Genomic DNA, 72,089 nt, shown 5'->3' with positions numbered 1-72,089 from the left:
GGTTTAATGCCTTACTGTTCTACACCAATCTGTATAATGAAAACGGGCATACGCCATGCATTATAATTGGGGGTGGGGATTTTGCAATGCACATGTACATCTAGTATTCCTGCTTTCCATGCAAATGTCATCAGAGCAAGGGAACATCCGTGATTCAGTAAGGGATGGCTCACTTACCAGGAGGTCAAGGATTTGATCCTGTTCATGCGTGGTTCCCCCTTGTCAGTGATGCAGGACGTAGGGCTCAGCAAGGCGATGGCTCACTAATCAGGAGGTTCGGGGTTTGATCCCCATGTTGGCCTAGACAGTTCCCTCATTTTTCCAGCGTTTTTTCCTTCTTGTCAGTGATGCAGGACGGGGGGGGGGGGGGGCGGTCATGGACAGCGTCTAGTTATTTGGATAGGATTTAAAACTTAGGACCCGTGTACACGTTGAGGTGCACTTAATATAACTCTTGACAATCCGTATTCGAAATAAAAAGTAAACCATACATCGCTGTTTGGGCCAAATCTGTGCTGTTAGCACAATGCATCGCGTTTGCACATCGTCATTATCCCGGTTGATACTGTACAGTAAGACATTAAACTACCTCCGATTTTTTTTTTATCTTCCTTACAATTGCCACCCCCTTACAGTATTATTTAGTATATATATATATATATATATTAGTGAGAAAATTACATAGATGTTTTGTTTCAATTCAAATATTTTTAAAGGAATTTAGCCTCAATATGCATTGCATTATGCATTGCAAGTTTCTTTAAAATGGAATTAAAATTGTGACTTCTTCAGGGTCTAAAACCTTAATATACCATATTTTTAAACAGTTCCCTTACAAGTTGCGGCTATTTTGTCGGCAATTTTGGTCCGATTTTCATAAAAATTCGAACTCAACCTTCCTTACGGTGTAATGGTGATATAATAAAACGTTATCTTAAATGGGATAATAATTGTGACCTCTAGAGTGACCACAAGCTAAAAAGGGCGATTTTTCGGACAATCAGGGGCCATAATTCAGGAAGTTACGTTCCGATGGGCGCAATCGCAACTTCCTGAATTGCGGCCCTGATTGTACGAAAAATCGTGTTGTGGTCATAATTATTATCTGATTTACAAAAAAGTTCGAATACATCACCGTAATGATGGTTGAGTTCGAATTTCGTGAAAATCGGACCAAAACTGTCGGACAAAATGGTCGCCCCTCGTACGCAAATAGTGTAAACATCTGGGGCCGGTTGTTCAACTTTTAGTTAAATTTAACCATGTGGTTACGTTCAACCATGGGTTAGATATTTAACTAATCGTTACATAACCTGTGGTTAAATTTGTGTTGTTCAACTACATTTAACGACGTTGTTATGTAACCATATGGTTAAAATTTAACCATTCGATAACCGTATGGTTAAAATTTAACCATTTAACTAGTATCCCATAATTCTCCTTACTAGCAACCAATTCAAGATGGATGACACTGCAGGGGGAGTGGGCAAAAGAAAAACCAATTGATATCCGCAAACAAATTTTTCTAATGTTTAAAGATGTTTAGCTGAATGGGAAATTAGTCTTCATGTGGTGTTTTTAGGCAGCACTGTCAATCTTTAATGACATGGTTGTGGCCTGCTAATCGAGACTGGAGAAGGGTAACTCTTGACAACAAAAATTGTTTCGCTTGTAAAGTTCCCCGCTTGAAAATGTGGTAAGTTGGGTTTTTTTAGCTTTTTAAAGTATTATTTGCAGACTTTTGACACTATTTTTATTAGTTCCCGTTCAGACAAAAGTTGTTCGAGGCTTACATCCACCAAAAAGCCCTGTAAAATTATGGTTGCTACGTGATGTCAATGAATGTAAACATAGATAATGTATTAATGAAGTGTCAATTTTGGCATTCCCTATTATGAATCGTATTTCAGCTGCCATAACCATATTTTCATCTTATTAAGTCCTTTCTTGTCACTAATGATTTTATTAATTAGGTGGTAGTCGGAATTAGATAAAAACTAGTAAAATTTGCTTAGTGATGCTGCCCCCCAAAAAAGGAACAAAATTGTGTAATATAGGCCTATAGACAGTGCCTAATTAGGATAGGCTTCCAAATAGTTTTAATTAATTTGTGACTAATTTTCTGTTTTATGTGTTTCAGGGATGTGTTTTCATATAAGATGAAATTTGAAAATAGTGTGATGGACATTTGCAGAATTTCTTGAAGATTTTTGTCACCCTAGCCTACTTTTGAGGAGGTGGCGAAGATCCTTGACCATGACCATGAAAATCTGTATGCCTAGACACCAATATTTATAGGCGGTTATTTGCCTTGTTGAAACAGTTGTTTTTATATAATCGACCATACTTTTCTTTCAATGAGATCCGAGGAAATTTCAAATTTGTGCTACGATACCTAGAGTTATATATTTAAAGGACATAGACGTATCATGACATCTAGGCCTATTTCCAAGTGAACCAAGATCTACTTCCAACTTTACACACAGACTGCATACCGTTATAGCCTTCATAAAGAAGTTACATGATTCTAACATAGAATTACAGTAGGCAGAGGTTATATTATACAAGAGATCAAAAAGATCTAAATATTCATGTACCAAACCATCAATATTGACAATAAATCCTAATGCATGTAAATTATTATTTACTTATCTTTGTGAACTTTGATTTATGCTATTGGGCCACGATTACCTAGCAATGGGGAAACTGGGCTATTTGTGCACAATGTCACTGATTTAGAGAAAGGACCCACTTGCATAAAAGCACATGGCAATGAATACTTGCGGCTTCACTTCTTTGGTTATTAGTTGCGTTTTTTAGGTGAATGTCAAGACAATTACATAAATTGGTAAATGACTTTTTCTTCAAGCATGTATCAAGATGTTAACTCAGAAGGAATCTTTTTAACTTGAACTTATTAAAGGTGCCCCTGTATACATTCTTTTCGGGAGACGCTAGCCTGCTGGCTTGTTAGCCTGGAAGTCACGGGTTCGCTCCCGGTGTTGGCTAAGAAAGTTCATCATGATTTTTCGGCGTGTAGGACAGAGGACCTGGGAAGGTCCTGTAAGGTCCTGTGTACACATTGGCATGCACGTAAAAGATCCCTTGGCAGTTTGAATTCAATATCAGAGCGACATATATATAAATTTGGAATAATGATAATATTGCCATTGGCCCGGGTCGTATAATTTTAACATACTATCATTCACAAAAATAATTCTCATTCAATATTTTTTCATTGCATGGAACATATAGCTGCGGCCCACCAGTTTATGTTATTTTAAGGCAATATAAGCAATATTAGATGACGACACAAATTAAAACCCCACTACCCCCCCCCCTCAAAACCACAGTAAACAAGGCCCTTTGTTACTGTTTTATTTATTACTATATGATTCAAGTATAAATTATACCATTTTTATACGCCCACATTTTCATGTGGACGTATTATGTCGTCTCTGTCCGTCCGGACGCCCGTCCACAATTGTTTGTGGACTCTCTACAGGTCACAATTCTTATCCGATTTTGACGAAACTTGAAATATAGGTTTATCCCCAAAAGATCTCGGCTGCTTTCGATATTGGCATGTATCGGATCGAAACTTCCTGGATTATGGCCCCTGATTGTACGAAAAATCACGTTTTTAGCTTGTGGACCCTATCGAGGTCACAATTTTTATCCGATTTTGTTGAAACTTGAAATGTAAGTTTATAACCCAAAGATCTCGGTTCCTTTCGATATTTGCGCATATCGGACCGTAACTTCCTGAATTATTGGCCCTGATTGTACGAAAAATCGCGTTTTTAGCTTGTGGACCCTATAGAGGTCATAATTGTTATCCGATTTAAAAAACCGTATTATTATATCACCTTTACACCCTAAGGACGGCTGAGTTCGAATTTCGTGAAAATCGGCCCAAAATTGACAGACAAAATGGCCGCCGTTCGTTCTCAAATAGCGTAAAAATATGGTATATCAAGGTTGTGGGCCCTATAGAGGTCACAATTTTTATCCGATTTTGTTGAAAATTGAAATGTAAGTTTATAACCCAAAGATCACGGTTCCTTTCGATATTTGCGCATATCGGACCGTAACGTCCTGAATTATTGCCCCTGATTGTACGAAAAATCGCGTTTTTAGCTTGTGGACCCTATAGAGGTCATAATTTTTATCCAGTTTAAAAAAACGTATTATTATATCACCGTTACACCCTAAGAAAGGCTGAGTTCGAATTTCGTGAAAATCGGCCCAAAATTGACAGACAAAATGGCAGCCGTTCGTTCTCAAATAGCGTAAAAATATGGTATATCAAGGTTGTGGACCCTATAGAGGTCACAATTTTAATCCGATTATGTTGAAACTTGGAATGTAAGTTTATAACCCAAAGATCTCGGTTCTTTTCGATATTTGCGCATATCGGACCGTAACTTCCTGAATTATGGCCCCTGATTGTACGAAAAATCGCGTTTTTAGCTTGTGGACCCTATAGAGGTCATAATTTTTATCCGATTTAAAAAAACCTATTATTATATCACCGTTACACCCTAAGGACGGCCGAGTTTGAATTTCGTGAAAATCGGCCCAAAATTGACAGACAAAATGGCCGCCGTTCGTTCTCAAATAGTGTAAAAATATGGTATATCAAGGTTGTGGATCCTATAGAGGTCACAATTTATATACTATTTTGTTGAAACTTGAAATGTAAGTTTATAACCCAAAGATCTCGGTTCCTTTCGATATTATATCACCGTTACACCCTATGGACGGCTGAGTTCGAATTTCGTGAAAATTGGCCCAGAACTTACAAACAAAATGGCCGCCTTTCGTTCTCAAATAGCGTAATAATATGGTATATCAAGGCTGTGGACCCTATAGAGGTCACAATTTTAATCCGATTTTGTTGAAACTTAACATGTTAGTTTATAACACAAAGTTCTCGGTTCCTTTCGATTTTTGTGCATATGGAATTGTAATTTCCTGAATTATGGCCCTTGATTGTAGGAAAAATCACTTTCTTTTTAGCTTGTTCTCTATCCATCTCTTGAAAATGTGGGCGTATCCTGCCTGGCAGCTGCTGGTCAAATAATTAATAGACACCACCACCACCACCCCTACCCCCAAAAAATAAAATAAAAATATAATCTAAACTCACTTCATATCTAATGTCTATAAAAAAATATCTTTGTAGGCCTACAATTGTTTAAAATTGCTAATTTCTTGGAATTAGAAGGCCTACAGTCCTATAATACTAGATACGACATAATATGCAAAGTATTTACTCGTATGGTTTTGGGGTTAGATGATTTGTAAAATGATAATCAAATATCTCAAATTTGTTTACTAAAAAATTTCATAGGCCTATTTGAAATTAAATTTTAACATCATGAATTTATTATTATTTCTTAATAAAAGCGTTCGCTAAAATCACAGCCTAAATCAGAGAAGTTTTATATAAGAACCAAGGCTATTTATATTGTGACAATTCTCAAGTTCAAGCCCAACCCACTGATACATTTCAAAACGAATAATACGCAATAAACGTATTTATTTCATCTTTTTACGACTGTCTGGCCATGTGCAGACATTGCTACAACGTATGAAACTCTCCTCATTGGTATTGTAACGGTTCGTTCAACCTGGCAACAGTTTTCAGTTCCGAAGCGTTTATGCTTACACCCTAAGTGCTCTCGCCGGAATTGTGCACTGCGCGAGCAGTTTTAACTAAATCTATTAAAATTGCATTTTAAGTTACAATCGATCTTCGTGAAACGCATAAAATTTAAAATTTCATTTTGATTTTAGTTACAATCTATTTTAGTGATTTTAGTTTAAGTTTTTGTGAAACAGGGCCCAGGTTGTTAGAATCTATTTCCCAAGACTTTGAAGTTTTTTTAAACCAATTAGGCTAATAAAAAGCCACTCCCGACGTATTCCCTATAAAAGTGCCCTTATTATATTACTAATTGTATATATGGTGAATAACGAACAATGAGACAGTTCGCGAATAACGAACAACCAACTGGCTCGTTGGTCATTATTCGAGAATACCGAACAACAAACTGGTTCGTTGTTCGTTTTTCGAGAATACCGAACAACAAACTGGTTCGCTGTTCGTTATACGCGAACAACGAACCACAAGCTAACTTCACGTCGCTACAATTTTTAACAGATTTGTTTCTAATTCTCATATGAAACATTGGGACAATGAGTGGATGAGCCCTATTGATATTCCTTGTTCTCTTTTGCAAAATGTGGGTGTATCTTAGATGGGAACCACTTGTTAATTGTATGAATTGTATTGTAATATTTGTGAAAACAGTAATAAATAATCAATATCAAAGTGTTATTTTGTTACATGTTTGCTACTTTTCGGCATAACTGTGATAATTCAGTGTGCTATGGGGGAAATTTATCCAGGTGTGGCTTTTATGAATTGTTATCTTTGTATTACACAGGTTTATTACGTGGACGACAATTTATACACAGAACTTTGTTTTTTTGGCCTAATCACTATCACAACTAGATTCCGTCCTTTGCCAGGCCCTAGTTCCATTGATCAGGCGAACGGTGCAGAAAAGCCGGCGGGGGGGGGGGGGACTTTCTTGACCGACACTGGGATCAACTAGAGGACCCTCACCTGGTCTGTGACCTAGGCCACACACCGTTGAAATCTGCAACCTTATAAGCACTCGATCGAAGTGATAAAAACTCAATATAAACACTCGGTCTAAGTGATTATATAATAACATTCGATAAAAACAAACTCGATAAACACTGGTTTGAAGTGAGCAAAATACTTGATAAGCACTGGGTTGAAGTGAGCAAAACACACGATAAGCGTTGGGTTTAAGTGGGAAAAATACGTTATAAGCTCTCAGTCGAAGTGATAAAACAAAGACATCCTATAAGCATTCGGTTAAAGTGTGGATAATACGTTGTTGAAGTGTTCAGAAGTGAGGTAATTGAAGTGTTCATGAAGCCTAATTTGCATATTTGATATGGCTTCATCCTCACTTCAATATCGTTGAAAATATGAAGTGTGATTTTTGAAGTGTGGTACAAATGAACACTTCGGATATTAAATTTGTCACTTCGAACACGTCTCAGTGTAGTGTCATGTGGAAGACCAAACAGCTCTTCATTCAGTGTTCTTAATTATTAGTTCTTAATTCATAGTTCTTAATTCTTATTTCTTCACTAAAATTAACATTTGTTTCTTAAAATCAATAATTGTTTTACAAATCAGACATTTGTCATATATATCAGCTTTGTAAAATGTATTTTAATTGTATATCAATACAAAGATAGAATTTATTTTTCAAAAAAAAAATTAGTCTACATTTTCATTTCATCAGAGAAATACTACGAAAAACAAATCTTGAACAACAAATTTCTAAATACAAATCTCCAAATACAAATCTTGCAAAACATTTCTCCAAAAATATTTCTTGAATAACATTTCTCCAAAAACATTTTTCGAAATCCATCGAACCGGAATATTATGACGACAAGAGCGGGAATCAAACTTGCATACAATAAGTCACCATACAATAAAGGAGAATCGAGAAAGCATATATACAATAAGAAAAATCGCTCGATGACCGCGATTCTAGTGAAACCACGTGCGCATAATGGCTAATCGGGCCAGGCCTTTGAGAAAGAAAATAAATTGAAAGTAGTCTATTTTCAGAAATTCGGCCTTGGCCTTGTCTGATAGCGACATATTTCTTTGCTCATGTAATCATAAATGTGCCAGGGAATAAGTAGTATATTGAAAGAGGGATAAAGCAATAAATACTTTCCGCTCATGCAACAATACACGATAACCCGTATTTTAACTTTTAAATACCCCCCCCCCCCACACACACACACACACTAGTTTACTATTATTTAGCGTCACCCAACTTTCCCCTCCCCCACACACTAACTTAATATACATTTCTGAAAACGTAAATGAAAATTGTTTTCAGTTGTATACTGTGTTATATCTGGAATGTCATAGTATGACCCGTATTTTGACATTTAAAACCCTACCCACCCCCTCCCAAGCAATTAATAAGAGTTTATTAACGTACAACCTTTCAAGTTATTTTCTGGCTCATTCATGTTTACAAACCTTGAAAAAAGATCAAAGTTCCACGATACTAAACTTTATTTAGTGGGGGGTATTTAAAATAATAAAAAAAACGATCTTAAAGATACATTCCAGGGTACAAACATATTCAAAGTAACCAATCTATCAAAAAATTGCTTCAATTCCCTTTCAAAACTTTGTTTTCGCCCGGGATACCTATAGCTATAAGTGAGCTATTGTTAGACGCAATGTTTGTCAACTTAACTTCATTGTGGGAGGGTCCATTTTTCAGAATGTATCTATCATTACTTACTGTACATTTACCATACATATTGAGGCCTTAGTAAATTCTTAATTATTTCTGTCAACTTATTTTTCCGTCGTTTAATTGCAGTCATTTGTACGTTGACACCCCTCAATGTTCCCAAAACCGGCTAACCATTTGATCAAGAAATAACAACCGCTCCCTCAATTAAGCTAGCACACAATAAGCTAGCAGAGAAAAGTCGGGTTGTCCGTTAGTGATTCCCTGACAATATTGCCCAGTGCTTGCCCCATGGGCGTTTTTCGGGTAATCCAGTATTTTTCTAGTAAGATTGAGTGTTTATACTTTCCATATATACCAAATTTGCCATACTTTTATTGGAAATAACCATCCGATAAATACTTTTCTGGGGACCTATTCTTAATAAGAAATTCTCGATAACTGTTCATATAATGTAAATTATTTTCTGGCACATTTATGTTACGTACTTGAAAATAAGAAATTTGAAATGGCACTAACATGTATTAAATGAGGACGGGGAGGTATTTAACGTCAAAATACGGGCCATAACACAAAATACAAGATATCGGAATGCATACCATTGTTCAAAATTGTAAAATATTGTAAAAAATTGTTAAAACAGATATAATTTGGGTCGTCTGAAGTTTATTTAGTGAGGGGAGGTGGTATTTAAAAGTCAAAATACGCGTCTTAATACGAAATTCCAGTTATCGTATAATGCTTCACTGGAAAGTATGTATCTATCGCTCTTTGAATATACGAGTATTAGCTACTTTACTGGCACATTCATGATTACATAATTTAGAAGAGATAAAGCACTCTTTCGTTAGTTAAAAGAAATATGTCGCTATCAGACAGAACCTAATTTCTGAAAATAGACTACATTCAATTTATTTTCTTTAATGCTAGATCAGATTAATCAATATGTATATACATAGAGAGAGGGAGACACAACACGCACGCGATTTCACTAAAGTCACGGTCATCGAGCGATTTTTCTTATTGGATATATTATGTTTGCTCGAGTCTCATTTGTTGTATGGCGACTTATTGTATGCCAGGTTGATTTCCGTCATGTCGTCATAATGTTCCGGTTTGAAATGAAATGAAATGAAATGGGGTTTAACGTCCTACTGTTTGCTCCGAATTGGGCTAATGAAGACGGGCATACGCCATACAGTGTGCTATGAGGGAAATTTTGCCCGGACATCGGCACTACGGCCTACTCTTATATCGAATTCCAACTGTCAAGGGATCTTTTACGTGCACGCCAATGTGTACACGGGACCTCGGTTTTTCGTCTCATCCGAATGACTAGACAGCTGTACTTGTCAGGCCCTCCGTCCTGCATCCCTGACAAGGGGGGACCACGCCGGAAAATCGGGATGAACTTTCTCGGCCAATGCAGGGATCGAACACCCGACCTCCAGGCTAGCGAGCCAGCGCCTTACCCACTAAGCCACCGTGATCCCCGTTCCGGTTTGATGAATTTCGAGAAATGTTTTTGGAAAAATGTTATTGAAGAAAAGTTTTTGGATAAATGTTATTGAAGAAAAGTTTTTGGAGAAATGTTATTGAAGAAATGTTTTTGGAGAAATGTTTTGCAAGATTTGTATTTAAATTTGGAGATTTGTATTTATAAATTTGTTTTTCGCTGTATGTTAAATGATAATATGTAAATGTAGATTATTTTTTTGATTTACTAAAATATATAATAAAATTAAATTAAACAAAAATACATTTTACAAATCTGAGATAACAAATGTCTGATTTGCAAAACAAATTGATTTTAAGATACAAATGTTAATTTTAGTGTACAAATGTCGAAATACAACAAATGAAGAAATAAGAATTAAGGAGTATGAATTAAGAACTAAGAATTAAGAACACTATGGTCTTCCATTGTATGTGTCATTCCACCTCATGTGGGTGGTGTCGTCACTCACTTCGATTGCTTAAGGTGTTACAGCATTTAGTTTTTGCCTTGTAAGCAAAATTACAGAATTATAGACACGGTTTCAGTTTAAATCAGTATGCAATTCGGCCTTAAATTATATCTGAAGTAGAAGTTTACAGCTACATGTAGTAAAAATGCTGTGGTGTCTAATTGAAAGGGTATGTGGGTTGTGGGTTTATATTTTAGTATAAAAGATCACGAGGCTTCAATGCGATTTACAAGGCTACTTGCAGATTCTGGTCTCCACTACATCATAACCATATTCCTTATCCAATGTCAAACATATACCCTGGCTCATTAGACTCTAGGATGTTCCACCCAGTCCATAATTTCTGGGTAAACGCCCATCAACCAACCCTCAAAGACCCATGGGAACCTACTGATGATATAAATCTTTTGCATGTGTGCTAACACAGGGTCTTGTGCGTCATACAACATCGGCAGTCACAACGCAACTGAAATACTGTTATCAACTGCAGACATTCGATAGAAAGGGTAAAAACACATTTTTAAACCGTTTATGGGTTTCCAAAAATGTACCGCTTGTTTAGCTACGAGGACCATGTAGCAGAGTCGTGTTTCTAAGCAAGTTAGAAATTATGGCTACGACGACCTAATGCTCGGTTCTTGGTCCATATAGTATACTCGTACAGGTTTGGTGTTCTAGTGTCAATAAACAACCTTATTGATAATATATGTTTAAGATAATTGTGTACTTATAAGAGGATAATGTCTAATTAGTTACATACCTGTATTATAATAGTAGAAACCAGTTACCTCTTTAGCCTATGAATTCCTGTAAATTTTTCCAAATATTGCGTACACGATTAAATCTACCTACTGATATTTAGATAATTCCCATGTATATATTTGAGTAAAAATATCATGTATGACTGAGTAGATTTGAATAATACGGATGCAGTAGATAGATCGTGTTATCTGTTCATCTCTCGGGGAATATATTATATACATAGTAAGTTAGTTAGTGTTCACTAAAAGGAGATTATATCAAACTGAAATTTCGATAAAGGGGCATTAGGCAGCCAATTAGTGCATGATTCCCCTGACAGCTGGAATTGAGGATAAGCGCGTAGGACGCAGCGTCACTGTCTGTGAATACACTGTAAAAATTTTCCTGTAATTTTACATGTAAGAGTCTGGCAGCAGAGTTGCCAGTTTTTTCAATGGAAAAATACAGTGATCTGTAAATATACAGCTTACTGTATCTAGATAAAGTGGACCGTTATTTTACAGATCATAGTGAATTTAAGATGAAAAACCTGGCAACTCTGCTGCCAGACTTTTTCACGTAAAATTACAGGAACATTTTTTTACAGGGACAGTAAATAAAGGGTTTACACGTATCTATCATTACACATATTTTTGCAGAAATAAAGCTGTAAAACCTTAATCATACATTCACTTCACAAAAAAGAATAAATAAAATTAACAAAAGTATGTAAATGCACAATTTTAATGTGGAAAATAACAACAAAAGGGTGTTACAATGTTACATGATGCTAACCCGCACCAACTTCTTAAACAAAATTTAAGTTTACCATGCAAGATATGTGAAATTCACAAAATCTAATTTTTCATGTCAAGGGTAATAGGCAGGAGGAATAGATGGACATGTAGAATTTCATCTTATGAACATTAAAGATGCATTATGTAAGACTTAGACAAAGAGCTTGCCATTCTCTCTATAATAGATAATTTAAAATGACTATATTGAAAATTTCCGTCAAATTACTTTATTCTGGGCGCAATTATGAGCGTTTGAAATGTTAACAAGAAATAGCGTAGTCTTGATTCCCAAGATAATAAGCGAAGTCTCGATTATCCATCAACTCACCGCTAAGGTGATTTAATTATTTAGTGGGCGCGGTGTTCGAATCTAAATAAAATCGGAGCCATCCTATGGTCTAGAGAGTTGATTAATTATGGCCTTGTTATGTAAATAAATGTCGAAATAATAATTTATATAACATTTGAAGCTAGAAAAATGACCTGCAATAGACAGAGTTAGTTCTTACATAATGCATCGTTAAGTGGATATACAAAATGCCATGGAAAAAAGATGAAAATTGTTAAACCGCTCTCATTAAAAAAAAATACCAGTTAAAGAGCCACAAAGGGAAGTAACCGAGGTAATTCTCCACTTTAAAAATATAACTCAAAAGACTATGAATATAAGAAAAACCTAAATATGGGAAACATGGCAAGCAGGTTCTATCAAATTCGCTAATAATTATGTGCAATTTATTTATAAGTGAACAAGACAAATTGCAAACTTATCTAAGATCTGTAAACACTAAGACATGCCAGGTTACATTAAGCATGGTCCAGAAGATGTGTGGTTCATTACATATTTTACTACATGAAGGAGAAAAAGTTTCATTAAAAGTATAAAGATAATGTGGTTTTTTTTATAACAAAGATTAATTCGTATTTTACATAGTTAGGCATAATGGGAATAGCTTTGAAGAGTTTCACCTTGCCCATTCAAAAGATATCTATGTTTTAATGAAAGTAAATCCACATAACAAGTTACTTAAAGATCAAACAAGAATAATTGTCGCTTGCATAATTGTGTATGCTAATACAAATGGGCAGCAAAATTAATTTAAAAATTCAACCCTTGAAGAACCAAAAACTGAAAAGAAATTACTTAATTTCTTGTTACTTATCATGAACAAATTAAACAAATAACTACAATATACATCCTTCCCAACGAACCAGCAGTAAAACTATCACATTGTCTTTAAATGGTGGTAGCCCGATCAAAAGCAGATACATCATTGATAAGTTTAAAACTTTTCCACTCGTTTTGGTCCTTTAGTGCCCGATCCAGGGTTTAATCCAATCATACATCTGCAATAAAACAAAATATGTTTAAGAAGACCGTCCACTGTCCAATGTATAGGGTTTGTTGTCAACTCGGTAGTTGGTTACACTAGGATAACACATTGACTAATAAAGCTAACTGGGTACTGGGGTATCATGCAGTGAGGAAAATGATGTTATCCAGAACGAACCTATGGCCAATGATGGATGTCCATTCATCATGCCCCTTATGTGGGCCTGTTGAAATCCCAACTTATGCCCTCTGCCATACATGATTTGGTGGCTATTATAATTTTTGTCATACTTATTTTAGTATAAATGTGAACAGAAAATGTACAACCCTTCCATTAAACCATTCGTTTGACCGTTTCATATTAAGACTATAGACTTTTCCCTAAACTAAACATTTATCACTATTAGATTGTCGAATATGTTGGGAGAGATGTTTCAAAAGTATATAATTAGGTGTCACAGCTCCATTGCCTGCGTTGGAAGAAAGTCGTTTTTTAACTTAACGTCAAACAGTGGCTACTTAATCTTTTGTAATAATTTTAAAATATTTTGGAAGCAGATATTATGTTCTTTTGTTTGATATAATTTTTATATACGTGTTCGTTTTATTTATTTCATAAGCGTAAGTTGAAAAACGTCAATTTGCCGTGTTTTGACGTTACGCAGAAAAATTTTGTCACGTTTTTAAATGAGGGTACCGTCCCCACTTCAAATGCTCGGCGAGGTCACTCATTATTAATATTTCTTTTTCATTTTAATATCATTGGAAAGATAATTGAACGATCTTTTGATCGGCCGGGGGTGCTTTGTTGACAATTCAAAATACAATGCTTTTTTTTAAGTTGAACACTTCAATTCACATAATCTTTTTTTGAGGCAATTTGCCAATATAGCACCCCGACCGATCGAAAATTTGTTTTATTGCCGTTTCGATGCTATTAAAATCAACAAAATCGGAGCATGTTCAGTGACCTCGCCGGGCATTTGAAAATGGTATACATCGGAAAATGTTTTGGAAAATAATTAATAACGTAGTATGGCATGTAATGACGTCATTTCAACATGTGAAGAAAACATTAATTTCAAGTTCCTAAGACCCATATTCACGGTAAATTACGCCTAAATGCAACTCATTGTTCATTTATGAAATAAGCGTTATGTTATATGAATAAATGACTTGCCTGAAAAGTCACAATGATAGATAATTCCATTATTTTAATTCCTCTCGACAAGGGCCACAATGTTTACATCACGTGACTCATATTCGCGCGCTTTTATCGAAGGGAAATTTCCTCTCCGCTACCACACGCCTTTACGTTTAACATCAAATATTTTTCAACCGTTAAAACATTGCCAAACATAGACAAGTATTTCAATGTTCTGAATTACTTAATTCTCTGTTGTTCATGCCTAATTTGAAGTATTTTATGTGAACACGAATGAAAATGAAATCGGAAAATGTCAACACGGTATGGGAGAACCATTTCCGGTTGTGACTTGTATTCGTCTGAAGGAACGGACTTACAGATAATAATAACATGATTTCTGACCATTGTAATACCCAAATAATGTTGGAATGGCAAAAGAATTAACACCAACAAAAAATAATTTAAATAATGGCTCAACTTCTGGAATTTCCGTTGACGATTTACAACATTTCGTTTGAGATTAGTGCCGTGGTAAGTCAAAAAATTGGCCGTACAGTCCGTCAGCCGGATACCCGATTGTTACAAAGGCAATTTATTCAATATTTTATCATTATATATCGGTTTTCATACTAATTATTTATATGTTTAATTCATTGTAATTTTGGGAAAATACATGTATTTAACACCAAATTTTATTTGTTAGCCAGTAAAAAAACAAATTGAATCTAGGCCGACAAACACAAGGTGAAGGCTTTATTAAATTTAATAATAGACCTAGATTTTATGTTGTTGACGAAAATATACGAATAAAAACAGGGGAGTTGCTCCACGATAGTCTACATTTGGAGGAATAATGAAAATGTTCAAATGTAAAGTAGACCTACATTGTAAAAACAAAACAATTCTTCCAGTCAAAATCCTAGCATTAGTGCCACCCTACTAGGCCTACAAGTGCCTTAGCCTACTGTCGTATGGGTACCTACCTAGTCTTCTTTTAAAAGTTTTAGAGAATTATTTAGATGCACCACAAATAATTTGTTTTTATTGGTCAATGTTGTTAGATAATAATGTATATACAAAATAGAAATCTTCTTGTAACATGTAAGCAATGCTTGCAGAGAACAAACAATAGTGAAACAACAGTTACCGGTATGTTATTTTTAAAATTATATAGTTGCTATGGCAACCACCCAAAGTTCTTAATATTTTACTAAAAATTATGCAATTTATAACAATTATACAATTTATAACATTTAATATCACATTGCTTTTAGATGCTAAAAGCTTTCTTTAAAATCAGTGATCACATGTTTCATTATGGTAAAAACACGTACCATTCAAAATGCTATAAAATTGCATTTTTTGGGTTTGTTTTTCGTTTTGGTTGCCGACAACAAAATATATGTTAAATATACAAGAGTAAAGATATGTATTTTTTAATATTCACAAACTTCTGGACTTGTAAACAAAATTCACTTCAAGATTTTAATTCCTTCATATTTCATTTACAGTATGTCTTAATACCAGCCAAATAAATGGACAATTTGCTACCGCGGAATGTTTTCAAAAGTGAACCTCTTTCCAGCTCTTGGGAGAAGACATATTTATAAAGATTTTGATTTTATTTATTTTTTAAAATCTTGTCCAATAGCTTCTGATTTTAAATAATACAATTATCAATATTGATGTCATAATTATTGAAAAATAATGCTTTTTAAAAAAAAATATACAGTGGTTGCTATGGTAACCACTCAAACTCCTTAATATTTTGCTCAAACTTATATAATCGATATCATTTGACATTATATGGGTTTCAAATATTTTAAAATGCTTATTTTTAAATGTGGTGATCACTTTTTGGGTCATGGTAAACAGCGTTGAAAATGGTCAAAAATTGCATTTTTTCCATTTTGGTTGCTATGACAACCAAATTTGATAATATATGGCGGATTAAAAATATGTAATTTTAAAAATTCACAAACTTTTTAACATATTCCCATAATTTCACTTGTGTATCTCCATTCCTTCTTATTTTACTAATGACCCAAAAACGCCCCAAAAATAGGCAATTGTGTGCCACGGAAAATTGTTCAAAAATGAACATATATTCAGCTCTTGAGAGAAGGCATATAGATATTTTTACTATTTTTTTTTCTGTTTATCTTACTTGATAGCTACTGACCTTAAAATGCATAACAACCAGGTTCAATATTTTAGATATAACATGGACAAGATCATTTTTAAAGGGGAAGACCAACGATTTTCAATAAGGTTTCCATAAATAATAAATATATATTTAGAAATAATCCCTCCTATAACATATGCGAAAAATAATTTGCAAGCGAGAAATTAATTTTTATTAATACCGGAAGTGACGTAGTTGGTTCGACACGCTCACTGGTCACTAGTAAACATACAAATTTGGAGCAAGTTTAGCGCTGTATTTTGTGATCGTTTCGCCGTTTGGCAGAAAATCTGATGAAAGGTAATCTTTATTAGGATATTAAGAACATGAACTTACGGTGTTTTGAAGGTATAATATACAACGCGTTTGTGTAAATTAAGTTTCTAAACTGGACACTGTGACACAATTTAAGCCACATGGCTAATTGTTTAAATCACGTGATAGCTGGCACGTGACAGATATTAACCGAACACAAATTGGCGACCTATTCGGCTAGCGAACCTATTCGACCGATCCAGCTGGCAACCTGTTCGTTGGCAACCTATTCAGAATGAGAGCGCACCCCTTTAATATGATTGTGCCAACTTTTACTAATAATATTTCGAAAGCTTATTTAATCAGCTTTCAGAATATATTTAGTTGGATGTCCAGAATTTTGTAAGATAATGCGAAATTACATCTCTATTCTGAGCTAAAGGAATGGATAAATGATAATATATTCTACTTTCATTTGATAGACGTTACGTTGGATTTTATTGGTTCATAAAAATAGATGAGTTTTGGCGACTGTTGAATTTATTCTGAATAGGTTGCCAACGAACAGGTTGCCAGCTGGATCGGTCGAATAGGTCGCTAGCCGAATAGTTCGCCAATTTGTGTTCGGTTAATATCTGTCACGTGCCAGCTATCACGTGATGTAAACAATTAGCCATGTGGCTTAAATTGTGTCACAGTGTCCAGTTTAGAAACTTAAATTACACAAACGCGTTGTATATTATACCTTCAAAACACCGTAAGTTCTTGTTCTTAATATCCTAATAAAGATTACCTTTCATCAGATTTTCTGCCAAACGGCGAAACGATCACAAAATACAGCGCTAAACTTACTCCAAATTTGCATGTTTACTATAGTGACCAGTGAGCGTGTCGAACCAACTTACGTCACTTCCGGTATTAATAAAAATTAATTTCTCGCTTACAAATTATTTTTTGCATATGTTATAGGAGGGATTATTTCTAAATATATATTTATTATTTATGGAAACCTTATTGAAAATCGTTGGTCTTCCCCTTTAATAAAAAGAATTGACCAAAATCACTTTGACAAAATTGAATTTTTGAGAAAACCTATGTATTTTGGAGTTACTGGGGAGGTCGGAGTAATTGTTACACAAATGTAAAAATCGAAACATAATTAGCCTTAAAGTTGTATTTCGTGAATTTACATCTACATTTTTGATAGTTTCGATACGAAATGAAATATGGCATCGCAAAAAACATCAAAAATGACTTTTTCAAGGTGTTGAAAAACCTTTCTTCCGCGAAAAGTAAAAAATCACAACTTTGAGCCTACATAAAAATAAAATTTCATCCGAATTTTGAATCTGTAAAAAATTTTGTGAGAAGAATGATGAGATCTACTTGAAAAACTTATAAAATCAAATGTATAATCATAATCTCAAAATCACCTTTTCCACCTAATATAATTATATTCATTTAATGTACATTTACCTTTGAAAAAAAACCATGTTGAGAACACGGTATCAGGGTAGACAATATTAGATATATAAAAGTAGGCAAAGAAAACTGTAAATGCTTTCATGAAACTAACCACAATAGTAACAACCACATTGTCTACCTTAACCATAAACTCCACTGCAGACCCTACAAAATAAACATACATATACTAAGGATGTATTCTTGAATATCAGGATAGGAGTGGGAGAGAGGGGGGGGGGGGTAACGTCTAGTCGACACAAACTAGAGATAGAGAGAGAGGGGGGGGGGGGGTAACGTCCAGTCGACAAAAACTAGGTCATTCCTTGACTAACATATGGTTCAATTTTATTTCAATAATCCGCTTGTACGTAGGGGTCTTTAGCAGTGGGAGGAAACTGGAGGGCCCCACGAGGTTGGACAGGCGACCCTACTCCTTGTCACGTGCAAGCTTAGGCTCGATACCACGCCACTTGACTCAATGACCAATGACAGATCTTATCTAAAGCGCACGCTTTAAATCACTCGACCATCAAACCCCTATCAGGATAGGAAATGAGATGGGGTATTTATTTCCACTCAACTCCTTACTGGGTTACATGTACATTGTATATCGAGACAATTGAACGGTTATTGCAATTTATTTAGGTGCATGCGTAAGGGTCTTTGCAGTTGAAAAGGAATCCATATCTCCATACCACATACATCTGTAAGGGAAAAAAAAGAAATAACAAAAGGTAAAGCTTAAAGTAGCTAAGTGCGTAACTCAATATCATCCAAACACGATTTTTTTTTGCAATTGAAATCCGCATTGGTATTGTGATCTTACCTGGAAAAGATGGGCTTCTGATATCCAATATTTAAGACAAAATCAACATTTTACCATTGGTACACGAATCGTGTACCATAATGCGTTTTAGCGCCATTTGTAACAAGGTGCTTAAAGAATGAGGCTAGACATATTCCAAAAGTCCTGTCAAACGGTGATATCATGTTCTTATTTGGAGAGCATGTGCAATGTTAACTGGAATAACCAGACGCTAGAAACTGACTTGCGGTTGAGACTTCTGGCGTATTTCGCCGAACATAACTGATGACAATCATAGGCGTACGGGGAAATTTTTGACTGGGGGGGGGGGGAGGCGGTGGTGGTTGGTGCCCAAAAAAATGTAGTTAGGTTCTTAGTATGTTACATAATAATCATAAATTCGCTGTTATACCGCCATTTCACTGGGCCACGGAAGACTTGCGGAAGTAAATCCGCAAATGTACCGCAAAGTCCGTAAGTCTTTCCTCTCACTCCGTATGGCTCCGCCAGGAAGCGCAGTGAATCCGTAGTCATTCCTCGTCGTCCACAGACTTTAGCGAGCCCAAATTGTTCCGCGAACGTTCCTTTAAATATCGTTTGCGGAAAAATTTTCCGTGCTCTTCCGCAATTAAACCGGGATCGATCCGAGAGTCTTCCGTATACAAACGTAGTTGCCGCAAGTTGTCCGCATGTATACCGCAGGCATTCCATTACTTTCCGAGGGTGTTAAAGGGATACGGATGACCTTCGTTCATGTAAGGAAGAATACGGAAGACCTTCGCCTGCGAAAGGAAAGCGCGGTATATCACGGAATGTTTACGGAAAAGATGCGGATGGGACGCACAAGAACGAGGGATAGCCGGCCTGACGACAGATTAGTTACGGATTAGGCGCGGTTAATATACGGGTCATTTGCGTACTGCATGCGGTACGCGAGGACTACTTGCAGAAGCGGCGAATCAATCGCGGTTTGTTTGCGGACTTAACGCGGAAAAAAATTTCAGGGTATAGAATCCGTGGAAAGCCGACTTCGATTTATAGATATTTCTACCTCGACGGCAGAGCTGCGGAAAAAAATCACGGAAAAATTGCGGACCACATGGGAATGAGCACGGAAGACATAAGGATAATTTGCGGGTCACACTCGGCAGTAGCGGAATAACTGCGGTATCTGGGGATACTAATCCGTTTGGCACGGTAGAACTGCGGATTAATCGCCGAGTACTTGCGTTATACGCGGAATAATTGCGCAACAAGTGCGGGCAATCTTCGGCAACAGCGTTTGGTCTCGGATCAATCACGGCGTACCTGCGGAAAAATTGGTAAGAGCACATGATTTGCACGTGATTTCGACCAAAAAAATTGCTGGACCCTTTTTCTTACAACTAGGCTTCCCCTTTGGCATCTTAAAACAATTGTTTGCAATATCTGTTGTCGATGACGAGGTATGAATGAAGGATGACTTTGCACGGATTTTATACCCTGCAAATTCTTTCGCGGGAAGTCCGCAAACGAGTCGTATATTAACCGCGCCTAATCCGTGACTAACCCGTCATTACACCGCTCTGTAATGCATCATTATCCATGGTGTCAGGCTATTTACGCCACTTCAGTATCTCATCCGCGTCTAATCCGCAACATTTCGTGAACAGACCGCGCTTTTTTTTCGCAGGCGAAGGTCTTCCGTATTTTTAATTACACGAACGCATGTTATCTGTGACTATCTGACACCCGCGGAAAGGGACGGAATGTCTGCGGTATACATGCGGACAACTTGCGGCAACTGCGTTTGTATACGGAATAACAGCGGAAAACTTGCGAATGTTACGGGTCGCTCCCGGTTTAACTGCAGAAGAGCACGAACACATTTTTCCGCAAACGTTCTTTTGAACATGTTTAAATGAACGTTTGCGGAAAATTTTGGGCGCGCGGAAGGCTGCGGATGATGTGGAATGTATACGGATTCACTGCGCTTCCTAGCGGAACAATACAGTACAACAGGAAAGACATACGGTACTTTGCGGTATAATTGCGGATTTGCTTCCGCAAGTATTCCGCGGTATAGTGAAATGGGGATATAAGTCCGTGCTTTCTGTCTTCAAAACAGTGATTTTATCGGCGGAATCCAGTGTCATCCTTTGATCTTTACCGATTTTCCGCAGGTACGTCGCGATTGGTCTGAGACGAAACGCGATTGCCGAAGATGGTCCGCGCTTGTTCCGCAGTCATTCCGAAGTTCTACCTTGCCAAACGGATTAGTACCGCCAGCTACCGCAGTTATCCCGCGTATTTTCCGCCATTGCCGAGTGTAGCCCGCAAGTTGTCCGAATATCTTCCGTGACGATCTGGGCGCATTCCTAAGTGTTCCGCAGTTTCTCCGCCGCTTCGCCGTGATTTGTACCGTATTTTACCCGTATGTGTTCCGAAGATACCGTGACTGTTCCGAAGGTATTCCGAGAGCGTGTGAAATAGACATTTTCCGTGGAATTTGTTTTCCACTTTTCCGCGTAAAAATGCCGAAGCTCTTCCGTAGAAGCCATTCCGCGGACGTCCGTGAGTACCGCAGCTTTCCGCAGCTCAGTGAACTGGGGGTATTAAATTGGACACATTCAAGAACACAATATTTTTTTTAATACAACTTTTACAAAGTACAATTGTGTGCCAAAATTTTCCCAGCATTTGGTGCCCAAAATGGGGGGGGGGGGCAGCCCCCCCCCCCGTCCCCCTACCCCCAGCTCGTACGCCTATGATGACAATTCACAGTAAAACGGACACGATTGAATGTAAAACAGTTTATATAAATTCATATTACATTACTATATTTTGCGACCCATTTGTGCCAATTTCTAGGTCCAAAATATTAGCGATTTAGCTCCTTTAAGATACCTAATGCAACAATCCTTGGAGTTGTAGGACAGGATAACTGAACTTCTTGTTCTGTTAATGTTTCCTGAAAAAGACCAAAAAAAAAAAGAAGAAAAAGATTATGCTACAGTAATATGAGAATGGGGGCCACGCTGGCTCAGTGAGTAAGACTCTGGCTCGCTAGGCTGGAGGTCGCGGGTTCGATCCCGGTATTGGCCGAGAAAGTTCATCGGGATTTTCCGGCGTGGTTCCCCTTGTCAGTGGTGCAGGACGGAGGGCCTGACAAGGACAGCTGTCTAGTCGTCCTGTGTACACATTGGCGTGCACATAAAAGATCCTTTGAATTCGATATAAGAGTAGGCCGTAGCGCCGCTATCCCGGCAAAATTTCCCTCATAGCATACTGTATGGCGTATGTCAGTCTTCATTAGCCCAGTCGGAGCAGAACAGTAGGACGTTAAACCCCATTTCATTTCATTTCAATATGAGAATGGCTAAGTTGATATATAATTTAAACATTAAAGTGCTCTAATAATCAAAAAATTACTAACGCGGAGCATTTGTGCAAGTGGTTTGGCTGAGAAATGAGAAAATAAAAAAAGAACCACAGTGAACTAGAAAATTTTAACTGTAAGCCCTTATTCATACTAAGTATTACATAATGAAACACCGAGACTAATTATACTAATACTGAGAAAACTTACATCGACATAGACAAATATCTCATCTATTTTCTCATTCATGTATTTCACAACAAAATCCACTACGTTGTTGTAGAGAATCGGGTGACCTTAGCTAGACTTGACGACTGTTGTGCTGAAGTGGGTCTTCAAAAAATGCTATCAATCTGGATGCCTTCTTCTCAAGGGATCCTTCCAGTTGTTTCTTTAAATTTAATCCTGTCAACTGGTCAAAATGAATGACTGCCCCTACATACTTAAATAATAGGGGTCACTTCACCAACAATATAGTTGGGTACGAGACCTAAAATCAGTGACCAATTTGCGGGGACGTTGTTTTGAAGGTGGTTTCTATATGATAAAAACCCGCTGAAACGATTAAGCTTGGGTGCCTCTCTCTAAAATGCTGGCGGGATCCGCTAGAGGGCCAAATCCAAAATGGCTGCCAGATTTGGCGGGAAAACATAAAATTATTTAATTGAGACTTCTGAGGTGTCTATTCGTATGTTTTAAGGGTCTCTGAATCGAAATATCGCATACGGCCACTAGTTTTGCCAATATGGTCGAACAATTCAAGATGGCCGCCATTTTTAGCCTGCAAAATAATTTTGTCAACTATATCCAAGTTGTATGTTTTCGAGGTCGAGGTAATCAGTTTTGATGAAGTTGTATCCATATAAGGCAACCAGCAATAAGAGTGAAAGAAATGAAGTTACTCACCGATATTTACCACCTGATATACCCTGTAATTAATGATTTTAATTTAATCAACGCTTGATAATGGATCCATGTAATATTTAATCATCATCAACTTAAAGTCAAAGTGTTACTCATCAAAATCACAGTCATTCGATTCAAAAGATGGATCCAGTTCTGATTATTCAGATTATTCCTCCGAAGTTGAAGTTTCGTCGGAATCTTCATCATTTGCACTATCATTGTCATGAACAAACAAGTCACTTATCAGCGGCCTAGTAATGCTGGATTCTCATATCCAATTGACACCCACTGTCCAGATTGGAGCAGTTTCCACCCATTACCAAAGGGAGAGTGTATGACCTTAGACTTTGGGTAATTAAGCATTAAATATGCCCGAAAATTGGCGCTGGTTAGTATAAGTTTGTAAGACTCCTCATCCGGTGGTAGCAGGCGAAAGTTTTTTCTTTTTATGCTAGACTATTTCTTGGCTCTCGCTTCTGTAAAAAAAAATTGCTGAAGCTATTACGCTCTCAAAAATGCTGGTGGAATCTGCTGGACGGCCAAATTCAAAATGGAGGCCAAATTTGGCGCTAAAAATATAAAATATTTGACATAGGCTTATTAGGTGGCTAGCTCTATGCTAAAGAATACGGTTTCATAGCTGCTTCTTAGCCTGATTAAACTTGCACCATATTATTTCTATTTGCTTGGAATTCCCCAGGCCTCATTGCGTCGACGGTGCTCCACACTGAAAGACCCTAATATATTCATCAGACCCCATTCTTGTGCCAGGGTTGATGGATAAAGGCTCATATAAGTGTATTCCAAGCAAATAGAAACAATATTATTAAGCTGCGGGTCATTTGATGGGAACACCCTCACTGCGGCTCTCAATTTGTAGCTATCACTCCAATCAAAATTGAATTCATCGACACTGAAAACATCCAATTTAACACCAAACTTGATCAAAGTTGAAAAATATCCCAGCAAGAAATGGCGGTCACCTTTGATTTTTCGGCCATATTTGCCAAAATATGGCTGGACGAATTTTTAGTGCCAAATTTGGCCTCCATTTTTAATTTGGCCGTCCAGCAGATTCCGCCAGCATTTTAGAGAGCGGCACTCAAGCGTAATCGCTTCAGCAAGTTTTTTTTCATATAGGAACCATCTCCAAGAAATATTTAAGCATAAAACGAAAAAACTTTCGCCTGCTACCACCTGATGAGGAGTCTTACAAACTTATACTAACCAGCACCAATTTCCGGGCATATTTAATGCTTAATTACCCAAAGTCTTAGGTCATACAATCTCCCTTTGGTAATGGTTGGAAACTGCTCCAATCTGGACAGTGAGTGTCAATTGGATATGAAAATCCAGCATTACTAGGCCGCTCATAAGTGACTTACTTGTTCATAGCAATGATAGTGCAAATGATGAAGATTCCGACGGAACTTCAACTTTGGAGGAACAATCAGAATCTGAATAATCAGAACTGGATCCAACTTTTGAATCGAGTGACTGTGATTTTGATGAGTAACACTTTGACTTTAAGTGGACAAGTTGATGATGATTAAATATTACATGGATCCATTATCAAGCGTTGATTAAATTAAAATCAATTAACTACAGAGTATATCAGGTGGTAAATATCGGTGAGCACCTTCATGTTTTTCACTCTTATTTCTGGTTGCCTTATTATATGGATACAACTTCATCAAAATTGATTACCTCGACCCCGAAAACATACAACTTAGATATAGTTGACACAACTATTTCGCAGGCCAAAAATGGCGGCCATCTTGAATTGTTCGGCCATATTGTCAAAACTAGTGGCCGGATGGAATTTTGATTGCGATATTTCGATTCAGAGACCCTTAAAACAAGTCTCAATTAAATAATTTTATATTTTCCCGCCAAATCTGACAGCCATTTTGAATTTGGCCCTCTAGCGGATTCCGCCAGCATTTTAGAGAGAGGCACCCAAGCTTAATCGTTTCAGCGGGTTTTTATCATATAGAAACCACCTTCAAAACAACTTCCCCGCAAATTGGTCACAGATTTTAGGTCGCATGCCCGACTAAGTATTATTACTAATACTGTTACTGTTAGTGCCAAAACTATGCCTACTTATAACCCTATCATTGTTTTTATAGTGTTTTCTTAACATGTGCGATTTAAATGCAGCATAGGACGTTAGACTGATAACTACACAACTCTTTACATCAATTAAACTTCACGTTGGGTTCATTTGCATGACAGCTGCAGTGGTAGACATATTGTCCAACAGCTTCTGTGGAAAAATTGCAATGTTGACATTCATACATGTTTCATGGCACATGTATCATTTAACGTATATATACTCACCGTATGTGATATTAACAGCGGGGAACATATTTCAGTTAGAATGGATGCGTTTTGATTATAATTTCTAAGAATACTCAGTAGGCCTAATGTCTTTCTGCTTTTCGGGGGTTTGGATGGCTGAATGGTTAGCGTGTGCGCGCTGTATCATAAAGTCTGTCATTGAGTCAACTGGCGTGGTTTCGATTCCCCGGTTGTACGTAGCAAGAAGTAGGGTTGCCTGTCCAACCTCGTGGGTTTTCTCCTGGTCCTCCGGTTTCCTCCCCCTGCTAAAGACCCCTACGCGCAAGCGAATTATTGAAATAAAATTAAACCATACGTTAGTCCCGAAATGACCTGGTTTGTTTCGAGTGGACGTTAAACCCCATTTCTCTCTCTCTCTTTCTGCTTTTCCCGCTTTTAACTACCATCTACCGGATATATACACGCGGTTGTCAAGCACCTCTTTAGCATCTTTAGTACCTAGGAGTATACTGCCATTGTATGCGGTTGTCAAGTACACTATAATAGGTCTTATCACCGATTTCTATTAAATACTATAGAAATCGGTAGGTCTAATACGACATAAATACAATATTTGTATACATAAAATGGAAGATAATTTGAAACAATATTGTTACCATGACTTTCCGTGAAGTAAAAGATTTAATTCTTGAATAATTGATTGTTCAGAATGTCTGATCATTCGGACAACTTCAACAATTTCCGTGACAGTAGAGAATCTGCCTTAACGTAGACTTCATCAGTTTGTATGACTTATCGCTTTGTGCCGGGCCTAGGCCTACTTATAATGTTGTCATGGAAATAGTGTTTGTCAAGTGAATTTAATTATGCGTAGGCCTATAGATGTATAACATAAAATGGTTAAACTTGGATTTGTTATGCTTCGTGGATTTTGGTTTTAGGTATAAGTACATCACTGTGATGACATGCTCTGCAGGTTTAGACTTTGCTTTACGATAAAAATACGTCGGCATGAGACATCAGACATTAATAATACGACTGCATCTGATATTTGTTTAGGCCCGCAAATAAATGTCTTATAGTGGGAAATTAAACCAATGCAGAAAACATAATTGTAAGCTTACAGGATGGTGTTATCTTGAATTTACCTGCGTAGGCCTAATCAGAAACATATAGGCTTATTTTACAATAATTGCCCCAAAAAGATAATCAATTATACCTGTTTACAGCTTAAAGATGCATTATGTAAGATTTAGATAAAGAACTGACAATTCTCGCTATAATAGTTAAAAAATAGATAATGTAAAATGAATATATTGAAAAATTCAGTCAAATTACTTTATTCTGGGCGCAGTTATGAGCAAAGTCTCGATTGCCAAAGCACTATATTCCCACGATAATAAACGAAGTCTCGATTATCCAACAACTAACAGTTTAGTGCTTTAATTTTTGAATTGGCGCGGTGTTCTAATCTATTTAAAATCGGAGCCACCCGATGGTCTAGAGAGTTGATTATGGGCTTGTTCTTGTTATGTAAATACATGTCTAAATGAAATGAAATGGGGTTTAACGTTCTACTGTTCTGCTCCGACTGGGTTAATGAAGACGGGCATAAGCCATACTGTGTGCTACGGCCTACTCTTATATCGAATTCCAACTGCCAAGGGATCTTTTACATGCACGGCAATGTGTACACGGGACCTCGGTTTTTTGTTCTGCACTACTGACAAGGAGGAAGCACGCCAGAAAATCCCGATGAACTTTCTCGGCCAACGCGATCCTCTAGGTTAGCGAGCCAGCATCCTACTCACTGAGTCATCGCGTCTCCCATAATTGTCTAAATACTAATTTGTATTACATTTGAAGCCACCAGAAAAAAGACCTGCGATAGGCAGATTTAGCTTTTACATAATGCATCTTTAATTTCGAGGGTGTAATTTTGGTACCTTGTACAGCAGTAGAATAAGCATACTTGTATCTACTAATATACACCCTTAGCCATTGCTCTAGTTGGTATATAGGTTATAATATACACTTTAAGCTACGGGTATTTTGGTGTTAATATGTTATGTGCTGTACATTTATAGAAATACCGTTAATTTACAAAAAAATGCACGTAAACCACAAGATTACAGTAAATTGCTCGTTATTTTATGACTAATTACCCGTAATGTAATTTTACAGTTGATTTCTGTAAATTTATACAGTAATTTTCCCGTTTTTTAACATAAATGTTTTACAGTGTTCCTTTTCAGCCCATCTCTGAAAATGGATAGAACGTCAAAACGTGTTGCAAATTTCTGTATTATTTGATTACTTTAATCATAAGTAGAAATACACCATGCTGAATGATAACTTGTATATTATCTACAAAACACAAAACAAATATGTTTCCGCTTTACCGAATAAACAATTTATTATCATTCATGAAGAAAGATATGGTGTTGAAACGTGTTGCCAATTTTCGTATTACATGGTAGACTTTAAATTATCAAATAAATTAACACATGATATTTTGATCGAGTTTTTTACAGCTGCAAGAACGTTTCCGTTTAATTGAAATTTTATTGTACGTTCGAGGGGAAAGTTTTACAGGTTTGAAATAATTTTGCGTGAAATAGGTGTCCTAAATACAAATGGTTTCACTGCAACATCAAATATCTGCTTTTTTAAATTTGGACATAGGGTGTCTTGTACCAATCACGAGCCACGAGTGAATAACTTTCTCCTCAGAAAAATACTATGCAAAACAAACATTTCAGTTTCGTCGAAAATTCCAATAAACAATTTATTTTTAGTTCGACCACATTTAGTTAGTATACCATATTTAAATGAAGCCGTGGTTACTATAGGTCTAAGTGATACCAGAGGGCTAGGGTCTATGGAGATGGAGTCCGGGTGGGGTGAGTGTTCTCTTCAACCGGGCGCCCAGAGGTGCATGTGAATAGTCATGTCTAGATTATATCCTGGTGTTTCTAGCTTATGTACATATTTAACTAGTCAGGTCATCCGTCCTGAACCACTGACAATGGGACACAACGTCGGAAAATTCCGATGAACTTTCTCGGCCAATGGAGCGATCGAACACGCAACCACCAGGATAGCGAGCCAGCGTCTTGTCCACTTAGCCACCGATAACTGGACCAAACTGTATTGGTTTCTCTTGCAATCTGTTCGGGGTCAATCCATGTTTGAGATTAACTTGTCCTGCCTAGTATCACACATGCCCTCATCCATGAACCCGGTTGGTGCAGAAGAGTAAGACGTTAGACCCTAGATGGGCGTGCCCCCACCCCTTGTCAGTGGTGTAGGATGGAGGCCGGGTAAAGGACAACGTAAAGTCATTAGATCTTGACGAAAAACCGAGGTCCCGTGTACATATTAACGTGCACATAAACGAACCTTTGACAGTTAGAATTCGAAATAAGATATAAGAGTAGGCCGTAGCGCCGCTGTCCGGACAAAATTTCCCTCATAGCACACTGCCTGGTGTATGCCATTCTTCATTAGCGCAGTCGGAACAGAACAGAAGGACGTTAAACCTCATTTGATTTCATTTCGGCATTAGATAATTTGTTTCTTTTAGTTGAATGCGTCTTCATTCTGATTTTATATTATCGAATATTATATGTTGTATTAGCTACTGTTTCACTCAGTTTCATTCCTTTATGTGTCTTTGGGGGGTTAGATGGCCGAATGGTTAGCACGTGCGCGCTGTATCATAAGGCCTGTCATTGAGTCAACTGGCGCGGTTTCAAATCCCCGGTTGTACGTGACAAGGACTAGGGTCGCCTGTCCAACCTAGTGGGTTTTCTGCGGGTCCTCCAGTTTCCTCCCACTGCTAAAGACCCCTACACGCAAGCGAAATATTGAAATAAAATTAAATCATATGTTAGTCCCGAAATGACCTAGTTTGTGTCGAGTGGACGTTAAACCCCATTTCTCTATCTCTCTTTATGTGTCTTTATATTATTTTACTACTTTCTGAATAGTGGTATTAGATGTTCCGTGTGGAGTATTATATAATTTGGTTTAAAGTGTATCCGTCATTTATATTATTTTACATGTTCTGCTTTATTTAGTTGTTTTTTTGGTTTTTTTGTTCTTATTTTTGTTTTATGACCGCGCCCTGTAATAACGTTTCTCATGTTGTTTAGTATGGGGCGGAATATGCGACATAATTCTAACTCTTCATCTAGAAATTGCTATGCTGATATACTTACTACAATAAATTTAATTTATTACTTAGATAAAGTAATTGGCAATATTTTTACATAAATGTAACAATTACGATACTACCATGCGACCCATGAAGCACGAATGACGTCATCAATGCCATATTGGAATCACAATGATCCAAGCAACAGGCACGCCAAGTTAAATGTCGATCGAAGTTAAATAATGCTAATCTATATTATTCGTTTCTTAAATACTATGTTTATATTATTTTACACTTTTCTTTTTTTTTTTATCTTTCTGGGACTAATATATGTTTCAATTGTATTGCAATAATTCGCTTGTGCGCATAGGTTTTTAGCTGTGGCAGTCAACCGGAGGAACCGTAGATAACTGATCAGGTTAGACAGGCGACCCAACGTGCATGCGTTCAACCATTCAGCCACCCAACCTCACTTGATTACTACGCCTTTCCATAACTGATAACATTACTCATAACATATCGTCATCTAGGGGACTACACCCATTCATAATGACTATAAGTATCAATAAAAATGACATGCTACTCCCGACCCAACGGCTTCTAGAGTTGATCTCAAGTAGGCTATTTTACGACCATTCAGTACTTTCAATATCATAAATGTCATGTACTAAATTAATATCGAAGTAACGTGGGCCGTTTATTGATTAAAACTGTACAACAATTCTCAATTATTCCGGTAGTGAGATACAAGTTCACAGGATATAACAATATATGTAAGTATTAAAACCTTGTTTAAAATGAAGTTAAATACAAACCGCAGAGTGATATCAGTGTGCGCACTGGTAATATGAATAGAGTAACATGCTATTATATATTGTGTTAATTGTATGCATCATATATCTGTAACGATCGTATACGTATATAGTCTACCTCCCGTGGAGTCGTTCTTAGAAACAATCTATCTCGTCTTAAAGTAACACTAGTGTCATAAGCTAAATCTGCCTACCGCAGGTCTTTCTTTAGGCCTGAAATCTTATATCAACTATTATCCGATATAAAGTAGATTAGAACACCGCGCCCACTAACTAATTAAATCACCTTGGCGGTTAGTTGGTGGATAATCGAGACTTCGCTTTAATTTAATTTAAAATGGAGAAGTGGGGCTTAGCTCCAAACAACCAGTACGGTGGATGCAATTAATACACACGTCTTGCCAAACCTTCAAAGGCTAATATCTTTGAATGACATTTTCAATATATTTATTTTGCATTATCTATTTTCGAACTATTATATTCAGAATGGCTAGTTCTTATCTAAATCTTACATAGTGTATATTTAAGCTTTTGTCAACCTCGAGCTTCTAATCATAACTTTTAATGTATTCTTGTCTTTGTGACCTCTTTTATGCTTTTATAGATAAATGCTCACTCCCAGCTATTTGTATCATATTATCCTTTACTTTGAGCCCATGCCAGGCAAAAATGGCGCCGTTTTTAGCTAAGGTTTTCTCACGGGCTTTATATACATTGGAACATACTCTTTCAAATAAGCTTGTGGGCCACCCTGAAATTTTCTTTAAATCCAAGATTTCGGCTAAAAATCCACAATTGCTACCAGAATAGCTAAAACGCTATTTCTGAGAGTTGTTTTTACCTATTCATTTTCTTTTTGCAACGGAGTGTGGCCTTTTATGATACAGAAAGATAATTAAGTCATAAAAAGTAACAGTAGGTACTTTAATACATTTAAATCCAAGATGGCCGCACTTACATAAATTGCTATAACTCTAGGTCTGAGTGTGATATGATTATAATTTTGGTTTCGAGGCACAGGTATTTGAGGTCAATGAATCCACATTTGTATTTTTATTTCACTGAAATCTTTGGTTCATACAAAAATCCAAGATGGCCGCCAATGCTGTCCACTGATATAGCATTGCTCATGCTAAAAAATAGTTAATACAATAAATTTTGATTCAATTTCTTAGTGTCCAAAGTATGGTTTCCAAAGTATATACATAGTTTGTTATCCTTGACTAAAGATCGGCGTCATTTTTGCCTGACATCAACCTGTCTAAGACGATACTTGTTGAAACGTTGCAGTTTTAAAGTTGCTAGTGAATGTTATCCATAATGCTGTGTTTCCTATCACCACATGCCTTACAGATAATTTGTTATCAATGGAGTTATATTGTGTTATAATATAGCATGTGTTATTATGGTAGGTCCTCTACAAACTTATTGTTTCAACCCAATTTTTGAAATAAAATTGAACCATATATTAGTCCCGAAATAACCTAGGTAGTGGAATCGCCTGTCCGACCCCGAAGGTTGTCTTTGGGCCATACAGTGTCCTAAGCCCTAGCGATTTATTGAATCCCAAAATGACTTAGTGTTTCTCGAGTGGAAGTTAAACTAAAGTTCTCTCTCTTTCTCCCTACACAAGTTAGTCAAGTGGGTGTTGAACTCCATTCTGTCCCACATATACCTGCACACCCACAAACTTAATGATTCTTGACTTGCGCGATAACTCTTGTTTAGGGTAAATGGGATAAACAATGGACAGTATCCAAAAGTTTCGAAAGCAATTATAAGGCTTAAATGTATAAATTAAAATGCATATTCAACAATTTCTTTGATTAAAGGCTGATTTATGACAACACATTATTCTGATTTGTATAATTGTCGCTTCCCACAAGTCATGTCATCCGGTGACGTCATATTCTTATCTGGAGAGCATGCTATGGGTGTAGACTGGAATAATTGAGGCGCTAGAGATTGCCATTCGATTGAGACTTGTGTCGATAACTTATTTGGAATTAGAGACAAAACGGAAACGATTGAATGTAAATCAGTTTGTATACATTTATAGTAAATTAGTATATGCATTGCGACCCATTTGTATCAATTTCTAGATCCCAAATATTAGCGACTTAGCTCCTTTAAGTTAAGTAGAGTTATATTATCTCATTTCTAGGCCATACATGTGTATGTGTGTGTGTTATCTAGATTACAAGTAGGACCTGTCAATGATTAAAAAATAACCGTCATTGTAGGTCCGTAACTAAGGCACTGACTCACTAAGCAGGATCTTCGGGAATTGAGGATGCTATTGCATAAGGTGGACAAGTGCCATTTCACAAAATCTGCCAAAAATAGTATTACAATTTAGACAATAATATGTAAATATTAAAGGGTGTACGGGTCTATTTTTCGGAATCTTAATATAGACAAACATGGGTTTAAAAGAAAATATTAATGTAATATGAGTGTGTGTAAAATGAGTTGTATTCAATTTTAAAAACGAAGTGTGTTAGGTGAAATTAAGTGTCAGTTGTTTAATTGTTCCTGGTGATCAGCCATTACTAATTACTTCCGTATTGCCTTGTAGGATATGTGTTATTTATTCATTACAAATAACAACCGAACCATAGAATATACGACTCGTGTACTGATTTTAAAATGTCCACTGTGTCTTAAATATTGGATATTATGGCCCCATACTTTTATAGAAAGATAATAACATCAATATTGATTAATTGGACCAATATTGAATTCTAATTATAGACTTTTTAATTTCAAACATTAAAGAAAATATTGGCTAAGAGGTCTAGCTCCTTTAACAAGAATTCTTTTTTTTGGTATATATGTTTGGGCTTCATTAGCCCCATTACGTTTAATATGCATTATCTTTAGGTATCACTGATATTAAATATAACCGGGTTCAACCTTTTACTTTTCTGCACTTAAAATCATATCTGATAACGTGAGAGAGAGAAAAATGGGGTTTAACGTCCACTAGATACAAACTAGGTCATTTCGGGACTAACATATGGCTCAATTTTATTCCAATAATTCGCTTGCGCGCAGGGGCCTTTAGCAGTGGGAGGAAACCGGAGGACCCAGAGAAAACCCACGAGGTTGAACAGGCGACCCTACTCCTTGTCACGTAGAACTGGCGAGTCGAAATCACGCCAGTTAACTCAATGACAGACCTTATGATACAACGCGCACGCGCAAACCAATCAGCCCCCGATAACATGTACTTATAACGTTAATACATGTTAATCTAAACGTTTATTATGCAATATCTTAAAGGATCGTGGACCTGAAATAAAATGAGGGGGTTCAACCTTTTACTTTTCGGAATTTAAAATCATATGTTCGATCCCAGTTTCCTGGCGATTTTCCGGCTTGGTTGTACCCTTGTCACTGGTGTAAGGTGCGGGTCTTGAGAGCCAATAGCGTCTAATCATTCGTATAGTACGCGACGCAGAGGCTTTGTGTACATGTTGGCAGTAGTAACTGGACGAAGAATAAGGGAAGCTTTTCCACATATCACATATCACACTGCATAGCGTATGCTCACCTTGCTTGATCTTGGTTAGTTTAGCAATATAACAATCACTGGATAACAATCACTAGCAAATTTAATAGTGCAACGTTTCAACAAGTATCCTCTTAGACAGGTCAATGCCAGAGAGAGAGAGAGGGGGGGGGGCGAGTAACGTCCACTCGACACAAACTATGTCATTTCGGCACTAACACATGGTTCAATTTTATTTCAACAATTTGCTTGCGCGTAGTAGTCTTTAGCAGTGGGAGGAAAGTCGATGGACCCGGAGAAGACCCACGAGGTTGGACACCAGACCCTACTCCTTGTCACGTAGAACGGGGAATCGAAATCACACCAGTTGACTCAATGACATACCTTATGATACAGCGCGCACGTGCTAACCATTCAGCCATCCAACCCCCTAGTTCAACAATGTCGGACCCCATTCATTTCATTTCATTAATACATGTAATTCATTATAGATTGGGATAGGAAAGAAACCAATGATTGTATCAACATTTCTTTTGTTCTTTCAGAATAATGGCGGGTGTTGTCGGGTCTCTGTCCACAGCCAGCAACGACTTTGGGTTAAATCTGTACAAGTCGGTGGTTACGTCTCCAAAAAGTCCTCAAAATGTGTTTATATCACCATTCTGTCTTCATAGTATACTCTCAATGACCTATGTAGGAGCTGCAGGCAATACCAAACAACAATTCGAGTCTGCCTTAAAATTGGATGGTTTGAAAGAAGGCACCCAAGAAGCTTACCAACAGTTTATCAACAAAGTTCCTTTAAAATATTTTAATATTGCCAACCGGCTTTATCTACAATCCAAGGGAACCGTTTTAGAGGACTTCAAGCAGAGCTGTAAAACTAACTTCAACGCCGAAGCCGTAACTTTGAGATTTGAAGACGATGCCGAGGCCGGGCGAACAACAATTAATCAATGGGTGGAAGGGGAAACAAAAGGAAAAATACAAGAACTGATTCCTCAAGGATCGCTGTCCTCTGATACTGCCCTGGTACTGGTGAACGCCATCTACTTTAAAGGCGACTGGGACGTCAAATTTGATAGGGCTACTACAATAAAAGATTCGTTTCATTTGAATGAGAATGAGTCACTAGAGGTCAATTTTATGAGGAAAGAAGCGAAATTCAACTTCGGTTACTCTGCTTCCCTAAATTGTCAGATACTAGAAATCCCGTATCAAAACAAAGACCTGAGTATGCTTATAGTGCTTCCACTAGTAATGGATGGGTTAAAAGACTTAGAGGCGAAGCTCGATTCAGCAGCTTTATCCAAACTTCAGACGGAAATGTCAGTTGATGAAGTTGAGATTCGTATACCACGGTTTAGCATTGAGTCATCTATGACGTTGATAGACAGTCTGACTTCGATGGGGATCGAGGAAGCTTTTATTGCAGGAAAGGCGGATTTATCAAAGATCGATGGCACCAGAAACCTCTTTGTTTCTGATGTTTTCCACAAGACATTCATTGTCGTAAACGAAGAGGGAAGTGAGGCGGCAGCTGCTGGAGCAGTAGGCATCTCCACAAAGATGTTACCACCCAGCTTTACCGCCGATCACCCATTCTTATTTTACATCAAAGACAACTCGACCGATATGATTCTGTTTTTGGGTCGATTAGTTCAACCTGGTTTAGTCTAGTTCGAAGACCGTCGTATTAAAGGGACATAATCATCGTCAAATGAATTTAAGATAACCATAGACGCCTTTAATTGAACACTGGCCTTCCGACCGTATTAAGAATGTGCGGTGGATAAGTCACTATTAAATGCATACAACTTTTAAATGAAAGGTTAAAACATGTATGTCGCTTTATTTGATTTTCAGATTTACCTAATCAGGACCTTGTCAATAGTTTAAGTTCCCCTTTAAAATACTTCGTATTTATCTAATCAGGATCCCCTTGAGGACATTAAAAATACATTATGCAAGACCTAAATCTGCCTATTGCAGGCCTTTTTGGGGCTTGAAATGTCATATAAACTATTAATTAGACATTTAATAACATGAACAAACCTTAACCAACCCTGGATGCCGTCTTATGTGTCAGAGTTTCACTGGACTTGAATCCGATTTGTTGCTCAACGCTCATTAATGATTTAATCCAAAATGGATAATCGAGAGTATGTTTTTATCGTACCAATGATGAGCGAGGCTAGACCTAAAATTCAAAAGGTAATATCTCAGTTTAGAGTAGAGCAATTTGACTGAAATTTTCAGCTCATCCCCTTTACATTATCTATTTTTTAACTATTATATTGCGAAGTACAAGCTCTTTAGCTAATCTTCCATAATGTCCCTTTAATTAACCTATTTCGTTTGTATACAACATTATAAACACACCATTTCGATGTAAATGTAATAATACTGTAATGAATAACAATAATACTACCATATGAATTAATAACGTGTTAATCTATAATTCGAACGCCCCAAGAGACACTCCCCTTTACTAGTCTTGAATCCCCGGTTGTACGTGACAAGAAGTAGGGTCGCCTGTCCAACCTCGTGGGTTTCCTCCGGGTGCACCGGTTTCCTCTCACTGCTAAAGACCCCTACGCACAAGCGAATTATTAAAATAAAAATTAACCCTGTGTTAGTCCCAAAATTACCTAGCATGAGTCGAGTGGACGTTAAACCCAATTTCTTTCTTTCTCCTCTTTACTAGTCTGATGTTATCGGTATTTTTCGGAGCTTTATTGGCTTTTTGATATACCTAATTAACGCATCAGTGTGCTTGTATACGGAGCGGGGTCGTCAGGTCCAGGCTTTATGTATGAATATCAAAGGGCGTGTCCATAACATTTCTCTTGTTTCTTGTTCCACAAACTATTATAATCTGTAACGGTGAATAGAATGGTGTTGACACTGTTATTATAGCACTTGCTCACTAAACAGGGCGTGCTTTGTAGTTACTGTTTACCATTTGTCATTGGTGCAGGAAGGAGGATCTGGCACGGAAAACGCACCTGGCTATTAGAATAGGTCGACAGATCGAGCACCCGTGTTTTCCATGGATAGTTGGAAATCGAAATTGGAATATATTTTAGCATCACTGTTAGGACAACATTTTCCCTTACAGCAAAGTGCATGGCGTGCGTACGTCTTTGAAATTAGCTATACCAACTTTTCTGTAGAGTAGACCTGCTCAAATATCCCCAGGCCCATACGACTGTCCCCGCTAGTGGCCCGCACACTAAAGGGTGGGGATGGGGGATTCTCTCCAAGTTTTGAAAACTAGCTGTAAATCATCATTTCTCGAGAAGATGTATATCCTAACTTATGCGCAGATTGGGTTTTGTGGTAATCTTACCAATTCATCACAAACTACTTCGATTTAAGACTAAACATGGCCTTCAAACACTATGCGAGATCATTTATATTTTTATAGGTCTCCGAGTATACCATATTCGCCTGTTCCGTCCAGACTCTACAGTCTTCGAGATAACACCGTGCTACATCTATAGTAATATTTGTGCCCGCTAGTAATTATATATTTGTATGAGATAAGTATATCTTAATATCTAGTTGAGCTGATCTTGCATAAATTTGAGAAATCAAAAACCCAATGTTTGTTTGCCAAGGCATATATTATTTCGTTGTTGTAATGTATACGTAACATACAAGTGTTTCCACATGCAAACAAACTATATATATATAGTCCTGTCCTAAAACAGCAATATATCATTTGGCATCTTTTGTTGCTTTCAGTACAAAGGTGGGTATTTAAGATGTGTGAATTTTTATTTTGTTAGGTGAAGATATACTCTTTTGCGTGCTCACATATGTGTACCTTGGACCTCGATTTTTTTTATTCTACCGAACAGCTGGACAGTGTTTCCTGCCAGCTCATATGTCCTCCGCCATTGACAGGAGATGCCTTGCCCGAGGAAACCCCTCGACCAACACAGAAATCGAACCCGGCACCTTCTGTTTTTTGTGCCATCGTTTTGGTTGGTAATGTACTAGTCTACATCGTAATTTCACAAAGTCTCGGTGACAGGGACGATAACGTTGTATAGTTAAGAATTGAGGTAATATTTGGATGACTTGTTAATCAATCCCAGTAATACCGATCACAAAATCTAAGACATCAGAGTTGTTACGACCAGTCGATACATCGCAGCATTTGTCGTATTTGTAGTGTTTTGAAGCCACACACACCTAGTCATCATATCAGTAAAATAAATGAAATGGGGTTTAACGTCCTACTGTTCTGCTCCGACTGGAAAATAAACAAGGTCAGCTGTTTGTAATATATATTACGATTGACAGCAGTAAAATAATCAAGGACGGCTGTTACTAAAGTAGGGTATATAATATCGAACAGTACGACTGTCAACATTATGTCTGTTCGACAAAATCTTATATTTCAGTTTTATTTATTTTATCGTCCAATCTTTATTGTCCCTATATACTACTTGATCTACTTTATACTAACGTGTTCACAAGAAGAACTCAGGCGCTTATGTGTGTTGTTTTGTACCCAATCGATTCGGCTCCTGATATGGACGTCCAAGTGTCCGGGGATATTACGTGCCCAAGTTAGAACGACTGGTATTATTTACGATCATAGTTGTACGGGTGACCACCAACCCTAATTGTTAGATTGACTACCTACTCCCAGTTGTATGGGTGACCACCTGCTCCAAGTTGTACGGGTGACCACCATCCCCTAATTGTTAGACTGACTACCTACTCCCAGTTGTATGGGTGACCACCAGCTCCAAGTTGTACTGGTGACCATCCGCTCTTAATTGTTAGATTGACTACCTGCTCCCAGTTATATGGGTGAACACTAGCTCCAAGTTGTACGAGTGACCATCCGCTCCTAATTGTTAGATTGACGACCTACTCACGGTTGTATGGGTGACAACCAGCTCCACGTTATACGAGTGACCATCCGCTCCTAATTGTTATATTGACTACCTGCTCCCAGTTGTATGAGTGACCACCAGCTCCAAGTTGTACGGGTGACCATCCGCTCCTAATTGTTAGATTGACTACCTGCTCCCAGATGTATGGGTGACCACCTGCTCCAAGTTGTACGGGTGACCATCCGCTCCTAATTGTTAGATTGACTACCTGCTCCCAGATGTATGGGTGACCACTAGCTCCAAGTTGTATGGCTGACCATCTGATGGTGACTATTTGCTCCCAGCTGGATTCACTCGAGGAGCAATCTCATTATATTGAAGCCTTATAAAACAAATTCCATCAGGACGATGACATTAGACCTTGGGAAGTGATAGGAGAGGACATAGTGGATATTATCAGCTACATTACATGGCAACGAACACAGGCGGCTGTCTTCGTTGATCTAGTACGTACGCTGGTGGACTAGGAAAAATGTAGCTAACGTGATACAGCTTCTGGTGTTTTAAATCTTCTTTCTTGGCTCTTGACGTCATAGTTATATAACGACAGAATGTTTTATATGTATATACTCGTCTCCTTCCCTGTTAACCGTAGGCGCCGCGGTGGCTCAGGAGGTCTCATGGATTCCCGTGGTTAATTATGCAGGACATAGGGACAAGAAACAACGTATAGTCGTTCGGACGCGACGAAAAACCGAGGTCCCTTATACACATTGGCGTGCACGTAAAATAACCGCTGGCAGCTGGAATTCGATATAAGAATATACCATAGTGTCGCTGTCATAACCCACTGTGATGTATAGCTATTTAGTCGAGGTCCAATGTACAGACTGTCGTGCACGTAAAAGAACCGTTGACATAATACACTGTATGGCGTGTGCCCGTCTTCATTAGCCCAGTTGGAGCAGAACAGCAGGACGTTAAACTCTGTTTCATTTCTTTTCTGTTGATAATAAAATCATCGAACAGTACGTGGCGCGTGTATAACCCTGTTACAAATGAAACTAGGCCCCTGATTACATAAATAATGTCAGAACGTTTTGGTAAAATATATCTTCCCTGACCTTCACTAATATTACTATGTCAATAAAATTGACAACTCGGCAGAATTGAGGGGTCGAGGGTGAAATAACTTGAAAGGTCGAGATAATATTAGTTCAGTCTGGAGCTGAATACGTCGTTAGAAGGTAGGTTTGTCGAAATCGAGAAAAAGTTTATTTTTTGTGTGGAGGAGAAGGAACAAAATATCTCGATGCATTTCAATAACATGTAATAATATAAAAATTATCACGCATTCATTTTTCTTGATATTTCAATAATGATATCAAAATAATCAATGAAAAAGTACAACAAATGAGATGTGTTATTGGGTGTTCGAGAAAGAGTGATTATTTCAATAGATTCAGTAAGTATTGAATAGGACCGTGTTATTTCGATTGTTCAAGGGAGCACAGTAGCGTAGTACGTCAATAAGTAAAGCTTTGGCACACGACCAAAAAGGTTGGCGTAAAAGAAACCTTGACAGTTGTCCTATGCCGGTCTTCATTACCACAGTTGGAAAAATAGGACGTTAAACCCTATTTCATTCATTTATTCGATTGTTTAAGCACAGTTCTGAGATATTTTTTTTTTTAAATTAATCCTATGAGGCTGACAAGAAAAGTATGTCTAGATGTTCAACTTGGACAGGTTGTGTTAAAACATGGACCCGGAATTCTTAGCCTGGCTTTCCATAGTCCAGGGCAAGAACAATCGTCTAGTTATAGTTCTGTGTATCTTTAGACTTGCACGTAAACGAACCTCTCGCAGGTGTGATTCTATGAAACGTATGTCCGTCTTTATCATCCAGGTTGGTGCAGGAAGGAACGACATTAAACGTCATTTCATTCATTGATTTAGATTCTACTCCGTTCATGACAAATCCCGATAGATTTACTTTTGTTGTTTTTAGCGCCTGCAGCAACCCATAATATGCCTTACAAGGTAGAAACGTTCATTAAGAATGTTGCGACAACTGTTGGTGAGGGACCACACTGGGATCCAGAAACCCAGACACTCCTGTATGTCGATCTGCAGGCAGGAAACCTTCACCGATATAATACCTTAACGAAGATAGATGACATGCGACACTATGGTAAGCTAATGCAACAAAAACAGATAACATGCGTTACTATGGTAAGCTAAAACAACAAAAATACAAGACTAGATAACATGCGACATTATGGTAAGCTATTGTGATAAAAATACAAAGAAAGATAACATACAACACTATAGTATGCTGACGCAATAACAATACTAAGGTAGATGACGTGCAAATAACAAATACAAATATCAAAAACGTATGAGATATTCCGCCGGGTGGTGGTGGGTCGAGGGGTGTCTATTATTGAAAAGTTAAATAATTGGGAAGAAAATCACGAGTGTAGAAGCAGGACTACACACGACAAATGAAGTTAAGCGGTCAAGATTACCAGGAGGACGCCAACCTTAACCACGTCATGTGGCGTGAAAGGTGTCGAACAAATGGCATTATATCCTTACTCTTTCAAGAACACTCCTTATATGGCATGGCAATATAAGTGTATATAGAATAATTTATCTACAGATGTTCCCACAACTTTAATAGTGCCACGGAAGAGTGGTGGGTACGTTATTGGCGATGGTTTAAATTTATCCCATTTGGATTGGGAGAGTGGGATCCGTACAGTACTGGCTAGTGTGGATCAAGGAACGAGAAATAGGTTTAATGATGGGAAATGTGATGCATCCGGTCGTTTGTGGGCAGGTATTTATCATAACTTTATATTTCCTCTAGTGTACCTGTGATTTAAGGTCTCTTTATTGATTATATCCCCCCCCCCCCGAAAAAAACCAAAATACCTGTGTTGACCCGACCGACACTAAACTTTAGGAGCTAAAATCACAAACACAAATCTTTTTTCTTGCATTTCCTAGTCCGTATAGTTCGTTCTTGGAGGCCTAGTGCTATCACAGACACACTACTGAAGAACTTTCTAAGACTGAAAGCGCTTGTCTCATATATGTCCTTCGTAGCTCTGTATCCGCATGATGAAGATGATGTTGAAGTCTAGGCCTAATGGCTCTGTCATATCTTATATGAACTTAACCAAGAACATTTTAAGCTACACAAATTGGAAGTAATATTCTAATAAACATGTAACTATCCACCGTTCCTAGCGCCGATATCCTTCAGTACAGTTATTGTTTTACAATGTAAATCTAAAATGGAACTTGAAAAACTAGATAATGTAAAGGCAATTTGCAGAGAATCCACTATGAACCGAGAATAAAGCGATTGAATTTCCGCCTAGCCTTGATCATCATTACTAAAGTCAGTACGATAAACAGCATAGTCTCGATTAGCCATTTAATCGTTAAATCGTGAAGGAAAGTTATGCAGTAAATCGGCTCACAATCCACTAAAGATCGCAGGCTAGCGATGCCATCTAGAGTTGATTATGGTCTGGATAGGTTAATTAATGTCTAATTAATAATTTAGATAACATGTCAGGTCTAAAGAAAGACCTGCAATAGACAGATTTAGCTCTTGCATAATATATGTTTAACTGGACTAAAAGTCATTATTCTACTTTCGTTATTGCAGGTACAATGGGATACATGGAGAAGCCTGTCTTTCCGGAAATGGAAGTCGCCTCGCTTTACACCCTAGAAAAAGATTTGAAGGTGAAACGTCATCTAGATAAGATCACGATATCAAATGGTTTAGCTTGGACGCACAATAATACAAAGATGTTTTATGTTGATACCATGCCACGAGAAATCTGGAGTTTTGATTTCGATCTTGAAACTGGCAACATGAGTAAGTATTCCGTTATAAACAGAAAGTCAATCCCTTTCACATTGCCATCTTTTAATACATAACGTCTGACACAGTCACAAGCATTACCTTGAGCTTTTAATGGGAACCGCGGTGGCCCAGTGACACTGACTCGCGATCGCTTTGGGTATTGGCCGGGAAGGTCCCCTGTCAATAGTGTTGGAACAGCAGCATGTCGTTTGGGTGGAAGAAAAATCTGAATTTCGTTAACGTCCAGGCAACATGTCCTTGTATGACGTATGCCCATTTTCACTGGGGGAAACTGGAGGGCCCGGAGAAAACCCATGAGCTTGGACAAGCGACCCTATTCCTTGTCACGTACAAGATAGGAATCGAAACCACATCATTCATGACAGACTTTATGATCTAAAGCGCACGCCTTAGACATTCGGCCACCCCACCCCCCGCCCCAGCCCCAGTTTAATAAAGATGTATAGTCAAATATTGCTGATCATATTGTTTTTGTAGCAAACAAACAAGTTTTGGTAAAATACCCAGAAGACACCATTAAGACTTTGGGTTACCCAGATGGAATGACCTCGGATGTAGACGACAAAATATGGTGTGCATTTTATGATGGAAGCTGCATAATACGTTATGACCCAGAAACTGGTGGGCTATTATTTTTTTAGATATATGAACTAGTTTTTGTCTAGCAGTAATAGTTATAATTTACAGTATCCTAAACTAGACAGAGAGAGAGAGAGAGAGAGAGAGAGAGAGAGAGGGGGCATGTCGTTTAACGTCCACTCGACACAAACTAGGTCATTTCGGGACTAACATTATGGTTCAATTAAATTCCAATAATTCGCTTGCTCGTAAGGGTCTTTACCAGTTGGCGCAGACCTAACGATGCTTTGATCTACAGGAACCCCCTTCACCCGAAGTTCAAACCATCATCGTGTTCTAATTACTACGCGAAGAAGTGTTCAGATTATTCTACCAAGATGAGGGGGTAGGTAAGGGTGGGGTGAGGGGTATCTGTGGGACGATTCGCGGGTATGTAACCTGCAAATGTTACATTAACACAAGCAGTAAAACTTCATCATTTTAAGACAAGATTCATTAGACTTCCAGATGTTTTGGTGCTGTTTGTTTGGAAATCGAAAACAATTCTGAATCGAATGTTCTACAGAAATTGTTTAGTAGTTCAATTGGTGTCTGGGCAAAATTCCCCTATACCGTATACCCGTATAGGCGCCGAAAGGTAGGCCGTTGATCGCCATTTCATCCATTCATTATTATTCTTATTTCAACTAAACTGTGAAATGTTACCATACATTATATTTACAGGCCAAGAGATTTCCAGAATCAATTTTCCCACAAGCCAAATCACTTCCTGTTGTTGGGGTGGCAAGAACTTTGATGAGCTATACGTCACATCCGGTCATGTGAATATTACTGATGATCAGGCCGGGTCAGTATTTAGAGTTACCGATCTTGGTACTAAAGGACGACCTGCTGACGTGTTCTTGGGTTAACGGATTTGAATACAACAATGGGTTAATTGAATTCGGTGTATTTATCAATTTACATATTTAAATGAGTATTCTTCGATTTATTTTAATTTTTTTATTTACATATTTTAGATGTGGGATATATTTTTTTATATTTGTATATCGTCAATAAACTTATGTGATTTATTTTTTCGGGGTTTTAAACAATGAATAAGAACGACCCAAGGACTAGACTCTGGGGTACGCCCGACTTTAAGACAAATTACCAGTTGTACAAAGCAAAGATGTTGGTCGATGATTGGTGACAAAATATCGGTTACTCTTCTTGTATAGAGCTCTGATATTTGTTGACTTCCATTTACTTGTGCTTAGATGGGGGTGGGGGCTGAATGGTTAACGCGTGTGCGTTTTATCAGAGGTCCGCCATTGAGTCAATTGGTATCATTTGGATTCCCATTTTGTACGTGACAAGGATTGGGGTCGCCTGTATAACCTACTGGATTTCCTCCGGCTCATCTGGTTTCATCTCACTGCTAAAGGCCCCTACGCGCAAGGGAATTATTGAATTAAAATTGAACCTTATGTTAGTCTCGAGATGACCTGATTTGTGTCGAGTGGATGTTAATCCCCATTTCGGCCTCACAGGACATTGTGGCAACTCACACTCCCTGATATTGTCACATACGGAACCGAAGAAGGAATTTTACAATCCGGCTTTCCAAAGTCTGAGAAAGCAATGCCATCTTCCGGTGCCTTTGTTAATTATGGGAAAGTCTGATTAGAATAACCGAAACGACGTTTAACGCTTTCCCAAAAGTTCCCTGATTTCTTGGAATCGGTCAGTATTGTTAATACGATTTCTCGAAATCGAAGTTAGTTTTGTTCTTTTGACACGCTTTCGAAGACGGACACGAATGCGTAACTTCTTTCTTAATTGAGAATTCAACCATGGTTTGTCAGTGGGTCTGATAACAAGATTACACTTAGGAGTACACTTATTAATGAAGCCGTCTAGTTCAGCATAGACAATTGCTCAACATTCTGATCTCAAAGGGCCGTTTTTCAATCAAATTTATGGATATAGTTGTCAACTGAATTATATAAATAAATTGTTATAGTGTAACTTGCTGATTAATTAAATGTACTGTCCAAAATACAAAATACACCTTTGTGATCGTGATATCAGATGGAACATCAACCGTTAAGGTATCAAAGACATTAAGATTAGTATTTATCACAATAACCAGGGGCGGATTGGTCCATGCGATCGCCTGATGGGCCGGTCGGACAAAAAATGAAAAAAATAATTTTGTCCAATTCGTCTAAAAAAAAACAAACTTTTTCTGATGAACATTATATGGGTGGGGGGGGGGGTATTGAACCGGCAATGGAGCGATGATGATCATGTTGTATGTGGCCGGTGACTTTAACGGGCTGCCACGCCATCACTGGAGTCTGGAATGGGCTGGTATAATAGACTGTCTGGGCCGGGTGTGCTGGGTGTGGGCCGGAATTCGGAATTTTAACCAGTTAAATTCTCTTGACTCTTGACGATACAATGATAATACGTTAATTAATAATATGACGATATGATAATTTCACAGGTTGATGGTTGTAAATTACTTGCATGTTGGGGTTTTGGACTAAATTAATCGATTTATGAGATATATTATTTGACGGAGAGTATAATCAGATATGCCACCAAATCGCATATTTGGGGTTCATTTTTCAAAATTTTCCAGGGGGAGAGTCCCCGGACCCCCCGTCAGGGCTCCGCGGTCAGTAAAAGGGGCCGCTCTGACACGGGAGCCCGGGCCGGTTCCCGGCCCCAATCCGCCCCTGACAATAACACCTAATAAAGACGTTGAGTATTGTGATATCCGTGTCGGGTGGTTATGACATTTTTAACCGAGTTGGATTTAATTAAGTCGAGTAATCTTCTTTTTTGCATAGATAAGAGACTGACATACAGCTAAGGAGGAACATCGAGTCACGTTACTGATATGATAATTCTTATGAATTGTCAAGATAAGACCAAAATTGAATAATCATTACGAATGCAAGTCTTCGTCGGCCAATTTAATGGAGAAAAAATGCGGACGTTAAAGATCCCTGACAGAAATCGAAGTAAGAGTAGGCCGCAGTGTCGTTGTCCGGGCAAGATTCCCCTTATAGTACATCACATAAAGCATGTCCTTTATAAATGACTTGCTAGCTTCTTTCGGCGGGGCGCTGGTCGCGAACCGCTACTCATCTTGTTCTTCTTCTTGGGGTCACGCTCTTCGAAAAAGCCTAAGGCTTCTTCAATTCAAGTCCGATTGACATGACAATTGGCATAATCGTTTCGAATTCTATATGTACCAAAATAAGGTGGAACTATATGAATCATATTCTCAAAGATATCATGGTCAGTACCTGGTCCATAGTACGCTCGTGCTTGTTTTAAATTTGTAGGATGCTTAACCCCGAGTTTGGATAATTTATTGTTTTCCTGGTTTCGAGGATGTATTGTGTAATTCGTACCTCGGGCGTTAATTAATATATTTTCGTATGAAGGAGTTGTGGATTTCGGTGAGTCGCGGTGGCTGGCTAACAAGTAGGTTCCGAAAATATTGTACAATATAAAGGCAAGGATACATTAATAAGAAATTGTTTCCTTCTGGTTTGGTTATACAGTATTTTAGTTATAGTACAAATAAAAAAAATAACAGTATTTTAGTTATGGTACAAATAAGTAAGTAAGTAATTTAAGATAAATTACAGTATTTTAGATAGGTAATTTAAAAAAAATATTACAGTATTTTAGTTATGGTACAAATAAGTAGATAAGTTATTTTTAAAAATTACAGTATTTTAGTTATAACATAAATAAGTAGATAAGTAATTGTGACAAAGTGATTTATATTTCTCACCAAATTGAACAGTATCATTTAGGTACATATAACTTAATGAACTCTGCTAGTTTTAACAATATATGATTTTTGACTTTCACCTCTATATAAACTTCTGTTAAGCACGAGTTTATTAAACATCTAATTGATTCAGTATGTTCTTTACAAACTACGTGTGGTCTTTGCACACGCTCCGCTTTACTTCAAAGGAATATGCATTGGTCAGCAGGCATGCCGTGACGAGATAAAAGAGACAATTGCATGTATGACCATGTGTGCAAGGGTATATATTGAGGAGTTCATTGACAGTTAAGAGAGAGGAGCCGGGAGGGTTGGACGAGTGTATGGACTCACCCGAGTTCAACCGCTGCCTTGGCAGAGAGGCGGAATGGTAGAGTTAACATATTTATGTACCGTCTTGATGAGTTCCTGTATATATTCTAAGTACCTGTATTGCTGTTGTAGTTATGTAGATGTATTGTATTCTGTTCCGATGTAAATAAACCATATATTTATTAAACTAACCTCTGTTATCACTAAGAAAGTGTTACATAATTTTAAAAAAATGATTAAAATAAACGAATTCATGAATTCCTTGTCACACGGTTGTATTTTACTGAGTAAAACATTTCGTAAGTTTAATATTTTGTAAACAGTTTTGAAAATATCGGAGTTGGCGTAATTCGGACAGTGTCACGGTGGAGTAAAAAAGAGTTCAGTTCAAGGTCGAGGTCACAGTCATATTGAGGATTGTCATAAATATGCATAAGGAACTTTGGTTTATCGTTCCGCAGTTTACAGTGGATAATTTGAAATTGGCCATAGAAAAACATTTCTTTAGTTTGGGGGAATAAGGTTGGATACAGTTTAGTTTTAAAGACAGATGAAACCTTTGTAAGTCATTATCTAAATTATATAACGTTTTTATAGTAGAAGACGAAAAAGAGGTTTTATAAATATTAGTTTTACATTTAATTCGTGTAATGTGGCCGGAATTACGGAAGTTGTAAGGGTTCTTAGGAGAGGTAATTGGCGGAATAAGACGGCAAGAATAATTCCAGAATGAACCAAATGGGCTATATTATTTAAAACTTCATAAAACATAATTAATTTATGAGCATGGCGTCGCTCTGATAAAGATGAGAATCCAGATTCGGTATAAAGTAGGCTCAATGTGTTGGCCGAGAAAGATCTTTTAACATGGTTTCCCCATGCAACAGCGTCTCCTCGTTCGAATGGGACGATAATCCAGGCCCTGTGTACACTTGGACGTGCACGTTAAAGAAAAATTCACCGTTGGAATTCGAAATAAAACTAGATCGTTGTCAGGACAAAATAGTCTTCAAAGCACACTTCATTGCGTATGTTCATCTGCATGACACAGGTTGGTGCAGAAAAGTAGGATGTTAAACCTTGTCAGTTCATGATCATTTGTTATGTAATTCAACCCTCAAGAATTAATGACTATATCTTAATACAGTCATTAGTGATCTTATTGAATGGTGCGGTTAATTAATGATAATGATAAGCGAATGCTTTAACTAATTAGGTATTTATGAACACCTTTAAATCTATTCAAACATGATTATGGCCACATTAGCTAATTAAAAATTACTTGGTCACGTGGTTGTCACTTTGTGTGAAAGATAGGACGTCCACCATTCTATGGGTTTGTTTTTTATTGCTCTCCATTGATAAAGATCTTACAACAGTGGCATATTACACTTTTCTTTGATATATCTATTTTGGGTGCAGATGTTAAACCGCCAAGAGACAGGCCCTTCATAATAGTACGAATATACCCTGTCGAACTCGTGGGTATTTTTAGAATTAAGGTAAGAGGTAGTTTAATTATTATTAAAAAGTTATTCGATTTTCAAAATATTTGCAGCAAGAAGCTTTAATGGCGTCTCCAGCGTCTTGATTTTCACCATTTCATGTCCAATGTCACGTGGGGGTCACGGGGGCTAGGTGGGTAAGACGCTGGCTCGCTAACCTGGAGGTTGGGTGTTCGATCCCTGCCTTGGCCGAGAAAGTTCATCTAGATTTTCCGGCGTGGTTTCTCCTTATCAGTGATGCAGGACGGAGTACCTGACAAGGATGCTGGCTCGCTAGCCTGGAGGTTGCGGGTTCGCTCCTGGTGTTGACCGAGAAAGTTCATCGGGTTTTTCCGGCGTGGTTTCTCCATGTCAGTGGTGCAGTCCGAAGGTCCTGACCAGGACAGCTGTCTAGTCGTTCGGATGGGACGAAAAACCGAGGCCCCGTTTACACATTTGCGTGCACGTAAAAGATCCCTTGACAACTGGAATTCGATATAAGAGTAGGCTGTAGTGCCGCTGTCCTGGCAAAATTTCCCTCATAGCACACTGTAAAGCTTATGCCCGTCTTCATTAGCCCAGTTCGGAGCAGAACAGTAGGACGTTAAACCCTATTTCATTTCATTTCCATTATCACGTGGTACTTTATCAACCCAATAATTATAATATTTTAGCAGGAAATGGTGCCATGTTAGTCTTTCAAACAAATATTTAATTTTAAATGGGCATTATTGGCAATGTCTTTCGAATATACCTTGCGATCATTTTATGGATATCAAAGACTTGTTTCTAACTAATTATAGTCTAGAAGTAGCCAATTATCACCTTTAAAGAATTCTATCATTTTTTAAGAATTTAGACGTGATTATTTTTATAATCTATGATTATATTTAGTTGATAATATTTATGTACGTAGAAGGATTTATTTAAAGACATTAAAACAACGTCATTCTGAAACGCTATTTCTCTTCTTCTGATGAGGGCGTCGTGGTGGCTTTGTAGGAAAGGAGCCAGCTCACTGATACGGAAAATCCCGATGAAATTTCTCGGTCAACCCCGGGAGCGAACCCGAAACCTCAGACTAGCGAGCCAGCGTCTCGCCCATTTTGCCATCGTGGCTCTGGGTCGGGAAGAAAACTCCAAGTAAAAGAACCTGTGAATGTTTAAGTATGATGAAGAGCCGATACCCTGTTTGTGTAAAGCAGTACGTTAAAGGAGCTAAATCGCTAACATTTGGGACCTAGAAATTCACAAAAGTGGGTCGCAACGCATATAATACTGTAATATGAATGTATATAAACTGATTTACATTTAATGGTTTCCGTTTTTACTCCAATTTCAAATCAGTTATGTTCGGCGAAATAAGTCAGCAATCTCAATCGAGTGCAAATTTCTAGCGTCTAGTTATTCTAGTCTACATAACTCCATTTGATTTGGTGCAATGTGTCTAGCCTCGTCCCTCGAGTCTCTCAATACAACTGGGGCTGAAGCGCATTATGGTACACGATTCGTGTACCAATGTTAAAAAAATTATTTTATCTTAAATATCGGATATCAGAAGCTCATCTTTTCCCGGTAAGTTTACATCATCAATGTTGATTTAAATTGACCAATAATTCGTGTTTTCGATGTCGAAGATTTTGGAGGATTTTGAGTTACGGACTTAGGTCCTTTAAACCCTATTAAATTTCAAGTTTTCGACATCACTAGTTTTATTATGGAATGTTGTATTCACTGAACGACACACATACTGACCGGAACCGATAAAAGCTTAATTTCTGAACGAAATACATAAAATATAGATTTCTGAACGGAACGAATAAAATGTAAATTTCTGAACGGAGCGGATAATCGATTGTTGTGAAATGCGATTTCATTGATAAAACTAAACCAATATTGGGTTATAGTTGCTGTAACAACAAGTCAACCTGAATAAATCACTAATGTCAACAATCACAACACAACAATTATTTAACATGGCAAAACTTTTATAATTTCACCAAATACGAAATATACTTTGTATATTCCATAAGCCATAATTTTTCGTTTAGATCGGTTTTCGTTAATTGTATTATTTGGTGTTGAGCGTTTGTCATTTTGAATGTCTGTGAAATATAACTGATCCGTGCCACTTATCCACGTTTACACGTCATGACATTGATTAGGGGTGAACGAATTCGGATCTCACATTTCACGTTGATTGGAAGTGAACAATTTGAAAGATCTATACAATACACGGTTCGCTTAGACAGGCTGTAAATCAGATTAAGCATTGTTTACTGGACCCAGAAAATAACACAGAGATATTCAAAAAGAAACCCGACTGTTTCGATGTCAGCCTTCGTCTAACGGATCAATTTCAGTCAAGGGTAACTGCCCGTCTGACGAATATGTCATCTGCAATTGCATCTGCAAATGTCACTGATATTTTTTGTTTGTTTTGTTTTTTACCGCGGCAGCTATTTTCTGTGATGGTCGTAATTAACTTTATCACCCAATAATACATTCTACAGTAGATATCGCTTGTGTGATTTATTTCATAAGAACAGTTCATCTTTTATTGAAAGTAACTCCTTATTTTTTTTATTAAAAATCAATTAGTTTTATTTAATTGACTTTGATAGAAACACTGGGTCAACATAAAGGACTTTGCAATGGTTGAATGGCTGTCAAAAATGATATATCACTACGCCGTAATGTAATCAGGTTCAGTAAAAGTGAAATCTATAGCAAACAATTATATTTATTTATTTGTGCACGTAAGAAATGATTGAGTGATAAATAAAATCTCCTACTCGTCTTTTTTTGATATCAAAAAATATCAACACTCGTTGATAAAGTAAAAAAAATAACTCGACAGAGCCTTGTTTTTTGTTACTTTATCAACTTGTGTTGATATTTTTTGATATCAAAAAAGACGAGTAGGAGATTCTCTATGTAATCCTCTCAATTGTTTATACGGTGTGTCCTCACTGTGCCCACTTTTGATTAATCCAATTAAGGTCTAATTAGGATTAGTGGATTAAGCGGATTAGGATTAGGTGTTATAGGTAATTAGATGGAAAAAAAACCCAAATATTTTATGTAATTTCTTTTTTATTTTTCGATGTTTTATATATATTTAATAAAAATATAACATACATGGATATATCATACATCACATTAGCACCTTTTATACAACATCTCCAGTATACTCGTTCTGCCTTCCTATTCTTCACTCGGAATTTGTATTCTTCATGGACTAAGTTCATCTCACCAATTATAAGACTGAATATTTAGTCACTTTCAATATTTGTTTTTTTTCCATCTAATTACCTATAACACCTAATCCTAATCCGCTTAATACACTAATCCTAATTAGACCTTAATTGGATTAATCAAAAGTGGGCACAGTGAGATGTAACCGTTTATACTATGCAGAACAATAGGAAGTTAAACCCACTGCATTTATTTGTTTATCTGCTGTGTGTTATCCAGAATTGAGATTAATGAGACATTATTCAAGAGCCAAATCGGTCTATTGCAGCTCTTTCTTTATAGGGCTTAAATGTTATATAATCTTTTAATTAGACATTTATTAACATGACAAGATCATAATCAATTATCGATGCCATTGGTTGGACCCGATTATAAGTAGATTAGGTCATTTAGTGAATTAATTTTAAAATGCAGAAGCGAGCCTAAGCCTCGAAAAATCAGCACCGAAGTTACGATAATAAACAATCAATTCACACATCTTGTCAAAACTACAAACATTATTCATTTTGCATTATTTATATTATAGCAAGAGCGGACAGTTATTTACCTAAATCTTACATTATCTATCTTGAAGTGATTCTGTGATATTTTATTCCAGTCATTCTGAACAATGTCTGAAATAATTGTTTTGTTGTTGTTAAGCCTCGAATAACCAGCACGATAATACGATAATAAACAATCAATGCACACATCTTGTCAAAACTATATTGATAACTTCGCTCAGAATAAAGTAATCTGAATGGAATTTTCAACATATTCATTTTGCATTATTGAACTATTATAGCAAGAACGGCTAGTTCTTTATCTAAATCTTACATAATCTGTCTTTAAGTGATTAAGTGATGTTGTATTCCAATCATTATGAACGCTGTGTTAATGAAGCAATCGTTTTGTTGTTGTTGATTGTTAGGTTACCATGTTAATTTATTTACTGTACATCGTTTATTCGTGAGGGTTAACGTTCGTTGGGGTTAACATTCGCAGACAAATGTTTGTAAAGAAACTTATCAGGCGAGTCAGTCGTGGTTGAGGGTTTAGTCCAGAAGTCAGGGAAGGCGAAATACAGACGGAAATTTGTCACTCTCATACAGTGTATATTGTACATGAATACTGAATTATCTACATAGTCTCCTCGTCGGGTAATTTAGAGAAATTCATAAAGTTAGTATTTGTTTCAGAATCTACAGTATTTTGGTTAGATAATTTATACCTGTGCTGTTTATTGTATTAGTTATACTGATTTGCATAAGAATAAACGATAGCCTTATGTACTCGGTGCCTTACTCATTCATCCATCATTCATTTCAGATCCCGAGTACGAGGTTAATCAAGGATGGTGCTTACTCGTTTTATACACAAACATCTTACCAACTACGGCATAATGTCCCCAGATAGTAAACTGCTACACAAAACACGGGCTTTTTTACTAGGATCTGGTCTACTCATATTTTTACCATTTCTTCACATAGGTTAGTATGTATTTATCTTCTTTTTTTTTGGAATAAAAGAAAAAAATAAATAAATCCCAACCAGTTCCAAGCTAAGACTTTTTGGGAAACAAATGTAACTAAAGCAGATAAACCGTAAAGTCCAATCACAAAGCTACCCAAAAGCTATTGTAGTAACGGGTGGGGAATGATCTATTATTTATTTTGGTTGTGTAGAGAGAGAGAGAGAGAGGGGGGGGGGGGCACCGTTCACTCGAAACATACTAAGTCATTTTGGGACCTACATATGGTTCAATTTCATTTCAATAATTTGTCTTTAGAAGGAGGAGGAAGCCGGAAAAAACCCACGAGGTTGAACAAGAGACCCTACTTCTTATCACGTACAACCGGGAAATCGAAACCGCGCCAGTTGACTCAATGATAGACCTTATGCTATAACGCGTACGCGCTAACCATTGCCCCCCCCCCACACACACACATTTGTATATAATCATTATATGAAGGCTGGTCCTTGATATTCAAACCGACCCGTTATTCGGAGTGTTCACCCAAATGCAGGCCCGACGATATTGTGGAGTGGGCTCTCAGCGTAGCGAGCCAACATGGGGCCTCGGGAAAATGTTTGTGGGCTGGAGCAGCCCAAGGAATCCCCACTTCTTTTCAATAGTCTTATAATCTGCTAAACATGATTTGGTTATTCACTCCTATAGGCTAATGTCAGTAAAATCGCTAAGATTTAATTCTTCTACATTTTTTCTAGGTATTTTTCATCAAATGATTTGGGTACCAGATAAGACACCTATTAATAGAGATAGCTGCAGATGTTCTTGTTTTGATACGGTTATGAGAGGTAAGGGACATAACATTAACAATTGATTAGGACGCAAGCCACCAAAAGTTTAATATTTATTCTTGTCACTTTGGTCTTCCGTACTCTACATACTCTCCCACAGATTGAGCAACCTGTGGGGTTGAACACCCCAAAGTGTGTACGAGATTGACCATTGTAATTATGAGATGTACAAAATATCACCGTAACCACCTCTTAATGTTGTTATCATCCTGCCTCTTAATCACGAATATTAACAAAAAATTTCACAAAGCAGGGTCTTATTACATTACATTACAATACATTACATATCGAATTTTTTTATTTGTAATATACGTTATGTTACATTATTTTTACAGGAAGCATTACATTACATATCGAATTTTTGTATTTGTAATATAAGTTATGTTACATTAGTTTTACGGGAAGCATTACATTTAATTAAATATCGAAATTTTTTATTTGTAATATAAGTTATGTTACATTATTATTACAGGAAGCTATGAAAAACCAGGAAACTCGAGATACAAACATTTATATTTCAATGCTACGCAGGAGACGTTTAAAATCTGGATCTTCACAGTGTTATTTGTGTTAATGACGTACGAAAGTATAAAATATTTATATAAACTATTTAAAATGGGAAATGTAAGAATGACAATGTTTGTGTTATACCTAGCGAACATTTATCCACATTATTACAGCTGGTGGTCTTTTCTGAGTTATTATAACGAAAGTTTTTATCTATATTTCTACAACCATTTCTATTTTATGTTGACGGAAATCCTCGTCACCGTTCTGGTGCTGAATCTTTGTGACACAAAGAATCAAATAGCCTCATGGAAAATTCTGTTGATTATTACTATTAATAGTATGCACATAGCCGTTAGCTGTTCAAATCAGTTTATTGAGCACGTCATTCTTAAAACTGGGAAGAGTTTCCAGAATGCCAGGAATATTGGTCTGATGATTCCAGATGTACTACACGTGGTTTTGTGTATATATGAACTTTATAACTTCGCTAAACGGAATAGAGTTAGCTTTAAGTCGATGTTTACTGAGAGAGAACTTATTTTATGTGGTATATTTACTATGATAGGTACAATAGTTATGTACTGTCTTTAACAGGCTTTGTATTATTTTCGCATAATAATGGAAAGTACTTGTTCCGCTGAGAAGGAAGATATCCATGACAGAGTAACCTTTCTACATATTTGTTCTCATTTATTGTGTCTTTATGGAAACTGAATAAGCAATGACATATGCCATTTTTCAACATGCACATTACCATGCCTTCCAACTCTGTATTAGATTATGTTTATTTTATATTTTAATATGTATACATTTAGGATGTTGGCATGTTGGGTAGCTAAGTTACGATTGGCCGAATTTTGACATAATTTCGTATTGTATTTGTTTTACGGTCTTGCGAATATTTACTGCTGATCAGTGTGATGTTACATCTCGTCTATTGTCCTAGTCTACGAATCGAGTCATCTCGCCCAGATGTGTTTTGATAATGTCATTGAAATTTCAACGGTTTATTTGTCCTCATGTTGAAACGTAGTCAACGGCGAAACTTTGGCAATGTGTAATCACAATGTTTACTTCTTACTTTGCATATCTCGGTACAGTGTATCTTGTTTAACCTTAATTTCAAATTATTGATGGATTGTCGATTTTCATCGACTAGTTTCTCGCAGATCCAACGCATTTTCGATCTAATTTAATCTGTGATATATTGGTTTTAACATTGATGAATTTTGATTGTTATTTTGTGTAGGTTAATATTACAGAAAATATTTTAATATGAATTTTTAAATGTAATTATTTTACAAACTGTGCCGAATCCTGTCATTTACGACCAGATTTGTATTTTTATTGATATAAGCTTGTATTTATATGAAGTATTTTTTATATAATTAATGCAGATTTTATTTTTGGTTAAATTTATATTTTAAGTTAATACATCTAATAAATTATTTATACACATATCTTGTTTATTACTTTACTTATCCAGGGGGATCACGTGGCTAAGTGGGTAAGACGCTAGCTCGCTAGCTCGCTAGCCTGGAGGTCGGGTGTTCGATCCCTGCATTGGCCGAGAAAGTTCATCCAGATTTTCCGGCGTGGTTCTCCCTTGTCAGTGATGCAGGACGGAGGGGCTGACAAGGAAAGCTGTCTAGTCGTTCGGATGGGACGAAAAACCGAGGTCCCGTGTACACATTGGCGTGCACGTAAAAGATCCCTTGGCAGTTGGAATTCGATATAAGAGTAGGCCGTAGTGCCGCTGTCCGGGCAAAATTTCCCTCATTGCACACTGTATGGCGTATGCCCGTCTTCATTAGCCCAGGTTAGGAGCAGAACAGTAGGACGTTAAACTCCATTTCATTTCATTTCATTACTTATCCAGTCTGAGAAGAACAGTATGACGTACGTTAAACCCCACTTCATGTTCCGATGCCGTGTTTTAAATTCGTATATTTAAAAGAACCCTTGACAGTTGGAATTCGAAATTTCCTCCATAGCAAACTGTATGGCGTATGCCCGTTTCATTGAATTCCAACTGCCAAGATGTACACGCCGCGGGACCTTGGTGTTTTCGACACCAGTAATGTCCTCATTGACTCTAATGTTAATTTTCGTCTCTTTGACAGGGGGGTGGATGGCTGAATGGTTAGCGTGCGCGCGCTGTATCATAAAGTCTGTCATTGAGTCGACTGGCGTGGTTTCGAATCCCCGGTTGTACGTGACAAGGAGTAGGGTCGCCTGTCCAACCTCGTGGGTTTTCTCCGGGTCCTCCGGTTTCCTCCCACTGTTAAAGATCCCTACGCGCAAGCGAATCATTGAAATAAAATTAAACCATATGTTAGTTCCGAAATGACCTAGTTTGTGTCGAGTGGACGTTAAACCCCATTTCTCTCTCTCTTTCTCTCTCTCTCTCTCTCTCTCGTCTCTTTGACAGGCTTTAACTCTTCCCAACATTTCCGTGGGGTTGAATGCTTTCTACCACAGATGGGGCAACATGTGTCAACCTCTTGCTCAAAAGCATGTATGAGGTTCACCATTGAAATATTGTAATACACTGACGGAAAGTAGCATACCAGGAAACAAGCAATTGTCCGCCCAACATTTCAACTTAACCAGGGGGATTGGATGGACGAATGGTTAGCACGTGCGCGCTGTATCATAAGGTATGTCATTCAGTCAAGTGGCGTGGTTTCGATTCCTATGTTGTACGTGATAGGGAGTAGAATCGCCTGTCCAACCTCGTGGGTTTCCTCCCACTGATAAAGACACTTACGCGCAAGCGAATTATTGAAATAAAATTGAACCATGTGTTAGTCCCAAATGACCTGTGTCGAGTGGACGTTAAACCCATTTTGCCCTCTCTCAACGTAACCAACATCTTATCTGTCGTATCTTTTCGCCTCAAAATCATGAATAATTCTTCGGTTCAACACCAAAAAGTCACCAAAAATCATCGCCATGCAAAAGGTGTAAAAAGAGAAATGGAGATTAGACACCGTGCGGAATCGTTTCTTGTTCCATTTGTGGTAGGAAAACCCCTAAAATGAGCTAGAATGGTTGGTCTAAAAGAACGAATACTGAGGCTCAAGGATGAAACTTGTATGTTCTGTTTAAACACAATATAGATCAGCTTGATTGCTCGTTGCATTAATCAAAGATAAATTAATTAATAGGTGGCACCCTGGCTTTTATTATTACTGTTCAAGGTCTACAATTATCTACGATTTCTTTACTTTGTAACTTTGACGATATAGGGCTGATGAGCTGACGTGTGGTGGACGAGATCCGAACGTTGAAAATTCTCGCCACAAGCATGCAAAAAATACACTCTATGTATTTGACTGCAAGATTACGGAAATCGTGAATTAAGCTGTGATAAAATTGATGTTTTAGCTAAAATACAAATGACTCATCGAGACTTTAATATGTACCCCGCTATCTCGAGGTATTTGACTGCAAGTTTACAGAAAGAAAGATGGGTCGCCGATTTGCACTGCAGGTTCGTAAACAAACCAATAGTGGGATAGTTTACGATGCATGACAACCCGATGCACTACTCGGCCACAAAATGAAATAGGGTTTGACGTCCTAATGTTCTGTCGCGACTGGGCTAATGAAGGCGGGCATACTTCATACAGTGTGCTATGTGGAACAGTTTGCCTGGACAGCGGCGCTACAGCTTACTCTCATATCGAATTCGAACAGCCAAGGGATATTCTACATGCACGCCAATGTGTACACGGGACCACGGTTTTTCGTATCTTCCGAACGACTATACGTTGTCCCTCGCCAGACTGCTCGACCACATATTGAATATATAGACCTAAATGAAATGAAATGAAATGGGGTTTAACGTCCTACTGTTCTGCTCCTATGCTGGGCTAATGAAGACGGGCATACGCCATACAGTGTGCTATGAGGGAAATTTTGCCCGGACAGCGGCACTATCGCCTACTCTTATATCGAATTCCAACTGCCAAGGGATCTTTTACGTGCATTCAAGTGTATACACGGTTTTTCGTCTCATCCGAAGGACTAGACAGCTGTCCTTGTCAGGCCCTCCGCCCTGCATCACTGACAAGGGGGAACCACGCCGGAAAATCTGAATGAACTTTCTCGGCCAATGCAGGGATCGAACACCCGACTTCCAGGCTAGCGAACCAACGTCTTACCCACTTAGCCACGTGATCCCCCAAAAAATATATAGACCACATAAATCCATATAGATAGAGATTATAACCATACAATATGTGTTTATCAACGTGTTATCTATCTGTTTATTTATCAATGTATGTTTAAGATAAGTATAATAACTGTGTAACGAACATTACGGTCAGGTTGAACAGGTAAGTGATATAATATTGTCTATGAATTACAATAAGGAAATTACCACACACACAATTGTTAAATATGTGATCTTGTTGTGTCAGGAAATGAGTCGTTAATGTTGGCGGCAATTCTGAAAAGAGTAAGCACAATGTGTATCCATTATTTTGTGTAATGGTTGTAAGTATTCAATATCAAACCGAAAAGCTCCACCCACTATGACTTGACAAGTTAGTCAAGTATACGTTAAAATCTCTCCCTCTCTCTCTCTCTCTCTCTCTCTCTCTCTCAATTGCCTTTAGGCTACATAGGCTACATAAAGAGTTTTGTCCGAATTCGAATAAAAACATCTGTGAAAAGAATGAAGGGACCCTATCGATTTTCCGCAACCATTCGTTCTAGAGGTAACGTATGTCCCCTTTTTCTAAAAACCCAGTGAACGCTTAGAAGCTACCGTTATTAAAATTTGGAATGTAACGTTGAATTCATGAAAGGATTAACCCAATCGTGACAGTATCTTGTTCCGCATGCAACATCGACTGACTATTACCGCGTTCCTGGAATAACCAATATCATATCAAGTTACACTTCCAGTCGCCCGGGGATGAATCTTGGCTGGGACGATAAAACTAACAATTAGGAGAGAGCGAAATGGAGTTTAAAGTCCACTGGACACAAACTAGGTCATTTCGGGCTAACGCACAGTTCAATTTTATTTCAATAATTTTGATTGTGATACACTCTAAATTTCTATAATTTCAGGATTTACTGATGCAAGATGTCGTACAAAGTAGAAACCCTAAGTAAGAACGCTACAACAACTATTGGAGAAGCGCCTCATTGGGACGAGCTAACCCAGACATTGCTTTTCGTGGACTTGCTAGCTGGCAATGTGCATCGTTATAACACGTTTAATAAAATAGAGGAAAAGCGACATATCGGTAAGAACTTCTGGTTAACATAGTTTCCATTTAGGTTAAAATAATGTAATTAGTTCGAGTGGTTAGTCGTTCGGGTGAGACTATGACCCGAGATTCGGTGTAGACGTTGGCGTGCATGTAAAACTGTATCTTAGAAGTTGGAACTCGATGAACATTAGACCGAAACACCGCTGTCCGAGACTACATTACCCTCATAGCACACTGTATATGGCATATGGACATAGGACACACTTAATTCCTTCGCTGGTTAACCACGAACATAGAGCAAAAGTTATATTGTTAATAATAGTCTTCCCTTCCCTTGCCATTCGCCCATTTAGCATTGTGGTTTTTGTTCACTTTTTAGCACTGCTGACCGGGGGAAACTAGTTACCAGACCCTTTGTCCCGCACTACTGACAGAGGGAAACTCGTCTTGAAAATCCGAAGTTTTCTGAAAACACCATGATTAAACCCTTGATCCTCCAGTTTTAACGTGAGCCATACTCCGACTAAGTATGGACCAGGGATTACATATTTGCCTTTATCCAGTCCATTTTTTATTTATCAATAAACCGTTCTTTGTGTGAAATCAGAGAGGTCGAGGGACTGAAACGTCATGCTACCGTCCAGTTGTCGCTTTAATCGCCAATATTTATTTTTTCATCCTCATATAGGTGAACATGTATCACTAGTGGTACCAAGAAAATGTGGAGGTTATGTGGTAGGCACTGGTGTAAATATCTCCCATCTTGATTGGGTGTCGGGTAATCTAACAACATTAGCTACAGTGGAAGTGCCAGAAGGTGGCAAATTTAACGACGGAAAATGTGACGCTTCTGGGCGGTTATGGGCAGGTATGTGTTAATATTCCTTCTTGTTAATATCATACTGTTTACTCAATACATCTTAACAGTTTGTATATTTAATTTGTACTCGAGAAATTTTCCCTATCAGGAGTTTTGATTGGCAGAATGATATGGAGTCGACCAATGACAAACTTTTAAATACACCTAGACTAAGATTCAGGTACTGGAATCATTCTTCACTGGACCAATAATAAAAAGGCTTGGACAATCAAAACTAATAACCAAGGACGAAAATGACATTACTAGATAAATGAAAGAATTACCAGGCCCCAGACTGACAAAATGGCCACCACCAGGGCTGGATTAAGACCTATAGATGCCCTAAGCACTTAAAAGATTTTAGTGACATAATATATTATGTAATTAATGTTTATTTATATTAATTAAAATAAATGTTTATTTATATTAATTAAAATTAATGTTTATTTATATTAATTAAAATTAATGTTTATTTATATTAATTGAAAGTAATGTTTATTAATGTTAATTGAAATTAATGTTTATTTATATTAATTAAAATTAATGTTTATTTATATTAATTAAAATTAATGTTTATTTATATTAATTGAAGGTAGTGTTTATTTATATTAATTGAAAGTAATGTTTATATTAATTGAAAATAATGCTTATTTATATTAAATAAAATTAATGTTTATTTTTATTAATTGAAATTAATGTTTATTTTTATTAATTGAAATTAATGTTTATTTATGTTAATTGAAATTAATGTTTATTTATATTGATTGAAAAGATTTTGTTTTTTTTTAATTGCAAAGACTTTGATCAGATCCGTCAAACTAATTTTAGGTAACATATTTACGTGATATCCAATCGTTCTATTGGGATTATTAATATATAAATCAACAGAGGGCTTTTGCGTGAACCAGGCCATTTGTATAATTTTGCAACGTATGGTGATCCAAGGTAAATCCGACAATCGCAAATTTGTGTGGTGTCCCCCTATTCCCTTGATGCCATACGCACGTGTTTATTTTGCTTGATGGTATCTGTTCGATACAACAATATAGACACGTCCGTATTTGATAATTCTGATACATTTCTTTAAATATAATGTATCAATGTATCGCCTGTACCTGTCAACATTTCGTGGGGTGGGCGTTAAATAAATCTATGCAGTTAGTGTCACCTGACGAGTCTTTGTCACCGCCGCCAATTTTGTTTTTCAGGAACAGTTGGTCCGAAACTCTCACCGACCGTGTTCAAACCGGAATCCGCGTTTTTGTACAGTCTAGATACAAAGCAGAACATTAAACAACATTTGGATAAAATAACCATATCTAATGGTATGACGTGGACCAATAATAACACCAAAATGTATTATATTGATTCAACTCCTAGAATTATATATTCCTTTGATTATAATCTGACTGATGGAACTTTGGGTAAGTATAGATGTGACTGGCCGAAGGGCCTGTCTGGCGTGTGTTCTTTAAATCATAGGGTCTGTCATTAAGTCAAACCTGTCAAACCGCGTGGGTTTTCTCCGAGTCTTGAACAAGGGAACTATGAGAACGCAGAAAACTGATTACCGTTAATATCACCATGGCCACTTAACGCATGTGCAGGCGTCATTTCCTATGTGAGGAAACCGGAGTACTCGGAGTAAACCCACGTGGATGAAAAGAGACACCTATTTCCAAGCGAAATACGCTCACACCAGGGATAAAAACCAAAGCGCAAGCCAGAGGTAACTGGCCAGCTAGAGTTCAAAGCGCGACATTCTAGACCACTAGATCATCCCAACTCTTGCCTGCACCGTTTCACACACAAAGGAGGGGATTATCAAGCATGAAATATTGATTTTGCTTTTATAACTAAATGTTAAATAATCAAACTGAATAAATTGTTGAAACGCCATGAAGTAACTGAATGAAATAACACATAAAAAAAACCTCGAAGAACACTGGGTCTTCTTGCTTAGTGTACATGCGCCTTAATCATTAAACCAAATCGGACACCGTGGCAAACCTCTACACAGGGAGTGTGACGTCCTTTGAATTATTGCATATATATACAATTATTGTACCATAATATCTACTCGAGATTAAGACTATTTATTTTTATTTCTAAAACAAGCAAATAAACAAGAGTTAATCAAGTTCCCACAGGAAAACTTTAAAACCCTGGGTAATCCCGATGGTATGACGTCAGATGTTGACGGTAAAATATGGTGTGCGTTTTTTGGTGGAAGTTGTGTTATCCGGTTCGACCAAGAGACTGGTAAGTGATTATATAGCTTCGATCAAAAATATTGCCTAACTTGAGCGGTATATGCTATATCGTAGCCTCCATTATTTTAAAATGGGGAGGAACTTATCATTGGTCCCCAGGATATGAATACAAATGTATTAGTAAAGTGGAAATTATACCACGACTACCAATATTACTAGGGTAGTGATCATTATTTACCATCACAAATACTCAGTTGAACAGTGTGATCATAATTACTTTTTATCTTCCTTGCCGACAACTGGCGTGGTTTCGATTCCCCGGTTGTACGTGACAAGGAGAAGTAGGGTCGTCTGTCCAATCTCGTGGGTTTTATCTGGGTCCTCCGGTTTCCTCCCACTGCTAAAGACCCATACGCGCAAGCGAATTATCTAAATGACCTAGTTTGTGTCAAGTGGACGGTACCCCCCCCTCCCTCCTCCTGTCTCCCTCTCTCTCTCTGTAACATATTGGGAAACATAGGATAGGTCTGTTTTAGACTTGGGTATGTTTCTATGCCTTTCAGTTATGTCCTGAAAATATTTTTTTTTCATTTCAGGTCAAGAGATTTCCAGAATTGATTTACCAACAAGTCTGATCACTTCCTGTTGTTGGGGCGGTAAGAATTTTGACGAGCTTTACGTCACATCCGCTAAACGTGGACTTACTGACGAGTTAGCTGGATCAGTGTTTAGAGTTACGGGTCTTGGAACAAGCGGAACCCGTGCTGAGACATATTGGGGATAAACATATATGGATGGATGATATATTTTTTAAAAAAAGATGACGACATTAAAAATAGCTGCTTTTAATATATCTATGAATAAGTTCATGTCATAAATTCATGTATTTTGTGCAATTAAATAAATTCATTAAGATATATGATTTTGTTATTTCTACCAATAAATCTAATGTTGTTATAAAATTAATATAAAACATACCTGTTTCAGTCGTTTTGAATTATAATGGCTATTTCTACAATATTTGTTATCCCGATGCTACATTGCAATGACAGCACCGATGATTACGTTGTCATATATTGCCATATTGCCTACTATAAAGCCGAATGCACATTAATCGTGCTACCAAAAATAAGAAGCAATAAAATAACACCACGGCTGGGTACTAAAATCACAATGATATCATATCATTTAAAATGGTGGCATATTGTATAGATGGCACATGATACTGTAGCTACGGTGACGGAAATCTTCCGTATAGGGTCAATAGCGCGATGGATACCGCGATATTAATAAATGAAATGAAATGGGGTTTAACGTTCTATTGTTCTGCTCCGAAGACGGGCATAGGTCATGCAGTGTGCTATGAGGGATATTTTGCCCGAACAGCGGCAATATGACCTACTCTTATATCGAATTTCAACTGTCAAGGGATCTTTTAAGTGCACGCCAATGTGTACACGGGACCTCAGTTTTTCATCCCGTCCTGCCGTATGTAACTAACGTACGAAAATTAATTAGTGGCTAGCTTTTTTTCGCACGTATACAGTGAATGGCCATTGTGCTCAGTAATCCCAGCCAGAATTTGGCTATTTTCTAAATTTGCGTTAAAGTTTAAAATATTTGTTTTAGAACTGAAACATATTAACTATTAGTCAAGCCCAACGCTAAAAACATCAAAAGAATTGATTGTGTATATCTGAAATAGACCCGACCGACTCACAAAATAGTGCAATAAGGGGGCCTCTATGAACAACCCTCGCAGACGCTGTCATTCAAGACAACGTCAATTCTATGAGTTGTAGATATTATTTTTGTGAAAAATCATTGGAAGATAAGAAAACATGTTGGGACTGTACGAATTATTATAGTCTTTATGGGTGCAACGGACACAATGCTGAAGATAAACCTATTGTTTACAATGTTGACCTCATGATCCATTGACGTCAATGTCATGACCATGGATATCATGGCTATTGACTGTGTCTGAGATACTTCTCCGCAGGTAGCGTGTCTCGGATGTTCAGAATGCCCGTCCTGCATCACTGACAAGGGGGGACCACGCCGGAAAATCTGGATAAACTTTCTCGGCCAAAGCAGGGATCGAACACCCGTCCTTTAGACTAGCGGCCAGCGTCTTACCACTTAGCCCCCAAGACATATGTAGGAATATGTGGTTTCCCGGGAGGGAAAAAAGTGTGATGTTGTCGATATTCACGTCTTGACGAAGTTTATCGGGGGAATTCATGGCATTTTGAAAGGTAAATTGACATGTTGATAACTCCCAAAAACACTAGGGTGGATTTTAAGTAGGGTTTGCAGGGAAAGTTCATCTACAAGATGGTACCAAAAACCATCTAAAGGAATTTGTGGTGGGTCTTTCAGTACTTTAACTGGACTATTATGGTTTTATGGTGGTATGATATAAGACTGTCTATTTCGGAATGCAAAACCGAATGGACAATTACACACATGTCCATAAATGCATATGGACTGTGGCGGACTGGCCAGATTGTTAGCAAGCCTATAAACAATAGGCTAGGCTACAACAGCTAGATAGTCCAAACAGGATATATCTCATTAACGGCTAATTTACTACTGTATTCTACTGTGTACCGCCAGCTATATTTACAGTACATGCGAACTGTAATTACTAAATAAAACAAAATTGGGGAAATTCTAATTACATCTTTTTGTTTCCACTTACATATTTTTTGACAATTTAATTTATTTATTTTAAAAATTAAATGATAGAATTGTATTGGTGGCTGAGCCCCCTTTGTCTCCTGGCAACCAATATTTGAGACCCAGTCCGCCACTGCATATGGGAATATTTACATACATTACTAAATGGTGTGCATGCGAACATGACTTAAGTGACTTATATGGTGTATTGTTATATTCACCGGTGTTAACCTGTTACGCCATTTTAAGAAAACCGAGGCAGTGTGCTTGCCGTGATTTAATAGAAATAAAAAATATAACAATGTTATAGCAACAATAGACATCAAGCTGTGAAATATTCACACAAGCTTGGTTTGTATTCGTATATCATATAATATACTCTTCAAAAAAGTAGGGGATATTCAGAAACAATACAAAACTGCGGAAATGCACTGCTGTTTTTATTAGATGTAACCAGTGTATGTTAATAACAGGCCAATTGCCTACATATGAACATATACAGTTCATATGGGCGGCTTATATGACGGCCCCATTTCATTCGCAAAGAGATACACTGTCAAAAGTGAAAATGGACGTTTTTGATTTTTGTCTTAATAATGAGTAATTGCTCCACCAATCCTCAGACATTCAGCAATTCGTCGTGGCATGCTCCTAATCAACCGTCCAATCACGATTTGGGGCAATCTGACCCACTCCCTTGCAGTGCCATGGCCAATTCTTGCGGTGTTGTCGTTGACGTCGACGAACACGTCTCCCGATCATGTCCCAGACATGCTCTATAGGGGAAAGGTCAGAACTGGCCAAGGCATATTATTATGGACAATATTGTGACGCTGGAGGTAGTCATTCTCGTGCGCGGTGGGCACGGGCATTATCATCTTGAAAGATGAAACGTCGACCTGCACGTTGAGCAAAGGGCAGAACTATCGATGCCAGGATGTGGTCACGGTAGTACACGCCAGTGACCCTTCCTTGATCAATATGCACGTCCGTTCTGCCAGTCATGGTGATTCCTCCCCACAACATATAAGACCCACGACCGAATCTGTCATGCTGTCTGGCTTTAGCGTTAGCATGGCGCTCATTTACACGCCTCCCAACGCGAGCACGCCTCTCGGTGAAATCCAGGGTAAATCTGGACTCATCTGAGAACATTACACGCGCCCATCGACGATTACCCTTATTTCTACGCTGTCTACACCATTGACGCCTGTTTGCCATTGCTGGCGAGTTAATGTAGGCACAACACGCCCTCGTCGCGCATGCAAATGGGCGGCATGTAGCCGATTTCTAATCGTTTGGGGTGCAACTCGCATTCATGGTACAAGTTTACAGAAAGCTGATTGGCCGTTTGTCCTCGATTTCGCAGGACCTGTGTACGAATGTATCGATCCTGGGCGTGTGTAGTGGCTCTAGGACGACCTGAACGAGGTCTAACATCAACATTGTGTGTTTGTTGGTACCGGTTCCACAGTCTGCTGATCACAGACTGTGACACATTAAGCATGTTGGCTACTGCTCGCTGTGTAGAACCAATTTGAAGCATGCCAATAGCAAGTAGACTTTCATTTTGAAGACGTCTCATTGCAAATTAAACGTAACACACTAAAGCAAAGATACGCTAAACAGTAAATCTTATGCAAGAACCGATAGGAAAGCAAACATGGATAGGATAAACCAGCACGCGGCAGTTTTCATCAACCCTTACTTGAAGTGTCAAATTTGACAATGAATCCCTCCCACGTGTATGGCATTCTTGCGTGTTGCACCTTCAGCTCAGTGGTTCTGTTGGGGCGATAAGTTCTTCGTCTGTGAACATACTCTCAAAGCATGTCAAGTGTCCAGTCCATGACTATTTATCATATCACATCCTGCATAGGTATTTGCATTTCAATATCCCCTACTTTTCTGAAGAATTCAAGTGATATAATATTTATATCAGCGTGTTTTGGAATTCGTATATCATATGAAATCAGCATCATCTTGCATTCAAAAATAATGAACACAATTTCTTTTGTAGCTGTTAAAATAACTTTCTTTCAAGCAAAATATATACATTAATAATTTGTGCGACTGAACTGTTTGAAAGGGTACGTCTAAATATGTATATCAATCATCCATGAATATTAATCGGTTATCGCTAAAATCATGCCGAATGTTGGTACCAATAAGCCTTCTAAAGGAATCTCGTGTTCTCGGGGTGAGATCCTTGCGGTCTACCACTCTCGCTACCTCGCCCTCGACTGCTCGACCCCGAGATTATGAAATGGCTGCAATAAACTTCCATAGATTTTGAAGACGTTTTATTGAGATCACCTGACTCGTAGAATGTCGTGCCGTAACATTGGACCAAATTGTTTACTGCTTATAGATGGGTTTGATAAATTGAAGATATTTGCGATTCATGTCTAATATGCTTTATTAACTTGTTACTTACAGGAAAGGATGTGTGAAATCCCAACGCTGTCAACGAATACATACATGTCTGAGATATTTCTTTTATCCTGGAAAGACACACACGGATTTATATGACTTTGAATGACCTATACAAGGTCCGTTTCATTCTGGATTTTACGGATTGTCACATCTACGAAATTGTGTAATATTATTATAACACAGCAAGATATGTTGTAGGGCGTATATCATAATTTCTTGTCTTGATAAGCCCCATTCCATTAGACTCCCCTAGACGCCTAATTATACAAGAAATAACACCAAGTTCTACTTCTACGTCACGATCCATGCAGTAAGCTTAAGGACTTGAGGATTTGATACCACTTAAAAGCTAATCTCGTCACTAATAATTCTGAGGTGAACATAATAATATTAACTTCGATGTATATGTGTTCAATGCCCGGGAGGGTATTTTGCTTGGAAAGCGCCGTTTGAACCTATACCCCTCGTCGATTTCCAACTCCTAATGGTGCCTTTACGTTCACGGAATGACCTCGAGTAAATCTAAATCTCATACGAACGACAAGGTAGACTTTCCTTATTTGCTACCCTGACGAAGTAGAGCTGGACATGTCATTTTTGTGCTGTGTACACGATTTATACATATAGGGGTTATAAATAAAGAAATTTAAACAATAATTTTCTAAACAATTTGAACGGTTGAACTGACAAAAAAATTGTTGTTTCTGTCGATAAAGCCTCTGCTTTGAATCGAGATTTCTGACCAGCAAATAAACTTACTCCAACCAAGGCCATCGTTAAAATTCATAAACTGGTGGACCTTACTGTCTGTCCTTTCGTTGCATAGACTTTTATCAGCCATATTTAAAAGCGATATGACGCATTTGGCATTACACTGATCTACCTTTGATTCCGCGAGTTTGTTCAGTATCAGAAATATAGACAGATATGATCCGCCATCATCATGCTTCCTGACAGGAATAGACCATGGTAGGCCTTGAATATAATGATATTCACTATATAAATTCTCCCCGTTTTGTAGATTAACATCGTCAAAGTTAAAACGTGTTATAAACGTCGGTCCGATTCGATTCTCTAAAGTTCCGAGTTGTTTCCTTAAAAGGGTTTTATCAATCACAGATTGTTCAAACCACGCGTATTTTACATCGGGAATATCTAACGTTCGTAAACCACTGTCTTCTTTTTCTAGTTTAACTTGTGGTATTTTGTTTAAAACCTGGACAATAGATTTATCTTCTATAACATCTACGGTACATTTAACACTGGCTTTTAAATCTTCAATTAATACTTCCATCTCTCCCATAAGTTTGTCCGTTCTATCTATCTCCTCATCACGTGACTTCTGAATCTTGACTTTTATCTCCTCGCCAACTTCTTTTGCGTCGGAACAGATTCGCTCCACTTGTTTGTCGACAGCTTCACATGACGTTTTCGCCGAGTTGTCGATATCTGTTTTAACTTTGGTCAGCGTTTCGCAAAAACGTTCAAATTGACCAATTTGAGTTTCTATATCGGCTTGTAAACTTTTAAGCTCATCTCTGGTTTGAATGTCAATGTCTTTCGCAAGAAGATCAACAAATTCGTGCGAACTGTGGTTTGTGACAAAACAGTCAGAACAAACAGCTGTTGAACAATCTTTACAATAACATCGTACGTCTTTATTTCGGTGATCGGGACAAACATCTCTAGGAGCAGGGATAGTTTTACGATTTCTTTCCCGGTGTATCTCCAAGGTTTCTGCGACGGGAACTAGTACGTGATTGTGACATATTCTAAGCGCATCATGCATTTTTCTACAAGAACTACACAAATATTGTTCACAATCCTCACACTTGAACTCGGAATTAACGCCAGTTTTACAAACATCGCATGGCGGAATTTCTTCCGTACAAATATCACTCACCAACTCTTGTTCGATATCAATATCTAAATTAGACTTAAATTCGCCTAAGCCACCTTCAGGAATGTGAACATCATGGCGGCACAGGGGGCAGGGGAACCGATTGTTACTGGAGACTTTGTTGGTATAATCTTCTAGACAAGTAAAGCAGAATGTATGATCACAATCGATTATTTTAGGTTGTTTAAAGTCGTTTAAACAAATACTGCATACTGATTTGTCTGGGTCGACAGTAGCCATCTTTATTGTAAGAATTACGACTTACAATGTCAAGCGACACATAAATGTCATAGAGTTAAAATCATCAATCACATGAATACTGTAACGTCAAACTTACACAGTTAAAATCTTCTCTAATCACGGAAACATTTATCTTATCTGGCTAAGTATATTTATAGCCACCTCTTACAAATATACCCTGAAAAACACCTAAACGCGATACCTAATAGTCCTTGCTGCTAATAGTTACTTATGAAGCAGAGAACATTACCTGTTAAACTGGACGCTTATATTCTTAGAACTATTACTATGTGTGCGAAATATCTTTATACACAGAGCTAAACTTTGTTGATACATATTCGTAGAAACGCCTACTTCCAATAAGCCCATATTGAAGCGAAATGTAATCACGTGACTTGCTTGTGTGTAGTCTTTATAAACATAACACTATTATTATAGATCGTCTATTAACACATTACGGGTATTGCGTTGTTAAGGAGTTGTATTGTGACAATGTTGAATAGTTTGATAATAACACTGGCTATAGGGTTGATAGAACTAGCTACACATCACCAACTTACACTAGTACATAACAATATGGTCCAAAGATAATGTCCCTTGTATTGTTATGTAGGGGTTGGTGTAGAAAACACTAAAACACACAGTAATATCCTTTATTCTGTAAGTAATAGTTATATACCTTGTTTTCAAGGTGTATGGGTTGATACGCCGTCTCTTTTTTGAGTGGGGCTCCGAGGCGAAGCCGGGGAGATCTCCACTCAAAGTTTCCCATTTAGAGCCCCCCCCCCCAATTATCTCATCGCAAACGCTTATTTCTACTCAGGTAAATGATATCAGTACACCGCACGTGCATTTCACGGTTTAAATCAGGTCAGGGAAAATGTTCATAACAGGGATATTGATTGGTTGAGAAAACAAACGTCATCCAATCATTTTGTACAATTGTTTTGCCAACATCCTGGCTGCGTCGATTGTAGTGGATAGCAGAAATGAATGCGGGAATTTGTCGAAGAATCCTACTTTATAATGTCACAGATATATATTTCTAAGACCGAGAATATCAGTTCTGCAAGAGATTTCAATGACCGCGAAGATTTAGAAGCCAGTTCCTTCACAGAACAAGAAATGCAGATGAGTCGAATTCCGCCAAACACGAGGAAAAATACCAATTGCATAGGAATATGGTGACACTTCGAGATCAATACAAAAGGTACATTTGCTAATATCCGCACAGATCAATTCATTAACTTCGCGACATCCACTGACAGACAAAAACAAGAACAGCCATTAAATGAAGACGAGTTGGAATTGTAGAGTTCTCAAGTTTGTAGTGTAGAAAATGCCAATGGATTAAGTAATATATTTGGATTACGTGCTGCGGATGAGCATAAACCGCGACAAAATGTGAAAGTTTTTAGTGTTGAAAATGCCAA

The 72,089-nt window shown here is 37.6% G+C and overlaps 4 protein-coding genes and 1 long non-coding RNA gene across 7 annotated transcripts; 4 read left to right on the top strand and 1 right to left on the bottom strand.

Moving 5' to 3' along the window:
- Positions 1-30,359: 30,359 nt before the first annotated feature.
- On the top strand, positions 30,360-36,462 carry LOC126826880 (leukocyte elastase inhibitor). The gene is made up of 2 exons (XM_050555983.2): positions 30,360-30,533; positions 34,632-36,462. Exon 2 carries the CDS (start codon positions 34,636-34,638, stop codon positions 35,764-35,766), a length of 1,131 nt encoding a protein of 376 aa, XP_050411940.1. The 5' UTR covers positions 30,360-30,533; positions 34,632-34,635; the 3' UTR covers positions 35,767-36,462.
- Positions 36,463-37,828: 1,366 nt separating this feature from the next.
- LOC126826884 (uncharacterized) lies at positions 37,829-44,473 on the top strand. Of its 2 annotated transcripts, none has more exons than XR_007682449.2 (6): positions 37,829-37,843; positions 40,954-41,136; positions 41,608-41,787; positions 42,628-42,843; positions 43,330-43,473; positions 44,155-44,473. It is a non-coding gene; the product is annotated as an uncharacterized LOC126826884 (long non-coding RNA). The 2 variants fall into 2 exon arrangements; XR_007682446.2 differs by lacking the exon at positions 37,829-37,843 and adding an exon at positions 40,108-40,189.
- Positions 44,474-53,665: 9,192 nt separating this feature from the next.
- LOC126812054 (uncharacterized) lies at positions 53,666-59,413 on the top strand. The gene is made up of 4 exons (XM_050538230.1): positions 53,666-53,753; positions 54,493-54,582; positions 55,058-55,596; positions 59,393-59,413. The coding sequence occupies exons 1-4, from the start codon at positions 53,666-53,668 to the stop codon at positions 59,411-59,413; spliced, it is 738 nt and encodes a 245-aa protein (XP_050394187.1).
- LOC126819556 (regucalcin) lies at positions 59,329-64,280 on the top strand. Of its 2 annotated transcripts, XM_050547695.1 has the most exons (6): positions 59,329-59,438; positions 60,181-60,359; positions 61,015-61,194; positions 62,394-62,609; positions 63,304-63,447; positions 63,995-64,280. In XM_050547695.1, exons 2-6 carry the CDS (start codon positions 60,197-60,199, stop codon positions 64,180-64,182), a joined length of 891 nt encoding a protein of 296 aa, XP_050403652.1. In that variant the 5' UTR covers positions 59,329-59,438; positions 60,181-60,196; the 3' UTR covers positions 64,183-64,280. The 2 variants fall into 2 exon arrangements, with proteins under 2 accessions (XP_050403652.1, XP_050403662.1); XM_050547705.1 differs by lacking the exon at positions 63,995-64,280 and having other exon boundaries at positions 63,304-63,455.
- Positions 64,281-68,111: 3,831 nt separating this feature from the next.
- LOC126819567 (E3 ubiquitin-protein ligase TRIM56-like) lies at positions 68,112-71,015 on the bottom strand. Its single transcript, XM_050547707.2, has one exon. It carries the CDS (start codon positions 70,654-70,656, stop codon positions 69,178-69,180), a length of 1,479 nt encoding a protein of 492 aa, XP_050403664.1. The 5' UTR covers positions 70,657-71,015; the 3' UTR covers positions 68,112-69,177.
- Between the last annotated feature and the right edge of the window lie 1,074 nt (positions 71,016-72,089).

Source organism: Patella vulgata, chromosome 1, assembly GCF_932274485.2.
Source record: "Patella vulgata chromosome 1, xgPatVulg1.2, whole genome shotgun sequence".
Lineage (NCBI taxonomy): Eukaryota > Metazoa > Mollusca > Gastropoda > Patellidae > Patella > Patella vulgata.
Note: the sequence above shows the minus strand (reverse complement) of the source record. Positions and strands in the feature narration are given on the sequence as shown.

Bases quoted from the DNA above. Each gene is read 5' to 3' on its own strand.
- LOC126826880 (XM_050555983.2), top strand. From the start codon at position 34,636: ATGGCGGGTGTTGTCGGGTCTCTGTCCACAGCCAGCAACGACTTTGGG.
- LOC126812054 (XM_050538230.1), top strand. From the start codon at position 53,666: ATGTCCCCAGATAGTAAACTGCTACACAAAACACGGGCTTTTTTACTA. The intron at 53,754-54,492 runs GTTAGTATGTAT...CATTTTTTCTAG, and splicing joins TTTACCATTTCTTCACATAG to GTATTTTTCATCAAATGATT. The intron at 54,583-55,057 runs GTAAGGGACATA...TTATTATTACAG, and splicing joins TTTTGATACGGTTATGAGAG to GAAGCTATGAAAAACCAGGA.
- LOC126819556 (XM_050547695.1), top strand. From the start codon at position 60,197: ATGTCGTACAAAGTAGAAACCCTAAGTAAGAACGCTACAACAACTATT. The intron at 61,195-62,393 runs GTATGTGTTAAT...TTTGTTTTTCAG, and splicing joins TTCTGGGCGGTTATGGGCAG to GAACAGTTGGTCCGAAACTC. The intron at 63,448-63,994 runs GTAAGTGATTAT...TTTTCATTTCAG, and splicing joins CCGGTTCGACCAAGAGACTG to GTCAAGAGATTTCCAGAATT.
- LOC126819567 (XM_050547707.2), bottom strand. From the start codon at position 70,656: ATGGCTACTGTCGACCCAGACAAATCAGTATGCAGTATTTGTTTAAAC.